The sequence below is a fragment of the Chenopodium quinoa genome, unplaced genomic scaffold (assembly GCF_001683475.1).
Source record: "Chenopodium quinoa cultivar QQ74 unplaced genomic scaffold, ASM168347v1, whole genome shotgun sequence".
NCBI lineage: Eukaryota > Viridiplantae > Streptophyta > Magnoliopsida > Caryophyllales > Amaranthaceae > Chenopodium > Chenopodium quinoa.
Window position 1 is genome coordinate 7,368,497 of NW_018742418.1, and position 72,089 is coordinate 7,440,585.

At 33.7% G+C, this 72,089-nt stretch overlaps 6 protein-coding genes across 8 annotated transcripts; 1 reads left to right on the top strand and 5 right to left on the bottom strand.

The window, feature by feature from the left end:
• Positions 1-8,004: 8,004 nt before the first annotated feature.
• Positions 8,005-9,360, bottom strand: LOC110707280 (transcription factor PRE6-like). The gene is made up of 2 exons (XM_021885297.1): positions 8,829-9,360; positions 8,005-8,182 (listed from the first exon to the last, which is right to left on the bottom strand). Exons 1-2 carry the CDS (start codon positions 8,961-8,963, stop codon positions 8,033-8,035), a joined length of 285 nt encoding a protein of 94 aa, XP_021740989.1. The 5' UTR covers positions 8,964-9,360; the 3' UTR covers positions 8,005-8,032.
• Positions 9,361-19,086: 9,726 nt separating this feature from the next.
• LOC110714206 lies at positions 19,087-19,605 on the bottom strand. Its single transcript, XM_021892695.1, has one exon. It carries the CDS (start codon positions 19,603-19,605, stop codon positions 19,087-19,089), a length of 519 nt encoding a protein of 172 aa, XP_021748387.1.
• A 3,811-nt stretch (positions 19,606-23,416) lies between these two features.
• Positions 23,417-24,079, bottom strand: LOC110714214. Its single transcript, XM_021892708.1, has one exon. The coding sequence runs from the start codon at positions 24,077-24,079 to the stop codon at positions 23,417-23,419; it is 663 nt and encodes a 220-aa protein (XP_021748400.1).
• Positions 24,080-28,834: 4,755 nt separating this feature from the next.
• On the bottom strand, positions 28,835-44,040 carry LOC110712222 (peptidyl-prolyl cis-trans isomerase CYP23-like). Of its 3 annotated transcripts, XR_002509524.1 has the most exons (9): positions 43,814-44,040; positions 39,352-39,465; positions 39,106-39,254; positions 38,561-38,723; positions 34,682-34,721; positions 34,502-34,584; positions 34,347-34,387; positions 29,842-30,076; positions 28,835-29,340 (listed from the first exon to the last, which is right to left on the bottom strand). XR_002509524.1 is itself a non-coding variant. In XM_021890686.1 (8 exons), exons 1-7 carry the CDS (start codon positions 43,934-43,936, stop codon positions 34,367-34,369), a joined length of 693 nt encoding a protein of 230 aa, XP_021746378.1. In that variant the 5' UTR covers positions 43,937-44,040; the 3' UTR covers positions 28,835-29,340; positions 34,347-34,366. The 3 variants fall into 3 exon arrangements, 2 of the variants coding, with proteins under 2 accessions (XP_021746378.1, XP_021746385.1); XM_021890686.1 differs by lacking the exon at positions 29,842-30,076; XM_021890693.1 differs by lacking the exons at positions 28,835-29,340; positions 29,842-30,076 and adding an exon at positions 30,247-31,336.
• Positions 44,041-63,453: 19,413 nt separating this feature from the next.
• Positions 63,454-64,329, top strand: LOC110712239. Its single transcript, XM_021890703.1, has 2 exons — positions 63,454-64,183; positions 64,274-64,329. The coding sequence occupies exons 1-2, from the start codon at positions 63,461-63,463 to the stop codon at positions 64,322-64,324; spliced, it is 774 nt and encodes a 257-aa protein (XP_021746395.1). The 5' UTR covers positions 63,454-63,460; the 3' UTR covers positions 64,325-64,329.
• Positions 64,330-64,820: 491 nt separating this feature from the next.
• Positions 64,821-65,467, bottom strand: LOC110712245. Its single transcript, XM_021890710.1, has 2 exons — positions 65,278-65,467; positions 64,821-65,137 (listed from the first exon to the last, which is right to left on the bottom strand). Exons 1-2 carry the CDS (start codon positions 65,440-65,442, stop codon positions 64,835-64,837), a joined length of 468 nt encoding a protein of 155 aa, XP_021746402.1. The 5' UTR covers positions 65,443-65,467; the 3' UTR covers positions 64,821-64,834.
• Positions 65,468-72,089: the final 6,622 nt, after the last annotated feature.

A 72,089-nucleotide genomic window follows, 5' to 3' on the forward strand; every position in this document is an offset into this window, starting at 1 on the left:
AAACTTTGAATGAATTGAAATAGGGATGTCAGTGGGGCGGGTCTAATAGGAGACCCGCCCCATCCCCGCCCCGATGGGGCGGGGATGGGTCTAGCTTTGGCGGGTCGCGGGGCGGGGATGGGTCTAAAATCCATACCCGCCATGGGTGATGGGGCGGGGATGGTTTTTATGTAATACCCGCCCCGCCTAGACCCGCCCCACACCCGCCCCGCCCCGCCCCGCCTGACCCACCCCGTACCCGCCCCTCCCCGCCCCGCCCCACCCCATACCCGAGCCATACCCGCTTTATACCCGACCCATACATGCGTAAGATAAGTGATTAATGCGATAAAATCATAAAAAAAAAAAAATTGTGCTAATTGTACTGACTTACCCAGCCCAGTAGCCCACTGCCAGTGCCCACCCTCAAATGCCTCAATCCCTCATTCTCAAAAACAAAAACCCTAATTTCTCAGAATTCCTCTCACTCTCTCCTCTCAATCTACTTCCACGCATGGTCACACACTCACACCCCTCTCTTCGATTCTTCTTCTTCAACCTCGTGTGCAATCGGATCTTCGTCTTCAACCCGGTATATTTCTCGTCAATTTACTTGATAAATTTTTACGTTTTTGTTTGATCTACTTGAATTCAATTGTATTAACTTTGTTTCCCTTTTTTTTTTCACAGACCACTGTCATTAGCCATTTAGCCCTATTGAAATTACTCCTAAAACAGGTTTTTCTGATACATCTCGAAAGGTAAATGCATGTTGTTTCTATTAATTGTACTGCTAGTATGTGTGTGTGTGTATTTTTATTCATATTGTTGTATAAAGATTTAAAATTAGTAATTGATTTCCCATAATGTTTATGGTTTTACCTTTTGGCTATGAACGTTTGATGAAGTTCTTTTGTTATAAATCATATTTGTTCATAAACCTAATTTAGTCGGCAAAAGCCTATATTAACTAAAGTTGTCAGGTCCAGGAATCTCTATTGGGGTGACATTATTAATATAGGGATTAGGGAGTATCAAGTATGTGGGGAAACTTATTTCATAATCTAAAAATTGTCAACTCCCTGGATGTCTTTTAACCATAAAATTATTTATTTCATAATCAAATTTGCATCATACATCAGCATTATATGTAACTTGGGACTACCATTTTCTGAATTGTAAATATGTATGACAGAAAATGCATACTTTCATAGTTTCATGACCATGCAATTCATTGCAAAATATAGGACATAAAATATTGATGCAATTTGCAATAATTCTCACTTCTTTAACACTAAGGTGCAGCAGAAGCTTATAGTAGTGAACAAAACTTCAAATGGTTATTTATTTATTTATTTATTTATTTTATGTTTGGGCTCACCAATTATAGAAGCTGTGCTAGAAGCATGATCTGCCTGACTGCCTGTGCCCTGTGCGGCTGTGCTGTTGTGCATTGCTATTATTATTGCTGTTTCTGAGATATTAAATGTGTTCAATACTGCAGTCAATATGTCTAGTGCATTAATTGTCTTTATTTAATTTTTATAGGGGAGAATGACATCAAAAAATGAGAATAATGCTAGTGTTCCCACTTCAGCTAGTAATACTCCAATTGCATTAGATGATGATGATATTCCTCTGGAGACTAATTCCGATCCTTCTCTCCTACCAATTACTAGTAGGCATACTTCGGCAGTGTGGTCTGACTTTAAAGAGAAAGAGAGTTGGTGATGTGATAAAAGCTGAGTGCAACCATTGCTCTAAGCTACTTGCTGGTGGGTCAAAAGCAGGAACTACTCATTTGAAAGATCATATAAAAATATGTCCAAAGAGAGTATGTCAAGATCTTCGACAAACAAGAATGTTTGGTACAAAAAAAAACTTGAATGATAAGAATGACACGATGACATTGGCTCCTTATGAATTCCACCAAGAAGATGGAAGAAGAGACTTGGCAGAGATGATTATTTTGCATGAGTATCCAATTAGCATGGTTGAGCATATTGGTTTTAGAAAATATAGCAAGACACTCCAACCTGGATTTAAAGTGTCGTCTCGCAACACAACTAGAAAAGATATTATGAAAAGATATGAGCTTGAGAAGGATAATGTTGCAACCTTGTTGAGGAAAGCAAAGGGTAAGATTGCCTTAACTACTGACATGTGGACAGCTGACAACCAGAGAAAAGGTTATATGGCGGTCACCTCACATTTTATTGATAATACATGGAAGTTGCAAAGTCGGATCATAAGGTATCGTTTTCTGGTTACTTATGATTTTTTTTTTTTGGTTGTCTTTGTATTGCTATAGTTTTTTGTGTGAAATTTAAAATTATAAGAATTATAAGTTATGATGATAGATGATAATAATGAGCCCATATATCCACAATAGTTGAATAGACAAAATAATATATGTTATTTTCATTGGTTTTGGTAGGTTTTTATATGTCCCGCCCCTCATACTGCTGAGGTTCTTGCTGATGCTTTGAAAGAAAGCATTCAATCATGGAATCTTGATCTTAGGTTGTCTTCTATAACCGTGGATAATTGTTCAACTAATGATGCAATGATGGAAATTTTGAAAGGAGTGTTTCCATATGGCTCACTTTTATTGCGAGGTGATTTTTTTCATATGCGTTGTTGTGCTCACATATTAAATTTGATTGTTCAAGATGGTTTAAGTGCTGTGGTATCAAATGGTGTTCAAAGAATCAGGGATAGTGTTGTGTTTTGGACTGCTTCTGATAAGAGAGTACAAAGGTTTGAACAAGTGGCTAAGCAAATAGCTCGTGAGTGTAGTAGAAAGTTAGCACTTGATTGCAAAACCCGATGGAATTCTACTTATGAAATGCTTTCTATTGCTACTAGTTATAAAGAAGTGTTTGTTGTTTTAAGTGCTCGTAATAATTTATATAAGAATCCACCGACCCCAGAAGATTGGGAAAAAGTTGAGAAAATATGTGAACATTTGGAAGTGTTTAGTATAACTACCCTTAATTTTTCAGGAACAAATTACCCTACGGCCAATCTTTATTTTCCTAAAATTTGTGCTTGAGAATTGCTATTTCTGGTTGGCTTTTATCTCCTCATGATTATGTAAGGAAAATGGCCGACATTATGTTACAAAAATATAACAAGTATTGGGCTAGTGTGAATGGTTTAATGGGAGTGGCAACAATACTAGATCCTAGATACAAAATGGCTCTTATTCGCTTTTATTTTGCAAAATTTTTTGAGGAGCATGACTTTGAAATTGAGGTTGGTAGAATTAGTGATCTTCTACGAAGATTGGTTGATGAGTATGGGTCTAAGATGGGTAAAACTCAAGGTAGTAGCAGCCAACAAGCTTTTGATTTGGATAGTAGTAGCAAATCCAATGAGGAGACCTTTATGCAAGAATTTGCAGAATTTTTGCAACAAGATAAGGACTCAAGTCATGAAATTTCAGAATTGGATAAGTATTTAGATGCTGCTAATGTGCCTCTAGTCCAAGATTTTGATATTCTTAACTGGTGGAAGACAAATGGAGGCACATATCCCATTCTTCAGCAAATAGCACGAGATATATTGAGCATTCCTGTTTCTACTGTTGCATCAGAGTCCGCATTTAGCACAAGTGGTTGGGTTCTTAGTCCTTATCGTAGTCGGCTTTTACCGGAAGCTGTCGAAGCTTTGATGTGTACTCAAAATTGGATATGGGCTGCTTTTAAAGGTAAATAGCTAATATAACATTTTATTTAATTAATAATATTATTTATTTATTTATTTTAATTAATTAACATGTATTTGCAGATTGTGGAGATTTTAAGGATGATAAATATGCTAAATTAGTGGGAGAATTAGAGGAAGGATTTGAAACATGTGATATCGATTCTGGAACAAGTGGACTTTGCACCGAATAATTCAAGGCCTAATGAATTTCTTCTTATGTATTTGAATATTTGTAAACTTGTAGTATTTATAATATTTGTACTGTGGACAATTTGGAGTTACTGTTTTTTTTTTCCTCTTATGTACTATTAATTTTTAGTTATATAATATGCAGGATTTTAATACTAAATTGACGGGTATGGGGCGGGGAATTAGCGGGGATGGGGCGGGGAATTAGCGGGGATGGGGCGGGGACGGGGCGGGGACGGGGATGGGGCGGGGGTGGTTTTGGAGTAGGACCCGCCGGGGCGGGGATGGGGATAATTTTTAGACCCGCGATGGGGATGGGGATGAAAATGTGAGGCGGGGATGGGGATGGGAATGCCAAAATCCGCCCCGCCCCGCCCCGTTGACATCCCTAAATTGAAAGGAATAGAGAGAAGACTTTTGAGTTTGGTAGCCTTAGAAAGTGATGAAGGCTATTGCTCGTACATGATTAATGGCTACTAGTAGCTAGCTATAGTTGTTTTACTAGGTTGTTGTACAAAAATGATGACTAGGCATACCTTTTCCTAAGTTTGACTAGAAAGAGCTTCTAACAAGGCGATGTTGTTGATTCACCCAAATAATAAAAAAAAAATAAATAATAAAAAAAAAAAAACAGGCCATGTTGTGTTTGCCACTTATTTCAAAAAAAAAAAAAAAGTTCGAATAAGATACGTATTTTTAGGAATTAAGTTCAAATAAGTTTAATTCACAATACACTAATAAGATCTAATTAATAATTTAGATAAGTTCAAATTAGTTCTAATAAGTTTGGGTAATTAAGTTCAAATAAGTTAAATAATTTCATACAATTGAAAATCTAGTAAATAAGGCGCACTCTTGTTAGGGTGTTAATTTGCTAAGATTGAAGTAACACTATGTTTGGTTTATTAGATGTTGTTTGAATTTTTTCTTTGAGCTTATTTATTTTACATGAGTTTATTTTATAAATTTTGTTTGAACTTAATTATCTGAACTCATTAGATTTTATCTAAATATATCTGAACTTATATAATTTCATTTAGTTTGAACTTATTTTCTTTTTGTTTGAACTTATTTTCTTAGAATCTTTATAACTTATATATTGTGTCTAGCTTTTAATTATCTGAACTCATTTTATTTTATCTAAATATATCTAAACTTATATAATTTCATTTTGTTTGAACTTATTTTCTTAGAATTTTTATAACTTATATATTGTGTCTAGCTTAATATTTTGTTTGAAATTAATTTTTTGAGCTTACTTTATCAGAAATTATTTTTTTCTAAAAATAATACAAGCTATGTAAAATTAGATGAAACAAACACACCCTTAATGTATACAATTTATCTTATAGAAAAAAAGAAAGTTTAGGCCCAAAATAAAAATAAATAAGAATTGATAAGTTTAAAAATCATACTTTGTATAAATAAAGATAAGACAAGATAAATATAAGGGTTGTAAGATAAATAATTTTTATGGCAATAAGATAAGATAAGTGAAATTCATTTGAAAAGAACAACTACCTTAGTGTAATTGATTTTTCATCCTTTTTATAAGCAAGTTGAGGGTTCAAATGAAAACAAAAAAGTTAGGGTTTAGAAGTGTTATAATCTATAGGTAATTTTTCATCCATTAATAAGCGTATAATTTTTGACCATATACATTTGTCAATACACTACTTTGATCTTAAATATTAGTTCAGTCTTTGTCACCGAGTCAAAATTTTAACGATATTAAGGTATAATAAATAATATAAGATAAAAGATGATAAGGTAAGATAGAATAAAGATAAGATAAATAATCTAGAGGTCAAGAAGATATATAAGCTAAGATATATTATATAAGTGGAAATCAAGTAAATGGGAACATTACCTAAGGCATTATTTTGTTCCTGCTGTTAATAAATTCAATAAGTTTGAATAATATAAGTTGAAGAAAAATATATTCAGCTAACAAAAATAATAATAATTAGTAAAAATAATTTCATTTCATTAAAATAGTTTCAATTCGGTAAAAATAAGTTCAATTTTAGCAAAAATAATTTCAATTCACCAAGTAAAAATAAGGTTTAATCTGTAACTAAAAATTAGTAACCTTAAAGAGCAAATATAATAGAGAATCAGTAAAAAAATTAAAGTTCAATAAAATTAGTTTCTATTCAGTAAAAATAATTTCTATTCAGTAAAATTAAGGTGAAGAGAACAATGACTTAGTAATTTGCTAGTTTTGTGCTAACCTTCTTGCCTAGAAGTGAGAAGGAATAAGAAAGATCCAATATCATGTAACAACGAGCTAAAATATATGCTCCCTAATATCAATAAATATAATTGATGGTGCAAGTTATATGCACAGTGCATAGTGTACATTCGATAAACACAGAGTACAAAATAAAATAAAAAAAACACTAAAACAAAAGAGCATAAACTCCAATTAAATGAACATATATAGCATCATTTTAGTTTATAGCTCTTTTGTTCATTAAAAATTAGTTTTCATGTTCTTTGGTTTTAGCTAGGCTTGATGTATGTTCAATGGATGTACATTGAGGCATTGGGCATTGGGCATTGTGCAAACGCCTTCACTATTATATTTGCGCCTTAAAACGACTTTCCAATTTTTTACAATATTGTAATCGATAAATAGAGAATTTGCCCCCTAAAATGACTTTCCAATTTTTACAATAATACTGTATTGAGATAGCTAGATAAATAAAAGAAATTAAATAATGCAATTATATCTAGGGAAAATAAGCCTGTGATATACTCTCTCTGTCCCAATATATAGTTCTTGTTTGTGTTTTTTCACGGTATTTAAAGAAATGAGAAAAGAAAGTGAATGAAGCACATAGAAAAAAAGTGAAAAGTACATTTATAGACAAAAGTTAGAGAAGATAAAGTGAATGAAGTAAAAAAAAAGGTGAAAAGTACAATTATAGACAAAAGCTAGAGGGAGAAAGTGGAAAAAAATACAAAGCAAGTGGAAATTTTAAAGGTAATTTAGAAAGTATAATGGATAAAGTTAAAAAATTGAGGGTATAATAGTCTTTAAAAACTATCCAAAAATTGAAATAAGGAACAATATTTTGAGTCTCCAAAATAGAAAAAACAGAAATTATAATAAGGGACGGAGGAAGTACCAAATTCCTAACTTAGTTATGGTTTGATGAGCCATCATATCTTAATAATAACGGTATCGAATCATAAAAAATCTCCCAACTTTTTGCTGCTTTTTTCATAAGATTGAATGAGTAGCAAATTATGAGATTCCAGCCACATCAATTATATATTTTCTGGATTTTTCTTACTACTAATTCATCTTGGCATTTTCTATGTCGGAGTGCTTATGAACACAAACATATTACATCGAGGGCTAATTAATAGAAATGTCGGACTATAGCAACTTGTTTTTATGTACTACCAAATGTACGTCACCATCAAACATTAAACAAAAACCTTAAAATAAACTATTTTTAAATACATTACTAGTCAATATCATAATCTCTAAATGTTATTATTATCAACCTTTAAGCTAAGCTCAATAATTAATTACTTATTCCAAAAAATCCAAGGCCGCAATGCAATGTCAGTGCCATGCAACTTGAATAAAATAGACATTACACTAATGATAGAGTGATATGTAATGTACATAGTTACGCTTGTTTGTAGGAATAATCGAATTGTCTAAGTCCCTACTCGAATTTCTATACGTAATTATTTTATTGTCTTTTTATCATTATCTGTATACAAAAAAAAAAATGTGGAAATTAAATGATAACCATGTAATATATTTATCGTTCTCATCAGCAGCGAAGACTCGAGAGAGATAAGGAGATATATTAATTTACTAAAATACTTATTATTAAAATGTAACAACTAATTATACTATTAAAAGAGCTAGTTAATTAAATACAACACTTGGAGATTTTCTCTCTCTCTCTCACTCAATCTAATCTCTCTTGTTGGTCTAGTTAGAGACCAAACCCTAGATAGAAGGGAGAGAAGCATTTTTAAAATTCCAAAAAAAAAAAAAAAAACAAAAACAATAATTTTTGGCCAAACTATCCAGCTAATTACTTAAAATAATTACTTATACTTTTTTTTTTTTTTTTTTTATTTCTCTCTCTTACATTTTTTTTTTGTTTTTGTTTTTTTTTGTTTACATAAGTAAACTTCTAATAATGGCTGCTTGAGCACTGTCACTGTCAGTTGAAGCCAAGAGCTCGGCTAATCTGTCGCTTAGATCATCCACTTCCCTATGCAAGTTCCTAATATAATTGCAAGTCTCCTGCAAAACCCTATTTGCCGACTGCCCAAATAAATAAAAATAAATGTTAGTCAACACCATATTTTAATTTGTACATCATATATATAATATACAAATATTTTCTACGAATATAATGTACCTAGATGACTTAGGGTTAAAAAAAAATTAAATGCAAGATAAGAAATTAATGGAAGAAAAAAAGAGTCCCACATCACAAGCAAATTGTTTGCTAGTTGCACCACATAATAATAAATTTATTTAATATAGTTCTAATATAATGGGCATATATATATGTGTATAATGCCAATAATTTTATAACATCTAACTTATATACTACGATTTAATGAACTTGTGACTTATCTACCCTAACACAATGGAGTCCACACAAAATTTATGCTTCTTCTCATAGTTTCTAAAGTCTTCACAAAATGAAGAATGAATAATAAAATGTGCATAATATTAATTAAAGTTACATTCTATTATTCCTATAATAGTAATGTGAAAGCATTTATATCGTCATTTCAATGTTGTATACAGGACTCCAGAACCATCACATACAGTGGGGTTTGGAAGAGTTCAGATGTATGCAGTCTTATTCGTCTATCTGTAAATAACGCGCAAAAAAAGACTATTTACGGATGCTAGCTAGCTAGTTTGTATGTGTATGTATGTATATGTATAAGTATACCTTGTCAGAGCTTCGTCTTCCACGTATCTCAGGAACAAGCTGCTGCAACTTGTGAACGAGGTCCACAATTTGATCATCACTAATGCCAGAGACACCAGCTGATTGCTGCCTTGACCGTGATCGTCGGCTAGACATAGTGATGATACAATGAAGGAGAAAATGCAAGTGATCGACGAATGAATCTAAGAGAATGAAGGTGAATTAAGAAGACGCAAGCAAGGAGAGTTTAGTTTGTATGGTGTTGTTGTTTATTTGTCAGAGAATAAGAAAGAAGGGTTAGTATATAAAGGAAATAGAAAGAAACTGTTTAAAAGATAAAAAAAAAATATTTTAAAAAAAAATAAATAAAAATTAAGGACAAAGAGGTGAGGAAAGCATGAAGAAGAGGGAATGGGAGAGAGAAAAGAGTGGAGGGTGTTGGAAGTGAAGAAGACAAGTGCATGGGAGAACGCAGTGGGCTAATTTAACTTAAGGGGATGGATGGCTAGATACGATCGAGTAGCTTTTATTTAATACAAGTAACAAACAATATAATATAATGTTTATTATGTTACATTGCATAATAATAAGTTGAAGAGAGAGAAAATGCATATATTGCATTGTGTTTGTGTTTGTGTTTGTGGCATGTTATTGTAGGGAAGTGTCCTTCTCTTGGTGTCCCCAATTTGGGGTTAGTCTTCAAGTGGGTAAGGGTGAAGTTTGCTTCTATTTCAGCATACGAAAGGGGCCTCTTTGTGTCAGTCTTACCATGCATCCCCATGTTATCCTTGCTTACATACTACGATGCCCCGATACTCCCTCTGTTTCCTTTAGCTAGTTACTTTGGACGTAGCTAATTATTGTTGGAGGTTTAAATTGATACGAACAATATATGGTATATTTTGGTAAATGACCTCTTAACTGCTGTGTGTCAAGTCTGTTTATTATTGAAAAATGTGTTACAGTTTGACTAGCTACATAAGCATGCCAGTATTCTGAATAATTTTTCAATTTTTTTTATTACTATATATGAACAACTAACTTATTAATGCATCGGGTTAGAAGGGGTAAGTAGTGAAGTAGGGGAATTTAGGTAGTTTGACCAAAACAAGAATTGTGAAAGCACGACAAAGTTTACTAAAAGAAAACATGTGAAGTTGTCTTTAAGCTATCCATGAAATATAATATAGTGAAATATTTGAAGGAACAAATGAGTAGATAGAGCTAAATTTATGTTGGTAAATGATCGATCGAGTCATTTAAATCAGTCCAATTTAGATCAATTGATTATTATGATACATTTGGTTAGGGTCAAGTAAACTGACTGGATACGTCAACAAATTAAATTAAAATCTACAAAACAATTGTAGCATTTTAGGCTCATGCATATGTAGCATGTGGTACGTAGAAATTTTTTTTGGACTCCTTTGATTTGTCCTTTATATATTTCAAGTCAGTGGCAAGAAAACATGTTATTTGACAATTGTTACTCGTATGTATCAAGAGATGCAACTCATGCTCTAAGACATTATATCTCACGTTGATTACTAGATATTCAAGTTCAATTAATTATCCTTAACTTCGTTAAATCGCCACAAACAAGATAAGATCCAAGTAAGGTATATTTATAAGGCAAAAGCTAATGAGCGCCCCCGGGACGTTAAATAAGAGAATTAAATGGGGAAATATTAGAGTAAAACTAACATTAATTACACTGAACGACACGTGATTTTGTCATGCATTCCTAACTTAATACTATTTTAACCAATATAATTATTCTTTATCTAACGCCCCGAGACATTCGTTAACAAGATTCTATTTACAAAGTCACAATCAAGAAATATGATACATGTACAGTAGTATTATTTACCAAACTATACATTAATATGTTATATAATGATCTCATTAACACCACAATATTTCATAATTAGCTGTCGAACACAACTTTATTAAAAATAAAAAACCAATATAACTAGTTTAATTACTATTATCTTTATACTTTCGTAATAGTAAAATTTAGAAATTACTACGAAGTACTAGCTAGCTCAAAAGATCAGATGTACTAATAACATCAGTCTGAGTAAATGAATCAAAGATATATACGATCAACTATAGTGAATTATATATAGGATAATTAAGAGTATGTTGCTATCTAATTAGATACTCCGTATAATGTTAAAACGTATATAATAACGTACTATGTTGAAAATAGAAAGATATAACCCTAGGTATATGTAGCTTGGATGCATTAGGCATAAGCAAAGATTAAGAATTTAAAATCGAAAAATGGCGGTTTTGTAACTCAAAGAGGATCCGTTAGTTGAGGTATTGGGAAAAAGCCACAGAATGAAGGAAGGGAGTTTGACATGGTTGACCAGTCAGACTGATAAAAGGTGACAAATTCTGAAATTCTCTCTTTAAAAATTTGTATGATTACATCACAATTAAACTCGTGGCATCTTGGAAACTCACATTACACCGACCCGAATCCTAGGCCTCTTATTTGGTTTATTTTTTGTGTAGTTGTACCTTTACACAAACTACGTTGTATCAGTTGTTGGCTTATCAAAATTATTATAATACTCCTTGGAGTATGGAGTAATAGGACTAGTACTAGTAGTTCCTTTTGTAAAAAAAATAAAAAAAATGAAAAAATAACTAGTAATTCCTTGTCAATAATAACTACCGAGTAGTGTGAATAAAACCCTGTTTTTTCACTTTATTTAGATATTGTATGAATTTTACTAATGATTGTGGCGTTAGAAAAATATTTAAATTATTTCCTAAAATGGTATTAATTTAGGAATGTATATCAAAATCACGCGTCAATCGGTGTAATTAATATTCATTCTAATTTAATAATTCTGCTTTTAGCTATCATATCCAACGCTCGGTGGCTTTCGTTAACATGTGCCTTTATATTTCCTCTAGTTTCTTTAATTTGCAAACAATCTTTGGACATGCTATTTTAAAAGTTGATTAGAGTAGATAATAAGCAAACGACTTTGAAAATTTGTCCGTTTACATTATCTAAACTCTTCTCAATGTGTGTGGCATACCATTAAGGTGTATTGCAATTTACAAATAAGTTTTAAGCTGTAAAAATAATCAGCAACTTTAAAAAACAAATATACTAGAGAATCAGATTACTCGTAGTATAAATGAGTTTTAAGCTATATAAATATAATTAAATACTCCCTCCGTCCTATAATACTTGACAAACTTTCCATTTTCGTCTGTCCCATAATACTTCTCACACTTTGCAATTTCGTTCGTCCTATAATATTTGACACGTTACTAAATATAGAATGGGACCACTAATAAAAATATATTTTCCCACATTTTTTCTTTCCTTACCTACCCCACTCCCACCCCACTTGTTGTTTTTCTTGCAATATAAAAATACAAAAGAGAATCTCTTATAAAATAAACAAATGTGTTAAATAGACCCACTTGTAGTTTTCTTAAACTACGTGTCCACCTTAACGTCCCAAGTATTATGGGACGGAGGGAGTACTTTAAAAAAACAAATATAATAGAGAATCAGTTTAAATAAGTTTCAATCCATTAAAATAATTTATGTACAATAAAAAAAGAAAAGAAAAAAAAAAAAGAAAAAAAAAGGTGCCTAATTCCACTTGTTAGCATTTTCTTAATTTATTTATTTATTTTTAATTTTTGAATGGATTTTTATTGCATGGCCGGCCTTATACTCCTTATGTGAAGAAGGTTTGAGATCTGATTGCGGGAAAAATTAAGGTCAAGAATATGATTTTATTTGGAATCAAATTATAAAATTGTGATATCTAGCGCAGATATTTATTTATGGATCGATTTCGACTTTGTTTTAGAAAAAAACAGATATAACGAAAAGTGAGTTGAATTTAAGGTATCTAAAACGGACGAGAGATTAACACATTGGAGCTAATCAACAGCAATAACGACTTAAGGTATCAAAAAGTCATTCCATTTTTGAAAATATAAACACTCAATTTAATAAATAGATAAAATATGAAATCCAAGTTCTGTCTTCTTCTGTAATTATCTACATTATTAGTTTATTACCAGTCCTTGTCTAACTGACTTAGTTGTGAAGCCCTTGTACAGTCGAGTATAACATAAAGTTATGGTATAATATACATGTAACACGGTTAATTAATTATACTTGTATACGTTTGATTAAATTTTATTATATGAACAATAATGCATATAAAATAAGGTTGGTAAGGTCAGAGTGATAAGCTAATTAATAATAAGTATAATTAATTAAATAAGAAGCATGTGGGAGAGATATGATGCCTCTTTTCTCCGGCGAGATTCCTGCTTAAATGGTCAGTAATTTGTCGACGTTATAACAAATATTACTTTTTTGGTTAGTCGTTATTTTTGTGGTGGTGGAACTAACAAGCTTAGAGCATTAGAGTGGTCATAACTCATAATCCCTTCGATTTGTGCATGCAACACTTGCGCTTAGGTCTTCCTCCCACGCATCTTGCGTCGTCCAAAAGACAGAATCACGCTAACGACAACAAATCAGTGACGTAGATGAGTTTCAATTTCAATTCAATAACTGATACAGGGTATAGTTTCCAAGACTTTATCAGCTGTTCTTTTTCAATTGTTTATGTTCAAAAATAGACGAGCGTTTATTGTAAATGTTATCTTTTATGTGTTACTACTCAATCATGCAAATTATATCCGCATCTAATTAATTATTTAGAAAGATTTATTTGAACTCAGTGACATATATATAAGTGGATAATGTTCAACTACTACTCGTTAAAATGACTTTAAATTGTTTTTAAAATTAAAATGATATACATACATACTGCATAAAACAATTTATTTAAAAAATAATAAAAGAATTATACACCATTATTATACTACGACCTAAGTAATACGAGTAGCTTAATTTAGATATAAGTATTATACATAGTCACATACAAATTATAGTAAATCATAAAAGGTTTACCTTTTGGTTGAGGAAATATTTACAAGGAGGGATGACCGTAATTAACTGACTTAGAATGTAAATAAACACAACTTATATGAATAGAAAAGTACCGAGTAAATATATATATATATATATATATATATATATATATATATATATATATATATATATATATATATATATATATATATATATATATATATATATATATATATATATATATATATATTTTGTGTAAGTTTATATACTATTTGAACCATCTCTTCGTACTTTTAAAGTAGGCGTTTCATGATCTTGCGGTTGGTATTGTACTTCCTATAATCCTATGACCTTGCCGTTGGTATTGTACTTCCTATAATCCTATCAATGCACTTTCTTACCACATAGTAGCACATACTAATATACTTCGTACTATGTTTATTTAAGTAGTGGTCCATAGTCTAATAATAAGTAAACTTTCGGAATCAAATAGCCTTCTCAATGTCCAAAATTCAAGCACAAATTGTACTTTTTACAAATTAAATGACCTAGTCATTCACACTTTCATTGTGAATTATCTAGCTGAAATCAAAGTTCAAGCTTCGAGTGAAAACTATTATACTTCCAGTCATCAAATAAACAATTCAGAACACTATATTATTACGGATAATGCTATATATGTGCCCCTTACTTAAGGCTACAAATAAGCATTTAATATATTTCCTAATTTGGTATTAATTTAGTAAAGTATGACAAAATCACGAGCAAATTAATGTAATTAATGTTATATTTTCATTTGTATTTTTTCCATTTTTAGCTTCTTATATGCAATGTAGCCCTAAGGGCTATGTATAATATTTTTCTATTATTAAAACAATAATTATAGACTTGATCAAATATTGGTCCGGACATTAATCCAAAAAATCATGCGATAATTAACAAGCTTTTTAACCGTTTCATTAATGATCAATTATTCTAAATTAAATTTATAACATATAAAAGCTATTACATTATTAATTATGAGGCTTATTACATCGTACCTTTTTTTTTTTTTTTAATAGTCTTCCTCATTTCTCAAAGCTTACTTAACTAATTAACTTACTTTTCCATAGTCTTACTCCAATGATGAAGTTTTGACCTCTTTAACTACATGTATAGATAGATACAGGCATGTGATAAAAATGAACGTTGAAAGGAATAATAAATAGTCATCGATCGATGCTTGAAATAGGGTTGACAAACACATATATTCGACATATCACACCACATCTTCAATTCTCCACCAATAGAAACATGGTTTTAAGAGAAACCCCAACTAAACTTAGCTTGTACTTCGTATGTAATACTCGGTATGATTGAACTTAATGTATGTTTACAATAAATTTGGTAATTCGTTACTTGTTGTGGACCTTATACATACTTATACTAATACACAATCAGTGGCGGAATCAGAAATTTTACATTAAGGGAGCCAAGATCATCTACATATATTTTTAAAATATCAACATATTTTCTAATTTCTCATTGGATAACACATAAAATTTTTACCTTCATCCAAAAATTAAGTTGCGCTAAATTTTTTTTTATGTTTTTAATACAAGTTCAAAAACCATGCTAAAAAAAATTAACTAGAGGTGTGTAGCGAAATACAATAAGAATGAAGGAGTTTAAAGCTTAAAAATGAGTACTACCAAGTACCAACCATACAACAAAAATGAAGAATTAAAAAAAAATAAACTAATTTATTAGTCCAACCAGATTTGAACCCTTATCACAAACTCATAATGCCTTTCCATAAAAAATTAATCCAACTGATCTACTTACTAAGAATTGTTAATTTAAACAAACAAAAACATTTTATACAAAATCAAGGGGGTGGCCATGACCTTACCCTAGCCCCCCTCGATTCCAGCCCTGACAACAAAATAATTGCAATACGAGTAATCTCATTATCATTAGCTCCATAACTGCTTACCAAATACTTGTAAAAACATAAAGACAATTCGTCCTTATTCATAACCTTTATTCTACCCCCACCCCCTCCCAATGAAATATTTAATTAACCACTACGCCAAGACCAACTCGATCCCTTGCGATTCACTAAAAAAGAAAGTCCAACTTGCCATAGCTACGTACATGAGTACATGCATCTTTAGCACCCCCATGTTATTCACAATATAATTAAGAAGATAAAACTCGGCATATGAATTGAATTATAGTACTATAGTTGTAAGTCTTGTAACATACTACTAGTAGTATATATTTTAAATTTTAAATGTAGAAAAAGTCACAGCCTATGAAAGCTATTCATAAGTATATATAGAAGGGGGACCATAATTATAGTAACAATGTCGAAAGATATGCAAAATCCTAAGGCAACCAATAAGATTTGAGATATTAGATTCACAAAAAACGACCTTTCTTAGGAGTATTCTTTAACCTCTCACTTCCCTTTCTCTTTCTGTGGTTCTGTCCCTTCTTAATTACACGTTCATGTCATTATTATGTTTTTATTTGCTTCAAAATCTATGGAAATTGCACAAACACCGAGCTTGATATGCTATTGATGCATTCATGCAGAGGAAAGAGAGCTTTTTTAGTTTTATAAGACCTTAGATTTTCAACCCAATACATGTGCTAGAATAATGTATATGTGATAATGTGTATTCTTTTCGTCTCCAAATATAGTTACCATTTCTTTTGGATAAAACGCACTAGTATTAAGAGAAGAGATTGTTGTGGGATTTTGTTGAATAAAAACATAAAATTTAGTATATACTTTGTATAATATAATTAGTATTTTATTTTACAGTGAAAAAAATCAATATATAGAGTTTTATCGATTAAAGATGAACAAATAAAGTAAATAAAATAACAAGTTTGTTGAAGTGTAACCTTTTCAATCAATACATGTGATGTTTCATATTGATAAAAGAAGAGAAAGAGCTTATGATTGGTTTATATACTCTATCACTAATGTTTAATTATATATATTTAAGGTTAAATTATTGCATTGACATGTGTGTGAAATTTAATTGTTTCAACAATTTGAGACAAAGGGAGTAATATGATAAAGACTCAACTATCAATAAATTATAGGGTAGATGGGTAACAGCCTCAATAGACTAAATAAGGTCTAGTATGAATAAAACTGCTCCGATACTTTCTCATTCAACATTAATTGTTGCACCCCAACTCATTTTTTAATTTATCTATTCAAGGGTGTTATAGAATTTTGCAAAAATGCTCTTTCCCATAGATTAAACCTTTTCACATTGTCTTCAATACTCAGTCTTAGTTAGTGTGATTTTGTTACAATAATATTTTTTTTGTCCATTAGAAAGAGAAAATTTCGTTGATTGAATTCACTAGAAAACAAAGTAGGTAAGTCATTCAAGATACAAAATGTCTAAGGAGCGACTAACCTTCTAGGAAGGCCCTTCATCTACATAATGTCAAGAGTTGAAAATCAAACAATAACAAGGTATATACACAAAAACCTTTTATATAAAAACATGCAAATATAATTACAGTATAAATGTTTCATGTACCCATGTTCTCTTTGGGTGTTAACGTATCCGTGCAGTATTCAGTTTCCATGCAATGCAACGAACCTATAATGGTTGATTTTTCCACATGTACTATCAGACGCTTTGTCTCTTGATTAATATATTTGCTCATCGTTTTTCCTTAAAAAAAAACTACTTAATGGTTGGTACTACAAAAAATCAAAAATAATTTTTCTTTTAATTTGTTTATTTTTACTTGAATGCAGATCATGGAGGATATTTGACAAGACTAAATGGATAACTCATTAACAATAAGCCTACGATTGATTAGATCGATAAAAGAGTTAGCTAGGTTAATCAAACCCTTTACCCTATTTATTCTAATTTATTTATTTTTAGATTGCATGTAAATATGATAGATGAGTTGGTACCAAAATAAATGGATTGAAGGAAGTACTCATATTACTTACGCATCTATCTTATTAAACTTAATTCTCTACTTCTCTCCGTTTCTTATGTAAGAATAGTCAATAATTTTATACAAAAATCTAAACTCCTTGTCCTTTATCCTTGTTTGTCTTTATGTCTACTTGGTAATACCACTTCTAAGTACGTGCATTGAACTCATTTTAGTTCACAACAAACCGTAACTTTTGCTAATTACAAGACTATTTTGCTCGTGCAGCCTTTATTTTTAAAAGAAGATTACGTACTCCTATACTCGTCTTGGTATTGCTCAAGCCTAGCTAAGGAGAATAAGACATTTTCGCTTCTAGATTACTTGAACTTTGTGTAGTAGTTTGAATGTTCAATACATGCATCGTTTTATGGAGTACACAAAATTTTAACTTATATAAATATAGTACGGAATATAAGGATTTGTTTCTATATGCTCGTGACCTTGATAATAAATAATGCAAGGTTGACTATTCTACACTAACCCTAAATTTGATCCGTCTAAGAACCACTCGTGATTCATATAGTGATTGTATTTTTTTTTTATTATTATTATTTTGGCAAAGAGAACTTCATAAATAAAGAGCAAATTACAACCTAGGCTATGTGATTGCATGTTCATTAGCCTCTATATATTACCTTAAATACTCTCTCTATTTGAAATTTGTTGACACAGTCACTGGCCAACATTTGTTGTATTAGTCAAAATACCAACACTTCCGAACATGGATAGGGCCATTATTATGCCATGATTATTTAAAACTAACCTCCATAGGATTAAATTAACTCGATACTTGATGTGATTTCAAATTAACTCGATAACTGTTATGATCTGTGAATCAGTTATTCAAATTTGACCCACACCCAACCTAGAAAACTCAACATCCAATGTGGACTTGAAAACATGAAATTCAAGTTGAACTCTCATCTAGCCCTTGATAAACCTAAAAGCAATTCAATCCAACATGACATGCAATTCTCTAAACACCCAAATAATTAATTTAACTAACCTTTTTATCATTCGACCTAGATGCAAGCCAACCCATTATTGACTTGACTCAGTTAATTATTGCGGTGTTCACTCAATTAGTTATCTTCTGTTTTAGGGTACAATTACTTTCTGTGAAATTGATTGATATGAGCGACGAGTAAAGTATTTTAAGGATGTGAACAGAACTTATCAAGTGTCATTTGGTGAGACAGTGTAATTATTTACTTTTCATGTACTACTCCTGTTTTTTTATGATTTGAATTCGAAAATTATAGTTAGGAGAAATGGGCCGGGTGATGTATAACTCGAAGAAACAATGTAATTACTTTTTGGCTGTAAAAAAAAAATGTAATTTTTTTTTTGACAGAAAGCATAGCTTAGCTTATATTATCAAATCATCAAATTTTCAATATCGGTACATAAAACCCCCTGAATTTCAGGAGGGTACTCTTCAAGCCACACTCGATATTCACTAAAAGAAAAACTCAACTTTGCTAAGCTATGAGCAGCACCATTCCTGGACCTTTTGACGAAAGAAAAAACACAGCTCTGACAATTCCTCGACAAAGTTAGGATATCCTTCACCAATCTACCAAAATAGCAAGGAGGAGAGGAGGCCTTCTTCAAATGATGGAACAACCTTATATTATCAGTTTCCAGGATAAAATTCCTAAAACCCGCTTCCATAGCTATCTTGAGGCTAGAACGCATAGCCATTGCCTCGCCAACTGCCACATCAAACTTCCCATCTTCAGTCGAACAATAAGTCACCACTGCCACCCCCTCCTCATCCCTCAAGATCCCTCCTATTCTCAACCGCCTCCCTTGGAAGGCTGCATCTGAATTTAGCTTGTACAGTCCAGAAGGGGGGCCCTTCCATCTTGAGCAAGGATGTTGCTCATTCGGCATTTTATCTTCAGGGGCGTTGGCTGCTTCAAATTCTTCCACCACTACTAGAAATAGGGCAATTTACGACGGACGTGTTCTGACGGACACGAAAATCCGTCGGAAAAAACGTGATTTCCGAGGGATTTAAGTTCCGTCGGAAATTTCTGACGAATTTAGATTATCCGTCGGAAATTTCCGACGGATTTAGAAAAAAAAAAACGGATTAAAAAGCAAAAACCCTACTCTTACCCCCTTCACCCTCTTTTCTCTTTATCTCTCCTCTCTTCTTTCCTCTTCCCTTCTTTCTCCTTCCTCTCCTCTTTCCTCTTCCCTTCTTTCTCCTTCCTTTTCTTCTCCTTCTTTCACCTTCCTTCTCCTTCTATGACGGCGGTGCCCCTATTCTTCCTCTCCTTCCTTTCCTCTTCCCCTCTTTCTCTTTCCTCTTCCCCTCTTTGTTTTCATTTTCAGTTTGGGTTATTTGGGTTTCAATTCAAAGTAAATTAAGATTCTCAAGAAAATCAAGGTTTTCATGTCAAAATCGACCATGAAAACTCTAGATCTAGAGTTTTCATGGTCGAATTTGACCTTGTAAACCCAATTTTGACGGTTTTTTTTTGTCAAAATTAAGGTATGTGTCTTTTTTTTTCTTCTTAATTAACTTGTTTATTTTTCTGATTTTTTTGAATTATGGTGTTGTTGAATTATGGATTTTTTTTTGATGTTTTTTTGGGTGGTTTCGGTGGTTGTTTTGGGTGGTTTCGGTGAGGTGGGTGGTGGGTTTGGGGAGGTGGTGGAAGGTGGGTTTCAGGGTGGTTTCAGTGGGTTTCGGGGAGGTGGGTTTCGGGGAGGTGGTGGTTTCTGGGTTTCGGGGAGGATTCGGGGAGGTGGGTTTCAAGGTGGTGGTTTCGGGGAGGTGGGTATGGTGAGGTGGGTTAAGTTAGGGAAGTGGAGAGGCGGGTTAAGGTGGTAGGGGGGCTGCTAGGGGGGTATCTGTGTGGGTGGTGGTTTGGGTGTGTAGGGGGTCTATGTGGGGGGGGGGGGGGGGGGGTGGGCTGGTGGCGGGGGTGGGTTTGGGTGGGGATTTTTTTTTTTTATTGACTTTTCCGACGGAAATTTCCGTCGGAATTAAGTAGATTCCGACGAAAAATTCCGTCGGAAGTGGTTTATTCCGACGGAATTTTCCGTCGGAAGGTAACTCATACCGACGGAAAAGATCCGTCAGAACCTTGCGACGGACTATCCAATTAAGTCAAACCTGACTTCGACAGAACAAATTCCGTCGGAATGGACCTTTCCGACGGATTTTCCCTCGAAATATCCCGAAATTCCTACAAAAGGTATTGCGACGTTGCCTTCCGACGGAATTTCAAGGTTTTCCGACAGATTTTTCCGTCGTTGATTGGCTGTTTTCTAGTGCACTTAACACATTGCTTTATGTATTATGGCTGCTTCTGTCTTCTCGGATTTTTCAAACACCCATGCATTACGTTTCAGCCATATTCTCCATGCTATGCACCAAAATATATCCCACCACTTCTTCTCCTTTATCTTCCCCTCCACCTGGTTACACCAATCCTGAAACCCGTGAGCATCAATATCACTCGGTTCAAATCGTAAAACCGAGTGTCCCCATATAGCCGAGGCAGCTGGGCAGAAGAGAAGCGAGTGAGCTATAGTCTCCTCATCCTCGCCACACATAGGGCATCGCTGATCAACATTCATACCCATATCCACCAGGCGCTTCATCTCAGGTAGCCCCTCTCACACACATCTCCACGCAAATAGTCTGATCTTTGGGGGAATGCAAGCATGCCAAATACTCTTCCAGTTAAACTCCACATTACCACCCGACGAGGTTGCTTTTTCACGTATTTCTTCTTCAACCAAGATGTTATAGGCACTTTTGATGCTATACACTCCATCTTTCGAGTAAAACCATGCCCACAAACCTTCCTCATCGAACATTGGAACTGGGATACTGCAGATTGCTTCAACTTCTCGTTGTAAGAATAAATCCGCGAGCGTGGGTAGATTCCACTCCTGATTTTCCCACAAATATTTTACAAACACCGGGCCTTCATTCTCTTCCCTCCTTTGTGTCATGATTCGGAAATTTGGGAGGTTTGGCACCCATGGATCTTCCCAAATACATACTCTACCATCCCCACTAATTGTTCTTATGGCACCCTTCTCAATCACCTTCCTTGCACTTAAGATCGATCTCCACGTCAAGCTCATATTCGGGACAGTTTTTGCATCAAAAAAATTTGGCGTTGGGAAGTACTTGCCCTTTAGGACCCTAGCCATAAGAGATTCCATAGAAGTTACAATTTTCCACGCTTGTTTTGCTAACATAGCCATGTTAAAAAATCTCAGATTTCTAAACCCCAATCCTCCTTTATTTTTTGCTCGTAGCATCTTCTCCCACCCAATCCAACTCATCTTCTGTTCCTCCCCTTTTTGCCCCCAAAAGAAGTTCCTACACAATTTTCTATCTCGTTCAAAATGCTAACCGGGATAGAGAAACATTGCATAGCATATGAGGGAATAGCCTGTGCCACTAATTTTATAAGAATTTCCCTCCTTGCTTAAGATAGGTACCTGCCTTTCCAACCTTTAAGCTTCTTCCAAACCCTATCCTGAATATTCTGGAAAATTTGTTTCTTAGAACTTCCAATGTACGTCGGAAGACCTAAATACTTTTCATGTCCCTCGACAGCCTTAAAATCTAACTTCATCTGAAGCATATTTTTCTTTTCAAGATCAACATTTCGGCTAAAAGACACCTCTAATTTTTCCATATTCAGTTTCTGGCCCGACGCCACTTCATAGGTTGACAGTAATTCAAGCACCTTGTCAGCTTCCTCCTCATTTGCTCGAACAAACAGCAGGCTATCATCAGTAAAAAACAAATGTGAAATTGGCTCAACGTGCCTTTCGATATTAACACCATGAATGAGATTTTTCTTTTCCACCTCTCTAAGAAGAGCAGATAACCCTTCCGCACACATAATGAATAGGAAAGGAGACAATGGGTCTCCTTGGAGCAACCCTCTACTTGGTCTAAAGACCCGAGACGGCTGTCCATTCACTAACACATCAAAAGAAGCCGATAAAACATATCTCATAATATTCTTCACATAAGACTTGGGAAAACCAAAATTTTTCATCATTTTTCCAGAAAGGCCCATTCAACTCTGTCGTAAGCTTTGCTCATATCCAATTTCAGCCCCATATATCCTCTTTTCCCTCTTTTTTTTTCCGCAAGAAGTGAAAACACTCATAAGCCACTAAAATGATGTTTGGAATAAGTCTACCAGGAACAAATCCACTCTGATTTTCACTAATAATACACGGCAATATTTTTTTTAGTCTGTTAGCCAAGACCTTCGACACAATTTTATACAGTACATTACACAGACTAATAGGTCTATAATCAACAGGAGACTCACATTCTTTTTTTTTTTCGGAATTAAAACAATGTGTGTCTGATTAATAGATCCTATATCACTACCATTGTTCAAAATATTCAGAGTGTTTTCCACTACATCACTACCGACAACATTCCAGAATTTTTGAAAGAAGATAGCAGACATACCATCCAGCCCAGGGACCTTAGTGGGGTGCATCTGGAAAAGAGCTTCGCGAACCTCCTCGCCTACAAACGGGGCATCAAGTTCTGCACACTGATCCTCTGAAATAATAGAATCTACTTTCTCAATCACAGTCTCCATATCACCTTGTCCTCCCAATGAAAATAGATCATCAAAGTGGCGCACAAAAACCTCCGAAATCTGCTCCTCTTCTCGAAAAATATTACCAACGGCATCCTTCACTTCTCTAATATGGTTTCTTGATTTTCTCTGGCTAGCCTTCGTGTGGAAAAAAGTCGTGTTTTTATCACCATTTTGAGCCATTCCTGCCTACTTCGTTGCCTCCAATAAGCCTCCTCCCTTTTCTCCAACTCATCCATTTTATCATCCAGATCCCGAATTTGAGCAATAATCTCCTCTGTCTGTGTCTCTCCCATAAGACTCTCCATCCTGCCTTTACAGTCCTTCATCTCCTTTATAAAATCTCCAAATTTGTTCCTACTCCAAGTGCTCAAATTGATCGATGTATGAGCAAATTTTAAACATATATCTCCTCCCCAATTCCACGCCTCCTTCACTATGTCACCACAAGTTTCATCACGGAGCCACATTTCTTCAAACCTGTATTTTTTGAATTTTTTCTTCTTTTTTGTTTTCCCTACCCCCTCATTAAAACACAGCAAGATAGGCAAGTGATCTGATTTTCTCTTTGATAAGTGCGTCACAAAGGACCCAGAAAAGAGGCCCTTCCATACTTTATTCTCTAGGAATAGATCAAGACGCTCCGGTACATTTCGATCTCCACCTTGGTTATTTGTCCATGAAAATCCATGCCCTACATAGCCCAAGTCTGCTAGCTCACACGTCTCTACTGCCATTCGGAAACCTTCAGCCTCCCCCATACGGAACTCACTGCCTCCTTGTTTTTCACTCGACATCAGCATTAGATTGAAGTCCCACCCCACACAACCAAGGAATGTTTGGGTTACTCCTAAGGTTTTCTAACATATTACAAGTCAATTTCTTTTTCTCCGCTTCCGGGTGCCCATATATTCCAGTAAATCTCCATCCTTTCTTGCTAGGAATCTTCACCCATGAGTCTATGTGGTGTAAGGAGTACGACTTGATTTCAACCTCCAAAGTATCTTTCCATAACAGACCTAGCCCTCCACTACGTTTCCTTCCCTTCCCTACACAGCTAACTGCAATAAAGTTATTAAAGTTAAGCTTGTTTTTTACTCTTTCCATCTCATAGCTTTTTAGTCTTGTTTCCGACAAAAAAATGATTTGAGGTTTTTCAAGCATAGCCACATTTTCACTGCATTTATCGCTGAGGTACTCCCCAAACCTCTACAATTCCACGAAAGTATGTAATTCATTGTTCACCAAGAGCCCATGGTGTGGGGCCCGCCACATTTTTATTTAAGCTTACAATCTTTCTCTTCTTGTTCGTAGCATCCAACTCATCTTCATCCACATCCATCTCAGATTCTCCACGAGCCTCCTCACGATCTCCTCTTTTTCCCCCAACATAAAACCTTTCCTTCATTGCCCCCTTTGTTATCCCTCTTTATAATGGTGACCTTTCTAAGGCCTCGCCCCTTTTCCCCCATGGCAGCATCTCCCTCCTTCTTTTCATCCTTCACGTTCACCTTCCTATCTTTCTCTCCTTCTTCACTCTCTTCTCCTTGTTTAACAATCATGCCATCACATTCCTTCACGTTCATCACCAACAGTACCTGGTTGCTGTTAGCACCCCCTACGACCTTCCCCTCCTTCCCCTCCCTATTTCCTCCCGTACCCTCACCACTCCCATCCTCACTACCCCCCTTTTTTCCTTCCACTTCACCCTCTGGTTTTGATTTCTCAAGTTTAAACTCCTTTTCTTCGCTCATTGTTGTACCCATTGATCTTAACACAAGCTTTTCTCCATTATTATCCCACACCGCACGGAGTTCCGCCTCTCTGTTTATCAAAGGGGACTTTATTTCTTTAAAATCATCAGTATTTGGGGAAGCAAAGGCAATCTTTCTAGCAGCCCCAACCAGTCCCAACTTGATAACATTTGGATCGTTATATGTAGGAGTTTTCTTCGACAAACTTGATTTTTTTAGTTGCCCCATCCAGCTCTTCTCTATTTCATGTTCAGCATTATCAGTTCTGGATTTCTTCTTTGGAGATGCTTGTAGCCATGGTCCATATTGGAACACCATCTTTTCGTCCTCCTCTTTCACTTGCTCCTTGAAATGATATTCCTTTTCTGTGTGTTCCAATTTACCACAAAAAAACAGAAATCAGCGAGCCTCTCGTATTTAATATCCACCCAACGAGACTTATTTTTCCCCATAGCTAAGAACAGCCCTCTTCACAATGGCTTATTAATATCCACTAAAACTTTGATTCTCAAACAATCATTCCACCCTAGAGGATCAGATTCATCTGCTTTGATAAACTCCCTATAAACTCCCCTACATCATACATTACCGCCAAGGTTCGTTTGTTCAGAGGTACATCTAGAAATCTTACCCACATGGGGGTCTGCTTGAAGAGGATTTCTGACAGTTGTTCATCACCGATCACTTCTTGCAGCAGTAATAATTTCTCATCAAAAAACCATGGTCTACCTTCAAGAACCCCATCCTTATCATCCTCACAGAAAAATTGAAAAACGAATAAATTCGTCTCGACAACCCTAATTGCGAATTTCTCTTTCAACCTCCATACATTCGCCAGTGTTCTCTTCATCGCTTCAAGATTGTAGGGTTTAACTGTCCATAATTTTCCCACCAGAGTGAGATTTATTTTGGCTTTCGTATCCTCACTAACATGTTCGATATAATCACCCCCTAGCACCACACCTTTTTCTTGGTTAAACGCAGCATTTCCCAGTCCTTCACCAACTCCTCCGCCATTATTCACACTGCACTAGAGATCAGGCCAATTGATTTATGGGAAAGATTAAAGGTTGATCACGATTGGTACAAGGATGAAAAGTAACTCACGCAAACCCTAGACTCAGGACTAACTTACCCTAGAAAGGGACTCAACATCCTCTAAACAAAATGTAATTACTTTCACATTTTTATCCTACAAAAATAGTTTTAATGTGCACAAGATCACAACTCTTCTTATCTTGTACTTGTTCCGCTATAAATCAGTTTTAACACTTACGAGTGCCATGATAAATAGTTTTACACTTTTTGGTGATAAATTATTTTCAGCAACTTTTCTGTGTTACTGGCCACACCATGTAGCAGGGGTTACTTATTCAGAGATTACTTGTATGGGTTATTTATTCAAAAATCTAATATATAAATAGGATTTAATTTTCTTAGCGCGCCATGTAGGATTATAAATTTTGGTAGTAGCCAATGAAATAAGAGATTATTAATTTCTTTTAGAATTAAATAATTCAAATGTCACGTAAGAAAAATTGGCGAATGAGATTTAAAGTTTAATTTAAGTAAATATAATACATTATCTTTTGAGATTAAGAATTTTATCTAAATATATAACGAATGAGAGAAATTCACAATTTATTTTTAAATAAAAATATTAAATGATATACTACGTACAACGAATAAAATAACAAGTTTTATCACATAAATACAAAAAATATTTTGTTATAAAATACAAACAAACTGTGCATCGCACGGGTTTCATCTAGTTACTTGTATGGGTTACTTATTTAGGGGTTATTTACTCGATTAGTCGGTAACACGTTTTCTGAGTGAAAGTAACCCCTAACCAACTGAGGGTTACTTGTATGGGTTACTTGTAGGGGTTACTTATTCAGGGGTTACTTACTCAGTCGGTTAGCGCGTTTTTTGTGTGAGAGTAACCTCTGACCGACCAAGTAACCCTTGAATAAATAACCCATGAATAAGTAACCCCTATAATTTACCCTTGATCAAACGAGTAACCCCTGAATAAGTAACCCCTGACCAAACGAGTAACCACCTACATATAACCCCTGCCATACGGTGTGGCTAGCCACATATAAAAAATTGTACTGTCATTTATAAAATCGAAATCATAATAAGTTTAGACGGCTATATTTTATTTGATTTTTTCTTAACAGGCATTTCCCGTTCAATATACTTATCCCAAATATAAATCTAGAAAAGTAGAAATAATATATCAATTCCGCCAGATGTTCCTTCATTGGATTGATGGTGGGGACAACACATTCGCATCAATGATTTGAATCTTCTAGATTTATCATCACTTGCTCTTTCTTATGGTAAAACATGACGAAAGTTTGCTCATTAAATGAGCAAAAAATACTCTTGGGTACACCATACACCCGAGTGTATAGAATTATCTTCAAGAGATAACATGTATTTTCATATCTATATAATGATGTGCAAGTGTTGCAAGTCTTATATCTATAAAGTATAATTCGTATATTACAAAAAAAAATTTGAAAAAAAAAAAACAATTTAATTGTAAGATTCTTTTCTCAAATTGATATTTAAATTTTAACTAATTATGATATACGAAAATTTAAAGTCTAAAAAAGATCAACGACCTACAATATGATGGAAAAATGCCCTAGGTGTGTGCGTAATTTTCTTGAAGTTCGAAAATTTAAATATATAGAGAAGAGCCTAAACCTCAATTATTAAAAGTTAACTTTTCAACGGATAATTGAATATGGGTGCTAACCTTACAAATTATAAATCATTAATAAGATTATCACTTTTAATTTAAATATTGCCGACATTATTTTAAGAAGGCCATTACGCAAGACAAACAACCTCAAAAGGGAACTGAGTTAGACCTAAAATTATAGAAATGATTTGCAATAACTAAACCATAATGATCCTTGATAATGACAACAGCAGCAGCTAGATTATGTTTTAAGAACAATCAAATTAATGTTTCATAAACTCTGCAAGTTTTTAGACATGTGGGGGCAACATGTAGCCTTCTAACTAAATTTATTAAAATAAAGTCGTGCTAAATTGTTAATCTATAGTACTAATAACTCATTTAATTTGAATATTGACGCATTAAGTAGGGTTGAGTTACAAATTTAATCAATAGTTGGTACTTTATAAAATTCATTTGGTTTAATTGGTTGGTTAGGTTTTAGATCAGTCAAAGTTACTATCCACGAACTTATTAAGTTATTATGACTAATTAATCAATAATAGCACCATTAGGTCAAGTCAGTCTAAGTTCGGGTCATAATTATGAGCATGGTTTAAGTTTAAAGCACTTCATTTAAATCACATAATCACAGTCAAGATTAATTTTAAGCCGTTAAAAAAAAAAAAAAAAAAAAAACCTTGAGCAGATGTTATCATGGACTCATGGCAATACTATTATGTTTATATTTCGTATTGTTTAGCATAATGAAAAATTTAGCTCAACCCATATTCTCTAACAATCGCGGAGTAGTGAGAAAATTTTGGCATTTCTTGCTATATAAAAGGAAGATGGTTTCCACTCTAAGTTGGGAGAATCGTGAATATGTTTTCTATCAAAACAAACAAAGCCTACTAAATCTATCCTTAAGAGCATAAATATTCCTCGAGGATAAATCAAGTATATGGTAAAAATAATAAGTCCCCGACCCAAACCATAATGTGCTCCCACTGTTTAACAGAAAACTTCCCTACATAATAAAGCATCAAAATGTAGAATAAAAGAGAGCATCAAATCAGTGTCAATTGTTTCACTAAGAGGACGAAAGAGATAGCCCCACTGCAGTTGAAGTTGTCTACTGACAACAAGAACAAGACATGAAAATAACGGTGATACTATACAGTCAAGGTTGACTTCATATACAGGGTAAGCTAAACAAGATGCTACGCTAATACGAGTATATCTCTGATTCAAGATTGAGTGAGTGTTAGTGTTTCTACTTTTCGCAACAAGATGGCAACCTCAAGACAATCAAGCCGATACCACTTGCTGAAAAGATGCACATGTCTTGTTTTAGATGAAATTCTGCGCGACATGCTTGGTTCTGAGGAGTGATTCTATTTCCCGTTTCTCATTTCACTCTCAATCCTCATCTCTATTTACTTGACATTTCGACATCCATGTAGATAACTTGCTACTTGCTCGTTTTCAGTATAGGAATTAACTTGGACAATTACCTGTGTAGGAAACTCATCGCCAAATCCGAGCATTGTAGTCTACAATCCTTTTTCTGAAATTATAAAACAAATCAGATCAGTAATGGCATGAGAAAGACCTGAACTTTGATGTAGACGCATGCATACAGAGGGACTGACTCAACTTTCAGACGCTGACAACAGTCAGACATATTATGAAAGAAAAATATGCTAAATTTTTTTTAGGCTTGGTCCATCACAAGATAGCTTGATGCTTTCATACCCCACAAAATCCTACCCCATATCAACTAGGAATCAACTCAAGGTTAGAACAAAAAGGCACGGTAGAAGCGACTGTGATTAGATCTGACTGCCAACATTAAACTGTTCATTTCTGGCAAGTCAAGTTAGTACAAGACAAACACCATAGTTTCAGTAATAAAAGTCAGTATATTTTTCCAAGTATGATAACACATAATTATGATGAAAACAGTTTGTACTTATCACGTATGTTGACCAGAAATTCAGAAGAACACGGTATTCTTATGAACAAGGACGGAAGGGCCTAAAAGGGTTAAAACTACGATGAAGCATACCAAGTTAGCATCCTCGTCCGAAGTAACAAGACACAGCTTCATCATGTCTATGAATTTCATTTGGCGTTAAACTATTATTGTTTAACATTTCACCTTTTGATCATCCAAATTGCTAAGTAAATAAGAACTGCAGTAGTCAGCTAATTAACATGTGCAGTCAAAGTGACCTCCAATAACACCCAAGACAGAGCATCAGAAGGATGATTCTTAATTACGTAACTTTGCACCAGAGTTTCTGCAGAGAGGAGAAAGAGAAAAATAACTGCCCTACAAATTTTAACTGTAATAGGAAGATATACATTCAACAGGAGATTCTACAGAGAAAGTCTAGGCTTAGCTTTCTACTCTTTCAGCATAAATGGTATTAGTTAAGAGTCTTAAGACTAGTAACAGCATGCATACAGATTCCTGACACAAGACATTGATTTTCTGACTAGTGAAAAAACATGCATCACATACAAATTAAAACTTCAACTATATTATTCACAAAAATATTATACTGCAATTATTATATAGGTCTGCCCGCCTCTCTAAGATGCACTTCCTTAATGCCTGTTCAAGAGCTTTCCGCAGTAGTCTCCTCTACTGTATGCTTCAAACCAAGATGCAATTCCGAAACTTAAGACCTTCTACTATGAACAAATCCTCCCAACGTTGCAAAAAACAGCCTTCCCAGTGACCCAAGATCACCAATACACTATACACAATTATCTTCTTTTCACATGTTGCAACTTTTTCGACTGAATGAAAGAGGACTATTGCCATGCTAAAGCTTTCCAGCACAAATAAAAATCCATTAAAATTCCCTCATAATCTTTCCATTACCCTAGCTGCCTTGTGAACAATTCAGAGATGTGGTAAAGCATGTTGAAAGTCTGAAACTCTGTAGCCTTCCATAATACCATACTGACTATTGAAATCAGTTATAAAATAACCTATGACATCGATGTGATGAGAACCTTTTCTACTCGTATCCACCGTCTCAATATAGTGTCTTGGCCTTGTAAGGATGAAGAGAAAATAACAAACTATACACCAAGAAGCTCCGTTTCCTTAGTCTTACTCAATCAAGATTACATGCTTCAATATGGAACCAAAGAAAATCACAATACCAAAAATAGTCCACTGCTACAGTAAAGTATGAGCTAATATATTACTCTTATACCTACTTTCAGTCACCTCAGACAGCCCTGCGATTATCCATACCATTTCTTGATATTGTATCCATCTGATCTAATGAGTCACATAGCTTAGAAGGCAAAAACCTTTACTTAGTTGAGCAGCACAGCCAATCATAATATAGCCCAAGTAAACTGAATCAGGAGGTTCTAGTTCTGTACTAATAGGGTCAACAACACTATAGCATTAAATCACTCTTCTTAAGTATTTTAACAGCCAAACAGCCCAGTATAGGTCCCACCTTAGGCAAGGTTTGAGGAGGTTCAAGAACTACAGAACCTTTGAGTTATCTAGCTCTGAATGGCTAGAACAGAACCTGCTTCAAACGACCCAGAGAAAAGGTATTTATATGGAAACAATCAGAATGCAAGCATTTATATGCAGAAACATCATGTTTTCTCTATCAAAAGTCAAGCATATATCTATCTAGAGGTAAGGTGAGCAGCAGATAAATTACTACGTAGCTAATTTTGAGTATCAACTAGTATCCAACTTTAGTGGCATTCATTTAAACTAGCCCATTACGCTTGAAAAAAATGTACTTCATATATGTTTTCAGTTACTCAGTTAGGTTGTAATCTCGTGAAGAGGATCTTCCAACTGTTGTGCTACCTTTTAAGAAGGGGTATTCAGTAATCAATATCATCCACATTAAAGTAAGCCCACCTATTAGCAACCAGTACTATGCAAAAAATTCACAGGTCAAATCAAATGTGGTAAACCATTATACACATGATGTGACAGCTTGATAATACTCAAGTATAATGTTGCATGAATTACTTATGGACTTGCTACATGTTGAAGAAAGCAATAAACCAACAGTACAACTTCCAGTTCTGGTTAAAGCTCTTAACCAGAAATATCTAAATCAAAGTTACAGTATACTTTCTTTGTTTTTCCGTACTTGCAACATCTCTGTTTTCCACGTTTGCCAATGCATAACTTCAACCATTTACATCTTTAATAATGCATTAATAAAAAAAATTAAAGATTAGATTTTAATAAAGCAAACATAAAGATGAATCTCACAAGATCTCATATGACTATGTTTCTTTAAGTATGAATCACGAAATGTAATTCAAGGCGAGTATGTGAATATTGTACAGTATTGAAATGTCGCAAGTAAAAAAAAATGGAGGAAGTACTTCTGAGATGGAGAAATGACATTGTTTTCAAAGTGATGTTCATCCTGTTATTTTCTGTCAAACATTTCCTCTATTTCTGATACAGAGCACTAAGTTACATCATGTTTTTTTTATCTATGTTTACCTTTATATTACGATTTGTATAGTTTAGTTTAATTGTTTTAAGCCATTAAATGGGTTTCAAGTTGTGTGGGTTAATTACTGAGCTATTTACTTCATTTGTGAGGACACCTTGTCCTCCTTATGTATCACCCTTCTGATGTGCAATTACTGCAAAATAGGAAAGCATGTAAGCATGATCATCGACCAAGCAAAAACAGATATGGTGTGATAGCCAACTTCAGTTGATGGTTATGAAGCATATCATTCGCTTTGATCCTTCCCAAAGCTAGCGTCATAGAAAAGCTTGCACTTTAAGAGGGACCTTTGTTTTCCAGATGAAACACAATTTAGGGGGGGTGATTCAAACAAGGAAGGACTTGCAAGAAAAGATCCCAAAATGAATCTCCCAACCACACTCTAGGATCATCACGTCCATAAACTTTAAGCAAGAGATCACAAATAGAGGTGAGTTTTCTACCTCTGTCATTGAGTTGTTTTCAGCACCACAAGATCTACACATTACCACTAAAGAAGCATTTTGAAAAATTGATAAGCAGTAAAGTTGTGGAAACCGTGAACTAACAGGCTTCTCTCTTTCCAATTTCCAATTTTCCATTCCTTACCACGCCAAAGGAGTAACTAAAAAAGCCACTTGTAAAATAAATTTCCATGGGATAACACTTAGGAAATCTCACTCATTCTCACACAATTTGTACTAGCTCTTGATGACATACCACAGAGCCCAATATTCTAGAGGAAACCTTCAACACCATTTTTCCGCCAAAACCAATGGTTTTTAAGACAATTCTTCAAAACCCCAATCCACCCTCTGTCTTAGGACAACCCACCAACTCCCAGCTCACAAGACGATCATTCCTTTCTCTCATCCCCAGCTCTAGGCAACAAAAAAACCCACATCATCCTCTCAATTTTTTGTGCAATTCAATCAATCAAAGCCTTAATCCCATAAGTGTGCAATTACCACCAAAATTTTAAAGAAGGGCAAATCTTCCAAGCTTAAAATTTGTAATTCCAAAGGGCGATCACGTCAAAAAATAAAACCTTTCAAAGTTACTAAAAAGAATTTCATGTAGCAATATAGTTTGATGTTGGAAGATGCATTGATAAAGAAAGAGGTGGACAAAATATGACTTGAATGGAGGCAGGTAAAAGATTATGTAAAACAAAAAGGTTTGCTAGATCAAACAGCACCAGGTAGAAGGGAAGAAGATCTTTGAGGACGACCATGGGAAATAAATTCTTGGTTCATGCAGACGGCCCCATCCTTTAGGGATTAAAGGCTTAAAGCTTTGGCATTGTTGTTGTGGGGAAAGAAGAAAATGTACATACTTCATCGTTCCCTAAATATCATTCACTAATATCTAGGCAATCTTGAAAAATTCACTTTTCTTAGACTAGAGTTGTATGTTGCACAGACTCAGATTTGGGTGTCGTGTCCGACACGGTGTCGGATCCTTTAACACTCCAGATTTTATAAAATTTCATATAAGGCCACTATATATTTGGGTGTCGTGTCGTGTCATGTGGCGTCGAAGTGTCGGAGGATCCAACACTGGACACTTGAAGTATAACAGGGTGTCCACATAGCAAGAGTTTATCATTCATCTTCTATAAATACTTAATAACAGGAATAGGAGCACTGTTACAATAATGCACAGGTCCCTAGGATAATACAAAACACATTGCAAAATACTTCTCATACAGAACCTCACCACACCCCAATATCAGAGTGCTATCGGGGTGTACAAGAACTTGCAAAATACTTATTAAAGCACTAGACAAGAATCAGCAAAAGGTGAAGAACTCCGCAAGAAGTCAATCTTCAAAGAGAAAGACTTGGACAGTGGTTGTGACAAAAAAAGTTCCATGTGTCAATTAATTAAGACATGTGGACAACTAGATGCTCACACATACATGTGAAGAGACAAGAAACAGATGTAAAACAAGTATATAAAACTTAATAAGGCTCACAAAATAAGAAATCATTTCTGAACTTTTCACACATCACACATGAAAGACAACAAAATGCCATCTACAGTAGTCAAAAACATCACTGACCTCTCATTATCCATACTGAACTATGGAAAGCACTTCATTCTCTGCCAATGATTAAAGTAAATTTAAGGCAGGCGTAAGTATTCATCACATATTCAGAATGAAAATAAACTCCAAGCGACAGAATTCAATAAGATGTTCATCAAGAGTCATATTACCCATCTCTCAATTTCAACAAATGAAGCGGCCAAGCGTCTTCTTAGATTTGATCTATCTTCTTCACAGGTTTCACCATTCACCTCTAGCAAATAAATTATCGAGAAAAGATTATAATTTACAGAAGAAGAAAAGGCAAAAACGAATAGATGACTTCCTAAGGGATGCATATCAATCCTCACCATAGTAGTAAGAAGACAAAATTGTGATCCGCTCCAATGGCTGTTGAAAAGAAGGGCAAGAAATAAAATCAAGATTAAAATTTTAAAATTAAGTTAGATGACATCAAAAATTCATTATAGGCAAAGATCAATAGCATAGATAAGAATTATCCACACTGATAGGACTTGGATATAAGTTCAAACAAGCATCACTCTTGACCTTTGACCTAGACTCCTAGACTCAGTAATAACTGTAGGAATCTACAGTCTAGACACCATAATGTTGTCAATTTTCAGACTTGGCCTTCTATGAAAATTTTGCATGTTTTTGGTCTTAAGTGAGTGCATGAGCCCATAACCATATCAGGTTGGGATAAGCAAATAATATCCAACCTCAGCCCTTTTGTAGTAAACGCTGCTTAAACACTACTATTGTTCCAAAACATTTCCTTAAAAATGAGAGAAATCCCATAGTACATAGTAGTTACTCTTACCCTCCAAAGCAAGGGCACTTGATCAATTAGGAGAAAGGTCTACTTCTTCCTTATGCCATGGAGGTTGTTAGTGCTAACAGTGTATTAATCTGTCTTTAAAAACGTCTTCAGTCAGTATGTTGTCAAAATATAAGACGTGGCCATTCTATGAAACTTTTGCATGTTTTTGGTCTCAAGTAGAGTGCATGAGTCCTTTATTATGTTATTTATTACAAGGTGGGCAACAACTTGACCCCCAAGATGGTTAAAAAACTTACCCCCAAACAGCTTTTTAAAATGGCTGTTTAACACCAAGATACCGCCGAGTTCAGCCCCACGCCAAACCCCATCTTCGAAACAACTTATAAATGGTTCTCTTGGTCCATTCTAAAGGACGTATCTAAGCTGCCAACAAGATTATACTATGTTTACAGTCGTAGAATATTTTAAGCTACAGCAATCCATTCCTATTTTAATAACAGGTCGTAACAAAGGTAGCCATAGGGGAACTTGTGGCTGGATTGAATCTTTTAGAGAAATTTCCCCCACCCCCACCCTTTTTTGAGGTATATTGCACTCATAATTCATTAGATACTATTCATGGATATTAATTACCAATTCAAAATCTTCCTTTCCATGGTGGCTTAAGATTAGCCAGGTCTGGATGTCAGATCATAGAACCACACATCACAATCTCAGCATGATAGACTTAAGATAATGAATATGAACGTAGGTGCGTATTTTAGAAAGTTGAGTTCGAAGAGCCAAGCAGATCAATCTTGCCCGTGCTATTCATAACTATCACCACACAACCGGACTTGCGTGTTCAAGTTTCATGGGTTATCCTGTGAACCCAAGAAGTATGGTCAATTTTCAGCAGTTCTCTTCTTCATAACATTGTGGGTTTGATCCATTTATGCCCTAGCCTTGAGTCTCTGCCATAGAGTAAAAATGTGAAATAACTTCACCTTTATATTCACATAATATTAATGCAACCTAACAAAGAGTGACACACAAAGCCTATCTAATTAATATAAGAAAATTATCCCTTATGCCTTGCATTCATAATATAACTCAACTTCCTAGTATACACAACTTCCTAAAATACACACCTACCCAACTAATGACACCGATGATGGTTGTGCTCTTGACATGCCTTGCACCACTAATGGATGTACAGGCAAATACATTCTACATGTCTACAGTGATCTATACCAAAACCCTCAAAACTAGTGAAGTAGCTTTTTAGGATAGTTAAGAGATCCAGTTGAAAATATCAACAACCATCCCTTTTCAAAACCCAGCTACTTGGAGACTTTTTTTATTTTTTCTGGCAAATAGGTACTCGGGGAAATAAATCCATCATCACGATATTTTATAATCATAAGCAGCTATATTAGAGAAATCATCCGAAACCTGCTCAATCTACCAGAACTGAAAAGATGGAGGATGAAATAAACATGCATTTCATTTAGCTTATCTATTGAAAGTTGGTTAAACTGGTTTGGTGCCAGACTCTGGGCTTAACAGCAAGGATACTTACTATTTATTTATCAATTTTTTTTTTTAATAATTGTTCCATCACTATGCATTCTAAAAGCTAAATCTTAAGTGTTTCCCCGTCTAATCAATATGCTGAATTGTTTGCTCAAAATTTTCAATTCAAAAGTACTGCTGTCCAACAGAATTTGATTGAAGCTACAGGCTTTTGAGCTAGTGCAGCAATTTTCAACACTTTACATGCTTGGATTGGAGGTAATGCGTTAGGGAGTGACAGAATAAAAAAATTAAAAAAAAAGAGAGAGGGAATGAAAATGGGTTGGGTTGTGGTAAAAGGGATGATATAGTGATAATGAGGGAAATAGGCAGATGGTGGGAAACTATTATCCCCAAAATGAGGGTTATAATTACGCGCTCCTCCCTTCTCCTTAGTATTTACACAGAACTACTACTAGACATCTCATGTATCACCACCCCCGTCCACATTCATTCTCTGTTTATTATTTTGTCATTGCCCCCTTTATTTAACCAAGCATGCCCTAAGTGTTATAATTTAGAAGTTTTACACAAATTATTATCACTTAACGACTTAAGTTTAAAATTATATTGCTAAGGGTTTCAACGTAAAGCATAAGAAGAGATGAGGCAGTTCACTTCTGCTTCTAATTGAATGTATATTTATTCAGAATTGTTAATGGCACGTCACCTACTTTTCTTTTTTTTTTTTTTTATAAAAAGAAGGTAATTCTCATTCAAGATTATAGATAGCTGGAGCTCAATTTATCTTCATTAGCCAAAGTCATAGGTAAGACAATCTTGCAAAATCAATGTGATACCAAGGTGACATTTATTTTAGGGAATGACTTCACTTTTTATACTACCTCCGTTAATGGTTATGTGCAACTTTGGGGAGAGGGACGGACTCCATTGCAAAATTTCCTCATGGTGCTTAACCAAAAGTAAGGGTATGTCATTAATAATTAATCAATCCAAATCCTTAAAATTAAAAAAAAAAATAAAAAAAATGAAAGAACCACCCAGCCACCCAGATCCACCAACGAAACCACCACCTCCACGAACACCCACCCACCCACTGGAACCCAAACCCACGAACACCCACCCACCTTCACGAAAACCTGGCCACCGGAAACTAAACCCACAAAAACCAACCCACATAAATTAAACCCACGAAAACCAACCCACCAGAAAGTAAAACCGCGAAAACCCCCACCCAAGTCAAACCAAGAACCATGAAACCCACCCCAACTTGAACCCAGAACCACGACCCACCCAAATTTGAACCCAAAACCGCCTAAGAAACCGCCACACCCACCGACAACAACCTTCTTCGTCGTCTTCTTCTTCGTTGTACCAGATCTAGAATGAGGTTAAAGGAGGAGAGAGAAAGGTAATGGGGAAGATGAAGAAGGTGAAAAATTAGGGTGTGAATGTGGAGAAATTAGATGATTTTTAGCATATGAGATGAACTAATTTGGTTGATTTCAATGAGTTATTGGGGGAGATGAAATAAATTTGATAGGAATAATTAGATTAATTGGGTTAGATTAGCAATTAAATAATTCTGTTTTTAAGAATGAAATTGATGTTATAAATTTTTAACTAAGGATGTTTTTGTAATTTTATTAAATAAACTTCACTAAAAATGGAAAGATTTGGAAATGTTGCACATAACTTTTAGCGTCCATTTTTGTTTTTGGTAAAAGTTGCAGATAACTATTAACGGAGGTAGTAAGTAACATTTAAGGCCTTGCAAATAGTTAGTGTGAGATGGTCTCGTTCAAGACTTTCTTTTTTCACTAACATCACAGGTTTAATAGATCAGGCAGTATTTATCACAGTTCATCAAGCACTTACAGACAACTTGATTAAACAAAACAATTACACAAGACAGCGTATAGAATATTACCATTACAAATATGCCCTCTTTTCGAGTAGGAAGTTCCTCGAGCTTTCTCAATGTCTCATCACCCTCGATGACCTTGCCAAAGATTGCATACTTTTCATCAAGATGAGGTGCATCACCGAGAAGTATAGAGAAGGAAGATGATGCACTGTCTGGATCATCATACCTGCAGAAAGCAATTACAGCTATAACATCAGCACTATGAGACCCAAGGAAAAATCACAGCGCAGCAATAGTGAAATGTAACTAATTATAACAGCTTAGGTAGTTCCATATCAAATAACCAGAAGCAAATCTGTATGTTCCTCAAAAAAGAAAAGACTCGAGACTTGTTTCTAATGAAAATTTAAACAAAAAAAATAAAAAGGTTCAAGACAGTTTGAAGCACATTATTTAATCAAATTCACTGGAAACAATGACTAACTGAATTCTACTATCAAGCCAAAACACCTGTGAACATAAACCAATTCAAATAAATCCACTAAAAGCAGATTAGAGATAACATACTAGGAAAAGAATTAGCACTTAAGCAAGCCTCTTAAACCTACCTCCCCATTGACAGGATACCCCTAACATGTTTGACCTTACTAAATTCACCTATCACAGTTTTCTCAGCTTCCATCCTCTGCTCAGCATTCATTGGGGCTGTTCTGCCTCCTACAACATCAGCAACTTGAGCTACAAAACCCTTATCAACCTGCCTCAAGAAATAATCTTCATTCATTGAGATTTTACGCTTAAAATTTAATTTTAGCTAAACACCAAACCAAACATACAAAAGCCCAAACCATTACCCGGAAGAAATGATTAGTATTATAGCATCCCAAGCGAACAAGTTTGAAAATGTGCTCAACAGTTTTGGGGGCCACACTAGGAAAGAAACCAAATTCGACATCTCCATAATTTGTCTGCAGCAAGAACCAACAAGAACAACATAGCTATGAAGGATTAACGGGAAAAAAAAATAATAATAATAATAAAATTAAGCAAAAATATTTACAATGTTTGAAACTATTATAAGTTTATAACAATCCTAAGTCAGAAATGAAAAGCGTATACACACAACAAAATGAAAGTTACTATCTTGATTAGAAGTAAGGTCACGTACATCAAGTCATCAAAATCAGCTTTAATTTGAACTGGGGAAGCTGTACACAAGAAATCACACCCCCACAAGCCCACACATACTAGTAGTATACCTCTATTTTCCAAATACTATACTAGCATATGTAATATTCACTATCATATGATATTGGTGACAAGGACCTGAGTTTGTTGATATTTATACTCTTAAAATCATGTGCCTTAGAGATTTGTTGTAGATGTCTCTTCATTTGTTACTCCCTCCATTTTTTTTAAATGCATCACTTTGACTTTTGCACTATTCACATACCATGGTTGACTCTATTTTTTCACCTCTATAAAATGAATAAATGTTATTATATAATATATCATTAGATTAGTCATAATGTCTAGTTTTATAATATATATTTTTTTTAATTTTTACTAATAGACAATTAAAGATATTAATGGTCAAAGTTCCGTCTCGGCAAATGTGCCGGTCAAATTGATGCATTAATAAAAATAAAAAAAAAAAATAAAAAAAAGAGAGAGAGAGAGGGAGTATTACTTTGTTGCTAATTTTAAACTTATCTTTTGCTCTTTGTAAACCTAGTACTCCATACTATCAATACATTTTACCTTTCCTTAAATCTATTAAGTGTTAAAGGCTATAGATCCTTTTTTCTTTTCCACTTCCGCTATCACCCCTCCCTCTCCACGCATCTCCCTACAAGGCTACACCATCAAAGACCTTTGTCAACACCAACAAATGATGGTGACCATATTGATCTTCCTTCTCCTCTATGCTTCCTCTTCCTTTTTTTCAAATGGATGCACCTAACTCTCGGTGGCCAGCACCAATATTGGTGAACAGTACACTATGTCTCGTCAACACTAAATCAACCTCTCACCCAATGGACATAGGAAATTTCTACACTCAACCACCTTCCTCTTCAACCGAGAAAGCCTCAACTCCAAGACTAAACTCCTTTTTCCAAACTCATATGGAGAAACGCAAGTTCCAAATCAGCATCACCATTACATCATCCTCTCCTTCAATGATGTTAACTAGTAATGGCACCTTCATTGATTAACAACATCCCTCATTCCTCCAATCTCCCTCTATTTGTGGTGAAGCTAAAGAGAAATCAATTTGTTATTCCTATTTTCCCCTCATTTCAACCTATCTCCAATGGTTTGACCATGGTGCAAAATGGATTTTCATTTAATCGAAGCACCAAACCAAAATCGTTCAAGGGGGTTTTCAAAAACCTACAAGCTCGCCTGAATCAAACATTCCTAACCCAAACCACCCCACATTGAATGTTGCATCTCATGTTTCAGTCAAAAGTTGCTTCCTATTTACAGATAGGAAAAATACACTTTAATAATCCCAACTATGGCCGATTTACTTTTAATAATCCCAACTAAGGTTTATTATCTAATAATCCTAACTATGGGGTCAGTTTGCCTCTAGTGATCCCAACCGGTCAACACCAAATCAATGACTTGTTGTAACAAGTAACCAATACACGTGTCAGCACGTGATTGGTCTAAAATTAAAAATAAAATAAAAAATAAAAACACCCTAAGAGCCACCACCCCCTCCCCTTCCGCCACCGCAAAACCCAACGGCTAACCCCCAACACATCGGAAAGCGGTCGGCCGTCTCCACTAACACCCGAAAACGGCCGACCCTTCCCAACCCCCGAACCACCCTAGCCACCCACTCCCACCAGCCAAACCACCTAAACTCCCTCGAAAACAACCTCCACACAAACGAAACCAACCCTCCTTCCTTCCTAACCCCCGAATTCGGCCCCCAGGGCGGTTTTGAGGATGTTGGAAGGGAGGGGGAGCGCCGAAGCGGCACTTCATGGTTTTTTTTCTTTTCAATTTTGGTTTTCCAGCGAAGGGGGAGCGAAGGAAGGGAGTGGTTTAGGGGGTCGATGGTGTTGTTTAGGGGGTTGGGAGGGTCGGTCGTTCATTTTAGGGGGTTAGGGAAGTGGCCCGCGGCGATTCTCGGTGGCCTGGGGGTTAGCCTAGGGTTTCACGGTGGTGGAGATGGTTTTTGTTTTTTTTTTTCTTTTTTTTTTTAAGTTTTATTCAATTTTTTTTATTATTTTTTTTAATATTAGACCAATAACGTGCTGACACGTGGCATTTTTAAAAAAAAAGTTAAAAAAAATTTACCCTGGCAGATTGGAGGCAAACATACCCAATAGTTAGGATTATTACATAATAAACCTTAGTTGGGATTATTAAAAGTAAATCGGCCATAGTTGGGATTATTAAAGTGTATTTTTCCTTAGAGATATGGTAAAAGTTTACCCATATCTCTCAACTAATGGCTCTAATCCTTTACTATGCTACTCTAACTATTCTAATAGCACTTCTATAAAACCCTAAAAAGACTTGGTACATGAAAGGGGTGGGGCCACATGGTTAGCCCGTGAGCAAAATCATATTTGCAAATTCGCAATCAACAAATCATATCTTGCGGCATTGCTACCTCTTCCTCATCGCAATTGAAATCGGATTTTTGAACCATGAATCTAACCACCTTGCTAACATAGTGTCATAGACTCATAGTAACATGTTTCCTGCGGCATCAGTCCAAACAACAATTGGGGCACTCAACCTTCTCATGTGTACCACTTTGGTGGTCTCTTATCTAAAGAGGAAAAACCCCAAACATTTTTGCACAAAATTTCCCTCTCTTTTGCGTTAATCCTAAAAATAATACTCATACTTTGCAAACCTCTATAGAGAAATTGAACAATACCCTAACAATATTGGCACCTTGGCCAAAATGTCGTTCACTCGTTCAACGAAGGTCAATTCGTTAGTCCGACCTATTGTGTCAAACCGTGTGCACCCTATACCATTACAAAGTCTCTTGTCCTCCATCTAACATGAAGTAGAGAGGTCTTCAACTCTACTTCTCCCTAATTTCAAGGTTTGGGCATCATTAGCTACATGCAAATGTGCGCATAATACTACTCCCTCCTACATTACTGCCTTGCCACAACAACGCTTACAAGATTACAACTTTCCGACTTGAACTTGCATATCACTTGTACTCGTAAGCTCTATGGTTCAAGTCTTCAAGATTGGACCTTCTCTACGACAGTCTATCTTGCAGAGGCCTAATAAGGATTGACTAATTATAAGATATTCCTTAGTTTGCTGAGCTAAATCTCTGCTAATATCTAGGCCTATCATCACTTTGCTTTGTTGAAGATATCTCTTATTTATTATTAGTCTGTTGCCAGTTTCCAGCTTATCATTTCCTCTGTGTAATTTTAATATTTCTTTGGGTTGTATTACTATAAATACTGATTCATAATATCAATACAATTAAGCTTTTCCTAAATCTGTTAATTGGGAGACTACATCAATCAAACATACACACATAAACCATATTCCATGTATCAAAAATTTCAGCCACCAAAAGAAATAAATGGAAATATGCCATCTAGGTACAGTTTAATAATGAATAATATGATTTACAATGTGGGTTATCATGATGTTGGAGAATACAAACCCCATTCTTTTCAGTTTTCACCTTACAAAGATGAGTTTCAGTTCAGGATTAAAAAATTTAATATTGGAGCTAGTAATTTCAAATTGATTCAGTATAGGGCCTACAACTTCAGTTTCGGGCTAAAATAAGTTCAGATAAGTTCACATAAATTAAGTTTAGCGCTAATATAGGTATGGTTTAGGACTGATAAATTAGGAAAAGTTCAGAACAATTTAGTTCAGAATAGTTCATGGGTATTCAAGATACAAGAACAAGGATTTAAAACATAAACCAAACAAATTAATATCAACAAATCAATGACCAAAGTATTAATATAATTTCTGATCTAGGTATAAATTGAAGATATACCATATTCTTTTCAATGTGAATTGCTTTGTATACATTCCAGAAATAATTATTCAAGAAAAATAAATCTGAAATCTTGTCACCTATATACAAATTGCTTAAATCCCACTTCATTTTTTAACCTCATAATTTCCCATGAATTAAATTGGAGCATACAATGAGACAGAAATGAAGATCATGATCTACTAGTAACATGGAGTACCAATTTTTGACAAAAGGGTAGAAATTTTATTTGAAGCAAAAATTGAACATAAACAGAATGTAAAACAATCGATAGTATAATTGCAGTTAAGAGTAAAAACCTGGAAAACAACACGAGCTGATCCAAATTCGGGTTCCTCGGGAAAGGAGAATGTATGAGTGATTAAGAGAGAGAACACAAAGATCTTGATCATTGTCTTTGCTCTCTCCATCTCTTTTACCATTCTAATTCTTCGATTTTTTGAGGTTTTGCACTTTTCGAGCTGAGTCTTGTCCTATATCCAACTCAATAATGCGAAGTCAGGATCTCTTCTCTTAAGTCTTAATGAATATAAATGGGAAAATGGGGCGTGTCAAATGAACATTACTCTTTTGTATTTCCAAACCATTGTACCCAATTATTCCCTCTAATGCGTTAGGAATTCCTCTCGTGAGAAGGGGTTCCTAACGCTTTTCTTCTTTTTCTTATCTTTAAAAAAAATGGGGCGTGTCATATTGGAGGCTCGCCCGCGTTCCTAGTCGTCCCTATTCTAATAAAGATGGCTTTGGGCCGGGTTGTGGACTTATGGATCAAGCCCATATATTTTAGGATTGTCTAGGTCAGGCCCACCACCAATGGGTTGGGCTGAAGCGGGCTCATATTTTAAAAATTAAGGCTCAAGCTGGGTCTTGTGGGCTGGTCTGGTCTAAGGACCGATCCAAAGGTTGGCCCGTGGGCTTCTTTACAAAACAATGCATTAGTCCTTTGCATTATTTAATACTACGTATGTTAATTTACCAAACCAAAAAAGCATTCAACTTAGTTGACACAAATAATTTTATAAGTAATCTCTTTCTTTTTTTTTAAATAAATCATTTGGAGTACTACACTATTCATAGATTAGTTTTGAATTAATTTTCTAACTAATACATAACATATAACTCAAATAGGCCTAAAACCGACCTATTAAAGGATATCAATGGGGCGTGTCAAATATGAGATATTGAGAATAATACGAAGTACTAGTACTCCAAGTTTCCACTCTCCAACCAAGGATCTCTACTTTTTAATGGTTATCAATGGGGCGTGTTAAATTGGAGACTCACCCGCGTCCCTAGCCGTCCCTTTTCTGGTAATATGGCTTTGTGCCAGGTCATGGACTTATGGGTCAGGCCCATGTATTTTAAGGTTATCCAGGCCAGGTGCCCAGCCCACCACTTCTTCTGTGTTGAGTTTCATGCTTTATTTTTGCTGGACATAGCTGAAGATATATTCCAGTTGAACCTTGGCTTTTTCGAGCATGCTACAGGGTTGCACTTGTTATCTTCCATACTAAGTAGAAATGATAACATGAGTAGTTGCACTTGCTTGCTGGTTCATGTTATTAAGTTCGTTCCTCCTATATTCCACTCATTTTGGTGTAGTGCTCATTTATGCTTATGACACCATATTGTTTGGTATCATAAGAGACTCTTTAATTTATTGAGCCTGTATTTGTTCATTTGCACAATTATTCATAGAAAACCTTCTTTCAAGACTTGACTTATTCACAGTCTCAGACATTGTTGCATGCAGCCAACAGATCGATCACCATGTTGTTACAGGTATCCTACAAATCTTGCTTCGATCATGATCCATATTCGATCTCTCACTCAATCACCACATCTTGGATATATACCATGCTGATGAGTACGTAATTCAACTCAATAATTTCAGGATTCAGCGCCCAACAAAATGATCTATATATACAAAACCTCTCTAAAACCCTATTAGGCTATATGTACATTGGACATAATTGAAACAAAATCATAACTTTCCTTACATGATCATATACTAGGATGTCTAGGACCATTATCTATTTAGGATCATGAGCACTTCTATTCTCTTGAGCTAAGTTAATGACTGTACCACCTAAAATTTACTCCGTATTATTTAAAAAATTATACAAAATACGGACCTTTATCACACTTTTTAAAGAGATAATTTGTAAAAAATTGTTGAATCATATATCAATACTAATATATTAAAAGACGTTCCTAAGAACGTCTATGATACCCCTTATTACGTCATGTCACACACTCAATTCCTCAATACGCCACGTCACCCACTCAATATGTTGTATGTCTCAACTAAATTAAAAAATTACATGGATGAGGAGGTTTGAATACTCAACCTCTTAGAAAAAAGATCATCATTGTTTAACCATCTAGGCTAATTGCCACTTATACTCTCATCTTGCACACAAATTAATATTATACTATAAAAGTATTGAAAACACATACAAACTACTCCATGTTTAATGCCTTTTATAAAATTAGCAGTTGCATCACTACAAAAGTAGTAACCTAGGGCAACGTACGGGCTACTCACTATTTGTTGTAATGATAAACTGTACATTACACAGTACAAGACTTAATTAAGCTAGTAACTATTAAAATCGGTTATAAAATTCGAATAAAAAATAAATAAATTAAGTTAAATTAAAAAAAAAAAAAAAAAAAAAAAAAAAAAAAAAAAAAAAGGATAGATCCAAAGAAAGCATATTTTATACGTGCAGGATTAAGCAAGCTAAGCAGTGACGTCAAAAAAATTGTTCCAACAAATTGCATCTCCTTTATTATGGAAGGTGCATGCAGAATAAGGATTTTTCCAAAGAAATATAAAAGTATTTATTCCCTTTTTATAGAAGAATCCGATTATCATTTTAGTGGTGGATTTTGTAACAAAATCAATTAATGGTACAATTTGAAAGAAAGAGATGAATAAAGGATTAAATAGGGAAATATTGATTTGAAGAATTAGGCAATGTACAACAAATGTCCAAATTCATAACGTAGTCGATATTTTGGGCATTATTAATATTAGGGTTTAGGGGGGCTATTGGGCTATTTTACCTTTGGCAATTGGCATCTTTATGTGCAAATGTGCAATCGAATCAACTACATGATACTTCAAAAAAAATTAATGCCTAGTACCACATTTACATCATTCCTTTGATTGAAATTGGAAAGAGAGTAAAAGAATATAGAATCTTCTAGAGGAGAGGGGAATTCAACTTGCCTATAGAAGAAAGATGGAAATTCTAAAATTTTAAATAGTTGAAACTTTGGATAATCTTTTTGGTGTTTCTAGTTTTATTCCCTTTTGATTTATTATATATTCATAGTTTATAAATATATTTTTGTTTCAGAAACGAAACTAATTAATCTGAAAGAAGTATAAATATTAATCAACCACATTTATTGTAGATGTACGGAGTAGCAATGTTTGTGTTGTAAGTGCTTGGATCAAAAAGTTCGTGAAGAAAAATTACAATACACCTTTTGCAATGTACCTTGATTGTCACATTTAAAAATGGAGAAATGTTCTCACACAGAAGAAGAGGAAATTATCAAATAAGCTTTTCATTAATCAAGCTTTATCAGAAAAAATTAATGGAAGAAAACTAAGTGAGAACTTGGTCATGTTTTACTCACCTTATTTCCCACATATTTTATGAAAAATAAATTCATATAAGGGTTAATAAGTTATGATAATATAAGTTTTGATATAATAAGCTCTTATAAGTTCTAATAAGGGGTGATAAGAGTTTTATAAGTTCAATTTACAACACTAATTAAGTCTAGATAATTTCAGGTAAGTTTAGATGAGTGAAAATCAAATAAATAAAAAACACATGCACCATTTATAACAATCGAAATTGTTAATAGTCATAGTACGAAACTTTCATGAGAGAATAAATTAGAGTAAGCAAGGGAGAATACAAGGTTAGCGTAGTAAATCATAAGCCTTATGAGTTACGGCCCATTTGGTAGCCGGTAATAAATAAAAGTGGTAATGAGAATGAAATTTTAAGTGTAAATTATAGGAAATTTAAAGTTAATGCAATTGATATAGTATATATAAACCGATTTTAGGCTTCAACTATCAGTTTAAGCTTTTGGCTGAATTGACCCCCTATCATGGTATCAGAGTCAGCGTGACACAAAGGTCATGGGTTCGAATCTCATCCATCCTTCCTTTCAAAGTGAAATTTAAGCGCTGGGTATGAAGAGGGTCTATGCCGCATCCACACTGCAACCCCAAAGGGCCCTCATGTGAGGGGGTGTGATAGAGTATATAAACCGATCTTGGATTTCATCAACCATCAGCTTTTGGTTGAGTTGGTCCTCTAATAGCAATTTCATCTTCAAGCATGTGTTTTCTTCATGTTTCTTCATTACCATCCATGAGAATAAAACTCGATTTTTCTTACAAATTTACATACAAATTCATTACCATTATTATTACAGTATCATTTATGGTCACCTACCAAACAAGTCGGTACTTTCTAATTGTTAATTTTGGAATCACTTCTATTTAATTTTATTCTAATTCTACATTTTTTTATGATTAAAAGGATCAATATAAAATCAAACATCATTTTAAGAAAAAAAAAATATATATATTTTCTTTATCTGTAATGTAAACAAAATTTTCCTCAAAAAAGTGTAAACAAAGAAGCAACCCTATGTATCTACTTTAACTTTATTACTACTATTTTTTTAAAAAAAAAAAAAAAAAAAAAACTACTTTAACATTATTATTACTCCGTACTTATTATTGTTATCAATTGATAAAATCTTACAGTATTACTTTATTAGTACCCAAAAAAAAAAAAATGTATGTACTATAGACAAGTACTAGTTAAAAGAATTCAATCTGCACTTGACATTTGTACTCCCAATTTAGTTATTGAAAATTAATGTTGTTGCTGTTATTCAATGTACGTCTTTTGTTTTGATACGTAGAGAACTGGAGCATATAGCAAAAAGAACTCCAAAAAGTAAAGTGTTACAACAAAAGTTCTATATATAGATTCTCCACCTGTTTTAAAAAAGAACCTTGCTTCTAAAAAAAACATTATTAGTTTTTATTTTATTTTATTTTATTTGTTTCTTGCATTGCTCTTCCATGATCTTCACCACTAACTGAAAAACTATTCTTCAAAAGAAACACGTATTTAACCATTTATGTGAATATATAGATTTATTATAATCACATGAAAAATGAAAGAATATAATGAAGACTTGTAAAGAGGTCCATAGAAAAAAGCAAGGAACAACAAAAGTTCAATGAATCACGTAATTCATATATAAAGCAATATTGTATGCATTATAGTTTATAGCCTTTGATTTAATATTATGAGGTGAAGTGAATTAAATTAGGAAGCATTTTAATAATAGAGTTGAAAATTTGGATGTTAAACAAAAGATGTCATTATGGAATATGCTCGGGTGGGTGATAAAGTCACAAATATTATGTCTTTGGAGTTTTGAGTTTTCGGATTTTGAAGGCAGTGATATATTCAGTGATGATGGTAATAAAGAATATGTGTGTAATAACTCTTCTTTCAAATACTTAATATGCATTATTCTTCTTAAACTATTATTATAGTTCACTGCTGTTTTAAATAAATCGTGCTAAATGTAAAAAAAAAAAAAAATCAAAAAAATTTCAAAAAAAAAAAGAAGACATGCTTGGAGGATAATGGAGAAAGAAATGTATTGCCAAATTTATGACCTTTATTTGACATTTCCGGATATTTTAGCACATTTTGAAACCATTTACATACATGAGCAAATGAGCGTAAAAATAGGCTTGAATTTCTCTATAGGCTAATGTGACTAGATAATTGAAAATGGTGCTCTTATTTTCCAAACCTTATTATTACCTTGAAGGCTTGTAGCTAGGTTATCTTTGTATCAAGATATTTAAATCATTTAGAAGGAAGCTAAGTTAATTATTACAAAGCAATTAGTGAAAGTTAGTTCAATATTTATAGTTCACACTGATTAAAAATTCCACTAAATATGAAATTTTAGTTATACTCGATATTATCTTTTTTTTTCAATAAATTGTGATTACTCGTAATCACCCGATCTTTAAGTTATGTGACGGAAACCATTACTAATAACTTATGTAAAGCCGTGCAAAATTTTCTTTTGTTTGATATTTCATTTTCTCTAGAAAGCATAAGATGATGGTGACGATGTGATATAGTTATGGACACATATATACACATAGTTTGAGGGCACCACTTCCAAACCTATCAATTTTGATGCTATCAGAAATTAGAATGTTTGATTGGGAAGAAACTAAGAGATTCCATAGTTAGTGGTGCAATCGTTAAAAACCCACTAATTTGATGAAGTTTTAGAAATGGGCCCAAATCAAAAAGCCATGTCAACAACCAGGGCTAATCTTTTGATCGAATTCATTTATATCATCCAATCAGCCACATGTGTCACATCACACCTTCCTTAGTCCCCATCTTTTTTTTAAATGATACAAGTACATCTTGTTTACTTAATTAAGATCTTTTGCTAACTAAAATTTATTCTTTATTGATACTTCGTACACAATTCAAAGTTAAATACAGGCATGGTCGCACTCGTCATTAAGAAAGAAATTCTACTTTACAGGTTTACAGAAAATTTTATTTCAAAATTATATTACCATAAGAGGAGCAGCTTTTTAATGTTATAAACTATTTAACTCTCATTTCTTTTATCAATATGAAATTCTTATATATGTTGTTTGGGAAGACTATAATTCAACACTTCCCCAACCCTCCCATGTAAGGTTCTTTTAATTAAAGAAAATGTAATGTTACAATGTTTTATAGGGTTGGAGCATGTGCATGTTTCATGGAGCCAAAGTGTATTTTCACACACCCCTTCACATGATTCAATTCAACTTGGCCCAAGTACATTAAAGTCATTAAAGGTCTCAACTGTGGGCCTAAATTACCATGATAGAGAATGAATTCAACCAAAACGCTAAACTCATGGTTGAAGCCCATGATTGATTTTATACTTTTTTAAGCCCCCTCACATGTAACGAAATGTAGATGTAGCACGAGTGTTTCTTATTCCCATATCCAACACTTAATATTCCACATGAAAGAAAGGGTGAATGAATGAATTTAAACTTGTAACCTTCTTCTCACATTAGCTCTAATGATTGAACTCTAGAACTGATGTTTATATATACTCTATCATAACTTCTATAATTGAAAAATAGGGTATTATATTGACATACCTAAAAACGAAAACGGGAAATTAATCACAAAATTTATTAGTGGCTAAATAGAAATCAATAGTTAAACCCTTGTAGAATGATCCAAAGGACTAAGTTGAGCCATGTCATGAGCTCCTACATTAGACTCTCTCCAAACATGAATAAAACTTCAATTATTATTTTAATGTCTCGACCTCTTCCAAAACATCTAGAAGTAAAAGTTTAGATTATTGCCTTTTGGGTGTAATCCATGTAAACATAGAAATTTAGCATTTAACTAGAAATAATTAGTTATGGTCATACTTTTACATGCACTTAACCGACCCCTCATTATTATTGCAAATGAAGCTCAACTTTTCTAAAGTAGCCGCAATCAAAGATTATTATTCAAAAATTTTGGCTACGTGTTGATGATTTTCACGACTTAATCGTGTTAATTGCTTTTAAGAAAAGATAAGCATGGTTTATTAGAATTAAAGTAACTAACTATATGCTGCCCTTTATAGAGCGAGTAAAGAGAAAGGCCATTAGTTTCATGTTTTCTATTTTTGTTAACCGTAGAAAATGGTTTAACAAATATTTTGATTAGATTTTCAACGCGCCTACAAACACAATTAACATGCCTTTGTCGGATAAGCAACCAATTGACCTATCTGACCACATGTAAACCAATAAGGATCTAGTGTGAGATTAAATCAATTGGTATGCGGTGGAATAGCCTCTTGCCGACTACACATTATACTATATGGGGCTTTACACTAACAATGGGCTAGGACATTTTCTTAATTTTTTTTTTACATCAAGATAATTCTTTATTGCACTTATCACACCGTGCCCACAAAGTTATATGAAGTATGATGTATAAGAGATTCAATCTGCATCCTTGGATCATTACACTCAATTTCCTACCAACTTAACTAGCTAGTTGACATCTATAAGGCTATATACTTTAATTTGCTTTGATAATTAGCACCAAATGAAATTATTGTTTTTTTTTTTTTAACTATCATGTGTATATCTTGGTAAATAAGCTGTAAATTGGTCGCTAAGCACTATTCTTACCGTTTAATTAGTGGTTAAACATTATTCTCAAATCCCTATATAGGCTATATATTGGAGGATTTGGGACTGTCGGGCCACGATTACAATATAGCTTAAGAGAAGATCTTTATTTTGTTTAATTATAGTGGGTTTAAGGAAATATAATGCGAGTTTTGTTTGCTATAAAGTTCATAAAATTATTATGCAAAGTAATGCTCCACACAATAGACTTTGAAACAATTATTGTTATTAAGAAAAACATGTCAATGATAACTACATTTACCCAAAAGAAAAATCAGAATATAGCAAACACAAACTATTGGGTGCGGACGTCCGCACCCAACAGTTCGTGCGACAGCGGCGTCGAAAATAATCGTAAATCGAAACAAAGCAAAAAAACTTATAATTGAAGGTGCTAATGGCGCGGCGGCGGCTTAAGGTAGAGGTGGTGGTGGTGCGTCTTCGGCTTAAGGTTGAGATCGTGGTGGTTGGGCGGCGTCGGATTGAGCGAGGAAAGACAATGGGTTCGATTTATGGTGCGTGCGAATGAGTGGCTGAGGATTTGTGGGCAGCGACTTGGCGTAGGCTTGAACGGCGGCAACAAAAACAGCGTGGCGAGGGGTGGCCGGACTGTCAATTTCAGTGTTCGAAACCCAAATCGTCGAATCGGTGTTTCAATTTGACGATAAACAGAGTATTGAAGGGGTTGATGGTGGCGTGAGGTTAGGGTCGTGGGTTGGGGGGTGGCTGGTTGCGTGAGGTTAGGGTGGTGGCATGAGGTTAGGGTGGTGGCTGGTTGGTTAGGGTCCTGGGTTAGGGTGAGTGAGGTTAGGGTGTGGGTTGTTGCCTTGTTGGGTGGTGGCGTGAGAAAGAAAAAGAGGAAGGGGGGGGGGGGGGGGGGGGGAAAGAGGAGAGAGAAGGAATAAAAATAGCGGTATCATATAAGCCAACAATTAACGCATATCAACCATCAAAATATACATATCAGCCAATTGATGTATGTTCAGTCAATATTAGGGACATATGAGATATTAATAAAAACGTATCAATCAACACAAGAAACATATCAGCCAACAAATGGAACATATCAGCCAACAAAAGATGCATATCCCCAACAGAAGGGACATATCAGCTAACAAATGAAGCATATCAGCCAACAAAAGGATGTAATCGGCCATTAAAAGCAACAAGTAAGCCAACAAAATAAACACATCATGCAATACAATGAAACATATAAGCCAACAATTAAAATATGCATATCAGCCAACAAAATAAAGATATCAGCCAACTAAAGAAACATATCAGCCAACTGATGTCTTATAGCAGCCAACAAAAGTAACATATCAAAAATTAAAAAAAAACATGTCAGCCAACAAAAAAATATATTAGCCAATACAAAAATCATATCAGCCAACAAATGAAACATATCAGCCAACAAGTAAAATATATCAGCCAAGCCCGCCCCACCAAATTTACCACAGCCGCATCAAATTTGCGTGCGGCTGTCCGCACCCAATACCTTCTGTATAGCAAATTATAAGGTTAGAGAGCAAAAAATAAATTCATTGATTAGCATGAAAATTTAAACATCCAAACTTAGTTCTACTAAACCCAAATCGTTAATTATAAAGAGGCTCGAGGGGAAGGCTTGTGATCATTTTTACTTTGGTGTGATTGTATACCAATGCAAATTTTCGAGCTTGTTAAATTAATTGAGTGAGTTAGTTTTGTTCAAGTGTCATTTTTAAGTTGAAATTTTAACCTATACCATGTGTCAAACACTCAAATGTAATCATCCGCTTATTAGGGTCAAACGTGTTCATTTACTTAATTATTTAGTTTAAGGATCTTTGCCTCAAAATTGTAATTTCAACTTTATGAAATACTTACTAAAAACTAATCGATATATCTATAATAATAAATATTGGCAAAACTTGTTTAACATGTGTTTAATATTAATCAACAAAAATGGTTAAAAAAAGTTTGTTCTAATTAAAATTGGCTTTTTAGAATTACGAATTTATATTATCTTATCATGACATATCAGTATATCACATTTAGTTTATTCTAATCACCTAAGCTAGGCTGTGTAAAAAAGTCCAGCTAGAAAGAACCCATGCTCGTATCAACAATAAGTTGGTTCCAACTGCTTAAGCTTAATACCAAGACATAACTATCTAAGCCCTTAAATCATCCTGGTTATATAACTTTAAATCGGGAAATTGCATGATTAATTATGATATAAGTATTCATCTTCATGAAAGTACTTCAATTTGATAATTTTATACTTGATCTGATTAGGTAGTCATGATTCATGAATGGGCCAATTTCAAGTTGGCTCAAGTCAATTGTTCTTTAATTACACTTGTGACGGACTATTCATCCTTTGAATAAAGCTTGAATAAGCCAGTTTCATGTTGGCCAAGTATTGTCTTAACACTTATAACGGACCATCCACCCTTTATATAAATTCTTTTTTCTCTAAAGAAGGTCATGCACAATTTTTTTTCCCCTATATGCCTCTTAATCTCTTATAGACAAAAAAATGCTTACTTTAAATAAAAATAAATAAATAAATAAAAACCTTGTGTTCTCTCTATCTTCAAAGTTATTCGTACTCTAATGATGATTAGTCCACAAATATAGTTAACATAGGAAAATCGAACAACATTTAAAGACGAAAAGAGAGTTAATTATCATGATGTGGATTATTAATGAGGTGCTTAGCAAGCTCAAACAAAAATTTGTCCTTATCTTATTATGAAGTTTATCACTGTCACATAGATATACCCGTCAAAATCTTGGTCGTTCGATGTTAATCATCTAGATGTGCTCATGCAAAGAGTGAAAAAGAGAGAAAGTGACAGTATTAAGATAATATTTAATCGTCAAATTGTGAATTAATCAATATAATATGATTAATTCAAACTAATTAATTAATTAACAAGTGTTAATGACTAATGAGGGAGTCATGTGCTACCAAGTGTATCCACGCAGTATTTGCTAATTACACAATAGGGTCCATATACTGACAACAAAACTTCTTGAACGAATAAAATTATACTATGATAATTATTAATTATATATGTATTTTGTACTCCTACTTGTTTAATTAACAATAATTAAAAGTACGTAACCTAGCTAGTAGAGTTTATAATATAATTAATTTAAGTACGAATTAGTATAATGTAATGTGGTGGAAGCAAAAGCCGTAGCAGATGGACATTCTCCAATTTGAGATGTGTGATCATGTGGTATTTTTATGCGTGATAAGGGTCACAGCGGCGGCACATTTCTTTATTATTTTAGGACGATTTATAAACTATATGAATCAGTATTCTACTTTTGAATTGTCGAATTAAAAACTTTATGTAAGATTTGAAAACCCTAAAAAGAGATTTACTGATCAAAATATGGTTGAATGGAAAAATTTTAATTTGAAACTAGGGTGGCTAACGCGCGCATAAACTAGCTATTTTCGAGGGTTCTTTTAGTTGGCAACATAATGAGGGAAAATATATACAAACAAATATTTATAGAGAAATGTCCGCACACTATTATGATATTTTGATCGTAGAGTTGATGACGAATCCTAAACCCATATGAATCCAAATCACCTTCTCAATTATTATTAAAACCCTAAAAATAAAATTCTCATCCATAGATGAGAATCAAAATCCCAGAAAATTGGGAAAAACCCAAAAAAATTGGGACAGACTCTCACAAATGGAGAGAATAGAACAAAGCAAAACAAATCAAATAACAAATAAGCGAATTAAAAGCAAAACAAATCAAATAACAAATAAGCGAATTAAATCAAAGAAAAAGGGTCGAAAATAGTCAAATTTCCGAAGAAATTAGACTATTTTTGGCCTAAACGGCCAAGAAAATTAAAACCCTAAAGAGAGAAGAGAGAGAAGAGAGAAGCTAAGGGAGAAGAGCTTCCGCACACTATTCTTTTTATTTTTTTTGAAAGAATTCCGCACACTATTCTTTTTTTTTTTTTTTTTTTGAATAGCCGCACACTATTCTTAAAAAAGCCAATCAATGTTAATGAGGGAAAAAATAAGTAAATAAATATTTCTTGTCAAAAAAAAAAGTAAATAAATATTTTAGAGGGTAAAATTGTCCAAACACTATTCATAAGAGTTAAATCATTAAATCTTAACATGAAAAACTTAGAGGCAATTAATATCATATCAATAGGAGCATATGTAAACAAACATGTTAAGGATATAATTATTATCACACTATTCATAAGTGTTTTCTCATACCTTTTAAAGGTAGGGAAAAATCTTCTTTTTAAATATATGAATATTAAGGATCTTAAATATATGAGTATTAAGGATCTTAAATTGATATGTTGAATATATTAAAATAATTTTGTAATTTTTAATTACTTTGATAGTACAAGTATTTATTTGTCTGTCTAATTGTAGGTGTTTTACATTGTTTAATGGTAATTTATATTTATTTTTATTTTTTGGGTGAAAGTTGTTGTTGGTAGTTTTAAATTATTATTTGTATTTATCTTACGTTGTACTAGTATTACTTTAAGGTTTACTAATCGATTCCCTAGATCAGGACTATGAGCCTATGACATGAGCCACACATCTTCAACAACTATTTGGTAAATTAGCAACATAAGTTATAGATTTACCAAATTGAGGTTGCATGTGTTAAAATTGCCGCACACTTTGGGGCATGTTTGACAACTATTTAATAAGTGGTTAAGGAAAAAAAACAAATTGAATTTGTATATGAGTTTGAAGGAAAATCAATGTCCATTACTATGGTAATGCTACGTTATAGCAATCCATATCATCTACTTTTCTTTGATAAAATTAAACTAGCATTCACTATAATTGGGATACGGTTTTGGAAGCTATGGAAATTTATGAAGAAAACAAAAAAATGTGAATGAAAATTGCATTACTCCAGACACTTGCTTACCTTAGACTTAAAATTAAATTTATTGCTACCAAACGGGATGTTAATATTAGTTTCTCACAAAAAAAAAAAAATCACATTAATTCATTCAAATAATAAAGTTTGGCAAATTAATTAGTGATGGGTGAGAACTTTTAGTTTTTGAAAAAGTGATTTACAAAAAACTACCCCAAAGGCTACTAATTTTTCCTTTAAATTGTCGACATCTAAATATCTAATTTGTGTCATACACATTTACCGTACCATACAACAACCTAAAAATATACTTTTTTCGTTTTTATTTACTTGTAATGTACCCCTTTGGTACGCATTTTAAGAGAGATATTAGACTAGTTAAACGGATAATTTAATTCACAAAATTTTACCACCGTTAAGAAGAAAGTGATAAGATACTATGGTTTAAATTTCATAGCTTTATTTGTTTGTTTACTTAGTCTAATCACTTCCTCAAATTGCGTGATTAAAATGTGTGTTACAAGTATAAAAAACTGAGGTTGTATACCTCTTACGTACAGTTACTAATTGATTGGTAAATTAAGTAGGTACAAAGCAACATATAAGGAGTACTCTCACAAGTACTTCCTCAGTTTCAAAAAAATGTCTCATTTTGACTTTTGCAAGATTCACATGTATCACACACTTTAATTAACTTCTATTGATGATAAATACGTAAGTTATATATATATATATATATATATATATATATATATATATATATATATATATATATATATATATATATATATATATATATATATATGATAGAACAATGTATACTACAAGAGGGGGGGTGAATTGTAGTGTATGTAGGTTATGGTAAATTTTGCGGAATTAAATCTACTACTAAGAGAAAAGACACTGAGATAGGCAATGAATAAATTCACTATGTAAAAATGATTTACAATCACTAATACGTTGCCTAGACTCAAGTTCCGTGAGGAACTCAAGTTACCCAACTGTGATCCCTCAATCACAGTTTCTCACACTTTGTGATTCTACTCCGAATCACTTGTACAGTGTAAACAACTCTCTCAAGTCTCACACTTTACAACTCTCACAACCCAAACCCAATTACACAATGATTACAAGTATTTCCTAAAGAACTTAAGAGACTAAGGATGGAAGGAACTTCTCTTTTAAACACTTTGAAACTCTATGCTTAGAATACTTAAGATTGTTTTTCCACGCTTTCAAAACTTAACGTTGATTAGTTTTTATAAGGAGTTAAACCAAGCTTCCATCAAGTTCCCACTTCCCCCTTAATCCCACGTTCTCTTTGGCTGAGAAGTTGGGATGTAGGCAGAGGAAATTTAGGAACATGATTTCCTTAGCTTGACTCCCAAGTTCAACGTTCTCCTTAATACTAGGAGCCAATATTTACCAAGTCAAAAAAATCAGCTATTCAAAAAGATAATTATTTAATAAAAAAGATAATTATTTATTTATTAATTAAAAGATAATTAATTAATTAATTTAAAACTTATCTTTTTAAATTAATGAATTATTTATTTATTTATAAAATCTTTTTAAATCTTTTTTCAAAACTGATTTTTATCACTTCCTTAAATTAAGGGATATGAAAACTGTTTTAAAACTTTCGTTTAAAACTTTCTAAGTCAATCGTCAAGTTCCTTCGGGAACTTCAGGTTCCTTCAGGAACTTCGAGTTTCTTCTTAATTCCTTCCATTCCTTCCAACACTTTTGTTTCTTAAGCTCGTACACTGAGTAACTAAGTATATAGAGTTGTGAGGACATCTTGAAAGCTTGCATTCATCATCAAGTCTTCCAAACTCTGTTGTTCCTACTCCGGAACATGTATTTGTGTACCTAAATCTTTCTGTTCAACCAAGACTCATAAACATCATTAGTCAGAGTTTGTTTTACGTAAGTCAATCATCAAAATATTAAGGTAGTCAATTCAACAATATATATATATATACTTGTTAGAATCATCTTATAGTATAGTTTTCGAATATCCTCTTTTTATAATTTAAACTTATTGATAATTAAAAATATTTTTGATCAAAATTTCGCATTAAATATGTTGGTCAAACCTTGACATTTATTTTGAAAAAGAGAAAGTAATGACTAGTCACAGATTTACATGAATACAAACTCTATTTGGGAAACACTTCCTTAGTGTGATAAATTTCCAAAAATTGTTATATATTTTTTTTATGGATGCATGATGTGTGCCAACTAATTTATGTATATTTCCCTCTAAAAAAAATGAGATTAATCATCACTACTACAATACGAAAATGTTCTGGTCATCTGGTGGGAGCCTCTCCAATACATCCAGGCTAGAATGAATGTCAAAGGTTATTAGGGCATGCATGAGTATGATGCATGTGAAAGAAGCAAAGTCAAATTTTATTAGGGCATGCCAATATAAGGGAATGAGGGACACATAGTAGAAAGTTAATTAGAAACTACATGCATATATATAACGTGCAAAATACCATGCCAAGTGTAAAAATAAAGGTGAGATAGATACCTTCTGATGTCAAGCCTGATAATTCCAAGCTTACAATAAGATTGAGCGTTTTCTTTTTAAAATAAATAAATGTATTCAAAGGAAACTATTAAACAGTGGGTAGCACTCAAATTAAATAAATTAATAGCTTCACACCTTCATAATCAAATTTGATTTTGTTCAACGAACTTTAAGTTTCACTCACATGAAATATTACCAAATGAAGTTTAAATTCTCTCTTTATTAGGTAGTGTATGTCTACTATTCTTTTCACCTTAAAAAATATTTTGTAAGTTTTACAAATACATCTAAAATAAGAATAAATTGTACGCAGTAATAAACTTCTAATAATTCCATACTTAGAATATATTCTAATGTAGATGGCCCAATTCTAATTCATATTTTCTAATAAACATTAGATTTTTTTTTTTTTATTATTATTATTTTTACCACCTTTAGTTTAGGTCATTTTGAGAATTACCACCTTATACTTTTTTTTTTAATTTTTTTTTTATGTTTTATAATTTTTATTGATATTACCACCATATGACGGTTTTCACAATCCAAATTTACGTCCAAATAGGGTCTATGGATGGATTTCTTCCTTTTCTAACTTCACTATATTCGATTCTCATATTTTATTGCATTTTTACTCGTCTAAATTAAAATTTGGTCAGCACAAAGCATTGAGTCGTAGATGTTCTATTTCAAGTTCATACAAAAGAGAACTAAGTCACTAATCATGTATCAATTTACTTTGATTAACTTCACAATTAGCTATAGTATATGTGCCCAATCCATGTATGATTAATATAACTCATAGTTTAAAAAAAAAAAAAAAAAAAAAAAAAACTGGCCACATGACATAGGAACCCTGATTCGTAAACTAATTACTAAATAACAAACCCCAATTTTTCAATGAGAATCCCTGAATGAAGAACAAGATATAATTATCCTCAATTACGTAAATTAGGAACTTAATTTTGCCTTTTCGAATTAAGATTTGCAATTAAGAAATCGAAGAACGAAAGGGGGAAACCGAAAGATATATGTTGGTGGGCCCCACTTGGACGAATTTTGGATGGAAACAGTTATTCCCGGTAACATCGATTATATATATATATATATATATATATATATATATATATATATATATATATATATATATATATATATATAACATAAGGTGGTAAAAACTGGAAAAAAAAAAAAGTAGTATAAGTCGGTAATTCTCAAAATGACCTGAGCTAAACGTGGTAAAAATAACAAATCATAAACTCTAATATGTTTTTAAAGGTTTTTAAGTTAAGCTTATAATTCCTCGTTTTAAAAATATTGCAACAACATAGGAGTACACAAGTTTTAGGAAATTGGGTACTCTGTAAAAGATGAGAAAGGACCACACAATCCCTGTAAATTACTCATAAAGATGAAGTAAGGCCCTGTTCACTTCACCTTAAAAGAAATAATTTCAGTTCAGTAAAAATAAGTTTAGTTTAGTAAAAAATAACTTCAGTTCAATAAAAATAAGTTTAGTTCAGTAAAAAGGGAAATTTGCCCAAAATAACACGAACTTTGGCCGGTTCGCCAATAATAACACCACCTTTGAGTTATTCCAAAATAACACCAACTTTGGGGGGTGTCTTCCAAAAATGGTACAAAAAAAATGGTAACCGGATTTAGGAGGTAATATTGCTGACGTGTGTTATGTCTTTGCCAGGTTGTGCGTTGCTTCCCCTTAACCATCCAACGTGTAATTAAATTTTGCACACCTAACTCCTGTCTCCCTCTTTAATTCATTTCCCTCCATATTTCACTCTCTTTCTTCGTCTTCGAACCATTTTATCAGAGGATCTCAGAGCATATTCAATTCCTCATTTCGTCATTTCCCTTTGAAATAATCAGAACTCAATTCCGAAATTCTACTGCTCCCAAAGAAAATTGCATTGAAGTGAAGTGAAGAGAAGAGTGAAAAAGTTGCGATCTTTGGTTCCCAAAATGCCCAGAAAGACGAAGAAGAAAGGTTCGTGTTTTTTTAATTTCTTTGTTTTGTTTGAATTATGATTGTTGGGTGGATTTTATGTGTTCTAATTTGAATATGGATGTTCGTATGTTTAATTATGCTGGTAATTGTTAAAGTAGGTTTAATAATTAGGTTGATTTGTATGGTGAATTATGTTGTTCACTCGATAAATTTTCTTGTTAATTGCTGAATTAGGGTTAATTACTTGAGTGTTTGTTTGTAGTCTAATTGAGTTGTTTAATTCTAGGGTCTGCTGCAAATACTCATGTTTTTGATAATGTGACTGTTCGATTCTGGTATGGGGGTCAATTTAAGCATGTTCGTAATGGTGAAATGGTGTATAAGGGTGGGAGTTATATTAACTTTGATGTTGACCCAGATGAACTTTGTTACTGGGACTTAAGGGATTATGGTAGTAAGTGTGGGCTTGCTCATGTGGATGCTTTGTTTTACCAAATGCCTGGGTTAAATATTGAGAAAGGTTTGAGAGTAATTCAAGGGGATGCTGAGGTGTTAGAGATGGGTAAGTTAGCTGTTGTAAATAGGAGTATTGTTGTGTATGCAGTTCAGTTTGAGAGAGAAGTGGGAGAAGGTTCAAATGCTGAAGTTGTGGAAGTTGATGTGGGCAACACAAGTCAGAAAAGTACTTTGTTGAATGCTGACCCCAAAGTTACCATATCCAAAACAACAGGCAAGGTACTTGAGAAACCCCCACCCAAACTGAACAAAAGAAAAAAATTGACCACAAGGAAGGGACCACAAACACAGGTGGTGAAACCCTCATTGACTGAAGAAGATGCTTCCACTTCACCTATAAAAGCATCTACCACATCACCCAAAAAAGCATCTATAACTTTACCAGAAAAAGCATCTGACCTTCCCCAAAAAAAAACAAAAAAACAGACTCAACCCCCCTTGAAAATCACTTCAGAAACTCAACCCTTCACTCAAAACCAGTCTCTTCATCTTTCTCAATTCCCATCCTTAGAGTTTGTTTCTACTGGTGAGTTGCCTGATGTTAACACAGATTTCAATGATGAATTTGAGTGGGAGGATGACAGACCAGAGAGCCCTTTGAAATGGAATGAATTAGTTGCTGATGATGAGTCTAGTGATGACAGTGATCCATTATATGATCATGAGTATCAGAAGTTTTGTGAGGGTGGGGAGTTTGAAGATGATGATGAAGATGATTTTCAGTTTGAGGTAGATGAGAGCATAGAGAAAGAGAAGGAAGGTGATTTTAGTCTATCTGACATAGATCTAGAAGGTGAAGGTGAAGATCTAGAACAAACTGATTTCTTTGAAGATGAATCTGATGACATTGATGATGAGATTATTGAAGCAAGGGATAGAGTAAAGAGGGTTAATACAAAGTTACTTGAGATAGTGAAGGGATTGCAAGAAAAAGTTTGTAAGGAGAAGGAGAAGGAAAAGGCAGTTGATGAGGAGAGGGAGTTTGAAGTTGATGAAGAGAGGGAGAACTCAGTTCATGAAGAGGTTGCAAGGGATGTAAACCTAAGTGACTGTGATGAAGATAATGACATTGATACACCACCTGGTAGTAGTGATGAATTAGAAGGGAAAAAGGGAGAGTTAGTGAGCCATGAAACTGATTTCAGTAAGTTTCATTGGAAGGTTGGTCAGAGGTTTGCTAATGCCAGTGACATTAAGGATGCTGTCACTAAGTATGCTGTATTACAGGGTAGAGATCTAAAGTATAGTGTGAGCTGGAAAAACAGACAAAGGTTGGGAGTGAAATGTGTTGGTGAATGTCCATTTTATTTATATTTTTCTGTGCATTCTAGAGATGCAACTTGGCTAGTGAAGAGAGTAGTTGGAAATCACACATGCCATAGGAACATGAATAGTAACAGGCAGTTGAAGTCCAGTTGGGTGGCTAGGCAGTTGCTTGATGTGTTCAAAGCTAGGCCACATTGGCCAGCTAAGGAGATTGTACACACTGTAAGGAGGTCTTACAGAATGATTGTCAGTAGAGATTTTGCTTACAAAGTAAAATACCATGCACACAAGATGTTACATGGCTCTATGAAAGAGCATTATATGAAGGTGGAGAGGTACTTGAAGGCATTGAAGGAAGCAAGTCTTGAAACAGTGTCTTGCCTTCTTCTGTGACTCAGTTTAATGTTAGGTATTATTTGGATCAGTTGAATGTAGATTTAGTTGCTAGAACTTGTAGTTGTAGAAAATGGAATATGGTAGGCATTCCTTGCTGTCATGCCATAGCTTGCATTTATTTTGTGAACCAAGAACCTGAGGTATTTGTTGATGAATGTTACAAAGTTGAGACTTATAAGAAGGCCTACAGTGGTTGTATACCTCCATGTGAAGGTGAGAGGTATTGGCCAAGATGTCCATGCAATTTGGACCCCCCTCCTATCAAGATAGGTCCTGGTAGGCCAAGAAAGAACAGAATTAAGCACCCTCTTGAGAATCCTAAGAAGCCAGGGTCATTGAGTAGGGCAGGAGTAGAAATGACTTGTAGCATATGCAAGAAGAAGGGTCATAACAAGAGAGGCTGCAAAGACAAGGATTCTGTTGTCCCTGATGAACCAGCACCCAAAAGACCCAAGGGAAGACCAAGAAAGACTGCCCCATCTACTGATGTAACCTCACATGCCCCATCTACACAAGCAACCCCAACACCCACCCTGACACAGACTGCATCATCTTCAACTCCTGCAACACAATTTGCCCACCATACTGCTACTGCACAGCCAACTCAACTAGGCAGGGGTGGAAGAATGATACTTGGAGGTCAAGGTGCTAGAAGTGTCAGTCAAAGCAGCACCAGAGGAAGAAGCTCGGCTGGTAGAGGGTCTACAACTACAAGTAGGGGAAGAGGAAGGGGAAGGGGAAGAGCACAACCATCAGGAATTGGGATAATGTTTGCTGATGATGGAAGCCCAATTGTTACAGTAAGAATTAGTACTCCCCCTTTCATTTTTGTGTTTGCTTTGTTTTTTTTTTTGGAAAATAAGCCAATAACTTTGTAATTTGTGTGGCAGGCACCAAGTACCAGACCAAACACAAGATCTATCTCCCAGATGCAGCAGTGATCAAGTGAAGATCTTATGTGCCCCATTTCTTTTGTACTTACTAAGTATGCTTTTGGTCTAAGTGTGTAATTTGTCAAACAATTTAGTTGTTAAACAATGTTAGAGATCTTATGTAATTAAGTATTGGAAACAGTTGCAGGTATTTTGGAAACAGTTGCATGCATTATTGAAACATTTGCAGGCATTATAACAGTTCTGCCTTTGTCTTTTGATATTGCTGTGGTTGTGTTTTTCAATTTGTGCAAATAATTTGTGGTCTTTTAACATTGCTCTGGTTTTGTTTGTTTTTCATTTTGTGCAAATAATTTGGGAAATTTGTGGTCTTTTGATCTAGCTCTGGTATGTCAATTGTACACTGCTATTGCAATTATGATGAAAATCAATTAAGTACAAAATACAACAGCAAACATTACTCATTAAACATTCAATTAAGCATCCATTAATCAATTACACTGATTGCTTTTTATTTCCACATAAAACATTCAACATACATCCTCATTTCTTCCTTAATCAATAAAGGAAGATTACAACACCAAACAACAACCAAGAAAACAACAATGCTAAGTACAACGTTTTTTCATTCCTACCACACTTCATTAAATCAATCTTCATTACAACTATTTCATTCTTCAACCCTATGATGTCTTCCTCCAATTTTCCTTTCTTTAATTGCAATTTCTTTATTTTCTCATGTGCGATTTTTTGTTCAACCTGTAACTCACCAATTACGGTTTCCTTTTCCAACAACTTCACTTCATAATCTTCCATCTCAGCCTGCTCATTCACCCACTTGAAAAAATCACATTGAGTGTCCTGCATCCAGTAAATATGAACAATAAACAACACCAAATTAGGGTAATTACAATTACATATCCCCAAATTACAATAAACAAAAAAAGATGCAATAAACAAAAAAAGATGCAATAAACATAGGACAATCAATCACAACTTACTGGCCACATAGGGCAGCCGTAGAACTTCATCCCCAAATTAGGGCCTTTTCTCACAGTTTTAATCAAAGCTTCATTCCCACAATTGCAACGAATTTTCGAATTACCCATCCTTTTTATGCTAGAGGATGAACATGATTGGTTCGAAATTGACCTTCTTGTAGCCATTGATTAATTTTTTAAGAGCACTAAAATTGATACAACACGAACGATTAAAGAGAGATGAAGAGCAGAGGAAAACAAAGAACTTGAAGATGAAGAAGGAGCAACAAATTAAGAGAGAGGAAAACAAAGAAACAGAGGAAGAAGATGGAGCAACGACTACTGAGAGAGGAACAACAGAGAATGAAGAAGAAGGAAGAATAAAGGGCTTGGCATTTTTTTCTAACGGTTATAAAGAAGAAGAAAGAACACGTTGGATGGTTAAGGGGAAGCAACGCACAACCTGGCAAAGACATAACACACGTCAGCAATATTACCTCCTAAATCCGGTTACCATTTTTTTTGTACCATTTTTGGAAGACACCCCCCAAAGTTGGTGTTATTTTGGAATAACTCAAAGGTGGTGTTATTATTGGCGAACCGGCCAAAGTTCGTGTTATTTTGGGCAAATTAATATAATAGAGAATCAGTAAAAATAATTTCAGTTCAGCAAAATTAATTTCAGTTCAGTAAAATCAATTTAAGTTCAGCAAAAATAAATTCATTTCAATAAAAATAAGGTAAATTAAACAGGGCCTAAATGAGTTGAATGTAAAGTTGCGAAGTATATTGAATATTTGTAATCTGAAGAGAAAAATTAGGTTTTAATTAAGGAATTATTGCAATATTTATGAAATTTATTTTTATGTAATAAATGTTTATGGATTGGATTGAAAAAAGTACCCATAATAAAAAAAATTAGAAAAAAAAAATTAAAAATAAGAACACATTTGGAATTTTTGGATAAAACTCTAAAATTGCTTGTACTTTTTTTTATTATTTTTTTTTTATTAAAGATCTAAAAATCTAAAATTGCTTGTACTCATAGAAAAGGTATAATTAATTTGACTTTTCAAATAAAAGAATTGAGAAATTGATTTTTTAAAAAAAAAAAGAAAAGAAAAAACTTCCAAAACAGAGAAATGAAGCAAAACAAAGTGTTGAAAATTGCCAGCTAATTAAAACCGTGTAATAAGATAAAGCCAACCGTACAATTACAGACCAAGTTTAACTTATCCAAAAACAAATTAAATAAAGAGTGGAGTAATTATTACTAACTATGCTTTGCTGACTGATTTAGACTTCAAACTAACCACACAAAAATTAAACAAAAAAATACCAAGTCTAACACGCTTTTGTCAAGGTTTGAACTCTGGTCCGACTTGTCTCCTTCTTTACGTAGATAGCGTACCCATTTTGGATTTCTTCTACACTTCTGGTTATTACGGTGTAACAACTAGTCTTTAGGGACTGTAAAAAAAAAAAAAAAACCAAAAAAACAAACACTAGTCTTTAGGACTATGCACTCGCCAAATCATTATACGACTAGGTTTATTCACATGCCGCATCATTTATGTTCTGTCATTTCTCTTTAAATCGGTTATCATATATATACTTATATAGTAACTTTAAAGTTTATAACCTTTACAACGAACTTCTTTTGAAAAAATGGTTAATGAGTGCGAAGGAGGTCAAGACTCGAGAGGAGAGAATGTGTTATCTACGATCAAGAATAGGGCGACCCTCCATTATTATATGAGTTTGCAAAATTGAGAGCATATAGCAAATTTAATTAAGGACTTGTTTCAATCATTTTTATTTTAAGAGATGATATGATTCTTCTTTTATAAATTCTACTCCGCGTGTAATCAATTAGATGGATTAATAGATTGAAAACTAGCTTAAGTTATTACAAAACAATGCAAGAATCAGAACAATAATAGTAAACGAGTGTCACCATTAAGGAATAAAAAAAGTTGTTTGGAAAGGATTTTAAAACTTAAATGGAATTTAACAAATGATAATATATAGTCTAATAAGGTTGTAGCAATCCAAAAAAGTATTAAGTAGTATGTATTGAAGCTTTTTAATGTAAAAATACGTGCCACTCGGAAACGGAAAAGAGTCCTAAGACAAAAAAATTGTGAAAAAAAATTGACCACGAATTCCGTCCACTTTTGATAATTTTCTTTAATAAGAAAGTCCAAGAATCATGTTTTCAAAAAAAAAGAAAGTCCAAGAATCATCAACGCAGCTTAAAAAACCCTTCATACTAAGGTTTAAATCAATCCAACTTGGGTTAGAAAACAAATACGAAGTACTTTTTTAACCAAAAAGAACTTTTAAAAAAAAAATAAGAGTAATGCACATGGTCAAATTGTGAAACCTAACAATAAATAATCTTAAATTAGTTGTCATAAGATGTAGCTCCATTGTGTCGTAGTTTATAGAAAGTTCTTCCAAAGTTGATTAAATTTAATTTCATCACTTTTTTTTATTATAAAATTAAGAAAAAATAAATCATTAAATAACATCTAAAAAAATATTTGAATTTAACAATACATAGCATATTAATTAAATAAAGATTTCCTTTATATAAGTTACAATCGTATAGTAGATCTTGCACTGTGGAACTTCTATCACCCACTCATATTGCCAAAAAAATACAATATTTTATAGAGGAATGATCTAACAATTTGTTGTAGCCGTGAGAATGGTTTTCATTTAATTGTATTCTCGAAATTGATAACTTTTGCGATTTCATATAATTCTTCACCAATGAAACAATATTATAGTGATCCATTAAAACATATAAGCAAATCCCCTCCCTCAAAAGAGGAGAAGAAAAATCGTCCCTTTCGAAAGCTAGAGAAAAAAATCCTTTGATCCTAGAGAAGAAAAACCACTCTATCTTTCGAGGGAGAAAAGAAGAGTTATTACAAACATAAGCACAAACAAAAGCAAAAAGAAAAACATTGTACTCAAGAAGCAAAGGTTAGGGCTTTCTACTAGTAAAAACAGATGAAAATCCCTCTAAAATTTAACAGTGGAGGCTAGGATTTTTTTAGAGAGAGGACTAGAGGAGAAAAGGTTAGAAAACATAGATTAGGGTTTTATTGGCTGAAATTAAAATTTATTTATTTCCAACCCTTTCTCTTTGATTTGTTTAAAATAAATTTTGTTGTTCATTTAAATTAAATTAAACTACTTGGTTTATGTGTGTATGCCCAAAGGTGGGATTTTTTTTCCGAGTTATTTTAGTTTAATATTGTACAAAGAGTTTAACATTTTAATTTGTATTCAACATATGAATCAGACAAAATTAATCTTCATAAATACAACAAATTGATAGAGCTCTTCGTTAATTAAACAAAAATGTAAAACAAAATTTTATGAAAATGTTCGTATGCAATGTTATTTATTGCTGTTTTTATCAAACATAACAATTCCACAATATCCTGAATATCATTCCTCGGACTGAATTGATGTAACTTGTAGGTTTTATACACAAAATTGGAATAATGTGCCTTAGTTTTTCTTATTTCTCACGTCAAATTCCTGCACTCTGCTTTGAATTGTTTCCATACTTTCTCATAATCTCAGTGCATGTTAGTTACGTACAACACTGCACTTGTAAGTTGTAATTGTGGTGCACCCAAAAGATAGATAATGCGCAACTTCAAAGTTAAGCCATGAACTAGTCGATAAGTAAGATAAACTTTTTTTTTTCAGAAAAAAATAATTATATAAACTAGGATGTTTTCGAGTGATATATAGTGATTCAAATTCTTGGGCACGCATGACACTATAACACAACAATTGATGTTGATCTCATTAACATTATTGCAATGTCTTTCTTATATAAGAAACTCGATGCCAAAGAGCAAAAAATATTTGGACAATTGGAATAGATTTGGATGCAATAATTTATTATTATTATTATTATTATTATTATTATTATTATTATTATCGGAAAAATTGATTCTAATAATCCCACCTTTAACCGGTTCGCTGTTAATAATCTTACCTTTTGATTATTATCTAATAAAGTAATAATCCCACATTTATATGAGATTCTCTTCTAATTGTCCCTTGTGATCGGTTACCTGTACAATGGGTAAATTATTTTTATTTTTAATTTAAGTGACACATGTCATTATGTGATTGGTAAAAAAAAATTAAAAAAAAAGAATAAAAATACCCAGCCACCCCAACCCCACGCCACCCCATCCCAACTTTTGGCAGCCCCCTTCCCCACCACCACCACCACCCACCCACCCTACGACAACGCTAAGTTATTAAGTTCAAATGAGCTAAGTTATTAGTTCTATAAAAATTACGGTTTTAAAATTTATACTCGTAAAAGATAATGAAAAAATTGCATTAAATAATACGACCTTTGCTCCATCCGCTAAAAACAAGTTGAACTTTTGTTTATTTCAGAATAATACGACTTTTGGGGGGTGTCCGCTTTAAACAAGTTATTTTACCTACAACCTGAATAACCGGTTAAAATTTTCAATAAATTCGTTTAATAATCTAATTAACTTTTAATTAAAACTTTAATTATGATTAATTAATAATTAAAATAATTAAAATCTAAAATTAAAAATCATTTAAATTTCTTTAAAACCACCACCCTCCCTGCTCCCCTACACTGCCCCAGCCAACCTCCCCCATCCCTGCCGACGCAGCCCCACCACCAAGCCCGGTGTCGGTGCCACCCCCTTCCCCTAAACTACCATATTCTACCCCGAATTTCCCCTGAACCACCAGACCCACGACCATCACCTAACCCCGACCACCTCCACCACAATTACCCAACACATCCCCGGCGACCTTCCCCTTCCCTGGCAACCTGTCAACCCAGCCCTTGGCGCCGGCCGTGCCTAGATCTCCCTTCCCCGTGCCTTCCCCATCACCAAAAATCGCAACACATCCCAACAATCAAAGTCGCAAATCCGCATAACAACAACAACGAGGTGGGTATGGTTTGGTTTCAAGGTGGATATGGTAATATTCTGGTGTTTAGGGTGGGGAATCGAGCTGTGAGGTGGTTTTCCGGAGGGTTTCTATACAATGGAGTTTTGTGGTGGTGTATTGGGGCGGTACGGTTCAGGTGGGTTGCGGGCTTTTTGCGCGGGTTAAGATTGGTCATGGCCGACATTTAGGGAGGGGAAGCTAAGAGAGGTCGGTCACCGGAGCTCAAGGAGGGGAAGAAAGGGGTCAGGGACCAGTGGACGTGGTTTGTGCGGTGGTTGGCGGTGTGGGTGGAGCGCTGGAATGTGGTGGTTTTTTTTTTCTTTTTTTTTTTAAAAAAAAAAATTAATAAACTTTTAAACATTAAAAACATTAAAAAAAAATTTTAAAAACAAATAAAATTTTCAAACCAATCAAACAATGACACGTGTCCATATAACCTGTTAATCAAGTTAATAACCGGTCATAACTTGTTTAAAGCGGAGTACCCCTAAAGGTCGTATTATTCTGAAATAAACAAAATGTCAACTTGTTTTTAGCGGATGAATCAAAGGTCGTATTATTTAATGCAATTTTTCCAAAGATAATTTAAGTTCAACAAAAATAAGTTCAAATAACTTAAGTTCAAAAAAAAAAAAAAAAGAGGTTTGTCCAAATTTAATTCCACCACTTAAATAAGTTCAAATCAATGCAATGAAAATCGGTTTTATGTATGAATACACCTTAATTATCTTGGCTTGCTTCTTACTCATTAGAGATAACATTTAAATAAAGCCTGAATAACCTTACAGTTAATTAAGTAATTGAAAGTCCACTTCATTACCCAAACTAATTCTTGATTACCCTATTGTATTCATGATCAACTATCATAAACCATATCTTAAAAGATTTAGGCGTTTAATGTTCATAATCATATATGCTACAAAACTAGCTCTCCTTCTAGACTATCTAAAAAGTATTAACCACATACTCTAATAATCACAAATTTTCTAACAATACGTATGAGATTACGCTACCCTTTAGAATAATAAATCATAATTTTAGGTTTTAGCTTTTAGTGATTGACCATTGTTTTGAAAGTATTGTCCAATTGTAAAGCTAATTAAGATAAGATAATAGTGGTAATTAAACTTAAAAATTTAGAAAAGAGCAAGAAAGATGCAACGTGGCAAGATGTGAAAGGATAAAGTTAGAAAAGGTCGGCTGAAGGGAGAGTGATGATTATGAACACGGTCAAAGAATGAAAAAGTACATTTTGCTGCATGAATGCCGCCCCTCATCCTCCTATTTTTCATCCCCACCAATGCCCCTACAATACCGTATATTCTTCGTTTATTGCACTACTAGTTTTTAGGGTTATTTTTATTGCGTGTCCGATTTTATATCATTGCGCCTATATCATGATACTTCTTCTGTTTTATAATAATAATAATAATAATACCTTTAAATTTATTTATTTATTTCACTATTCATTTACTCTGTATTAATTTTGATTATAGTTTTTTTTTAATAATGCATATGTATTACTAATTTAGTCGTCAATAATTAAATATATTAATATTTGAAATGTGCATTGACAAAACATACATGAAAGAAGTTTTTAGGGTCGCATATATAACTTCGGCTTTAATAATTCCGATCCGTCCCAATATGAAGCCTTTTTACGTTGAAATTAAAACCTCCATTTGGTTCATCTGATTTTGTTTTAAATTATTTAATTTATTTTATTATATTTGAACTTATATTTGAATTTTTAATTTATTTTATTTTATCTAATCTTAATTTATTTTACTACTTTATCTGAACTTAAGGAAAATAACTAAATTTGATAAAATAATACTAAATAATCAACT

Coding starts and splice junctions, on each gene's coding strand:
- LOC110707280 (XM_021885297.1), bottom strand. CDS start 8,963: ATGTCTAGCCGACGATCACGGTCAAGGCAGCAATCAGCTGGTGTCTCT. Junction 8,183..8,828: donor GAAGACGAAGCTCTGACAAG/GTATACTTATAC, acceptor TTATTTGGGCAG/TCGGCAAATAGGGTTTTGCA.
- LOC110714206 (XM_021892695.1), bottom strand. CDS start 19,605: ATGCCGAATGAGCAACATCCTTGCTCAAGATGGAAGGGCCCCCCTTCT.
- LOC110714214 (XM_021892708.1), bottom strand. CDS start 24,079: ATGGGGGAGGCTGAAGGTTTCCGAATGGCAGTAGAGACGTGTGAGCTA.
- LOC110712222 (XM_021890686.1), bottom strand. CDS start 43,936: ATGGTAAAAGAGATGGAGAGAGCAAAGACAATGATCAAGATCTTTGTG. Junction 39,466..43,813: donor CAGCTCGTGTTGTTTTCCAG/GTTTTTACTCTT, acceptor TTCTTGCTGCAG/ACAAATTATGGAGATGTCGA. Junction 39,255..39,351: donor ATACTAATCATTTCTTCCGG/GTAATGGTTTGG, acceptor TTCTTGAGGCAG/GTTGATAAGGGTTTTGTAGC.
- LOC110712239 (XM_021890703.1), top strand. CDS start 63,461: ATGGTAGGCATTCCTTGCTGTCATGCCATAGCTTGCATTTATTTTGTG. Junction 64,184..64,273: donor ATGGAAGCCCAATTGTTACA/GTAAGAATTAGT, acceptor TTTGTGTGGCAG/GCACCAAGTACCAGACCAAA.
- LOC110712245 (XM_021890710.1), bottom strand. CDS start 65,442: ATGGCTACAAGAAGGTCAATTTCGAACCAATCATGTTCATCCTCTAGC. Junction 65,138..65,277: donor ACGGCTGCCCTATGTGGCCA/GTAAGTTGTGAT, acceptor TACTGGATGCAG/GACACTCAATGTGATTTTTT.